This window comes from Rhinolophus sinicus, linkage group LG05, assembly GCF_036562045.2.
Source record: "Rhinolophus sinicus isolate RSC01 linkage group LG05, ASM3656204v1, whole genome shotgun sequence".
NCBI classification, from domain to species: domain Eukaryota; kingdom Metazoa; phylum Chordata; class Mammalia; order Chiroptera; family Rhinolophidae; genus Rhinolophus; species Rhinolophus sinicus.
In genome coordinates, this window is record NC_133755.1 from 10,797,397 (window position 1) to 10,869,262 (window position 71,866).

The 71,866-nt window shown below is 45.0% G+C and overlaps 1 protein-coding gene across 5 annotated transcripts; it reads left to right on the forward strand.

The window, feature by feature from the left end:
- Window positions 1–24,668: 24,668 nt before the first annotated feature.
- Window positions 24,669–53,138, forward strand: KCNS3 (potassium voltage-gated channel modifier subfamily S member 3). Of its 5 annotated transcripts, none has more exons than XM_074331720.1 (4): window positions 24,669–24,886; window positions 35,471–35,575; window positions 42,396–42,581; window positions 51,137–53,138. In XM_074331720.1, exon 4 carries the CDS (start codon window positions 51,148–51,150, stop codon window positions 52,663–52,665), a length of 1,518 nt encoding a protein of 505 aa, XP_074187821.1. In that variant the 5' UTR covers window positions 24,669–24,886; window positions 35,471–35,575; window positions 42,396–42,581; window positions 51,137–51,147; the 3' UTR covers window positions 52,666–53,138. The 5 variants fall into 5 exon arrangements, with proteins under 5 accessions (XP_074187821.1, XP_074187822.1, XP_074187823.1 ...); XM_074331722.1 differs by lacking the exon at window positions 24,669–24,886 and adding an exon at window positions 25,050–25,647 and having other exon boundaries at window positions 35,471–35,571; XM_019753831.2 differs by lacking the exon at window positions 24,669–24,886 and adding an exon at window positions 25,052–25,647.
- The last annotated feature ends 18,728 nt before the right edge of the window (window positions 53,139–71,866 follow it).

Genomic DNA, 71,866 nt, shown 5'->3' on the forward strand with positions numbered 1-71,866 from the left:
GGCAATAATTATAATAATAAGAGCAAGAACAACAGCTAAAATTCATTTTGTGCTCACTCTGGGTGAGGCACTCACTGTTCTAAGTACTTTGCATGACATGACTACTTTAACCTTTCTATAAAGAAATAACTACTTTAACAACCCTCTGAAGTGAGGACAAAAAAGGGGAAACTGAGGCACAGAGGTGTGAAAACTTGATTCAAACCCCAGCCCTGCTACAGTAGGTGTGTCTTTAAGTTGCTTTAGTGACAACAAAGCCTTTTACATACATTGTCCTGTTTAATTCTTACCTGTACCCCACTACATATGAGGTTGGACAGGAATTATGTCTACTTCACAGATGAGGAGAGTAAGGCTTGTAATGACAAAATAGTATAACAATAAATGACCGAGCTGGCTCCAGAATCCAAAATTGGTTCTTCCTGGCTAAACTCTGCTGTCTCCTGAGTGCCTCCAGTCACACCCTGAACCCTGCCCCCAGGGGCGTCCTCCTGAAGACAGAACAATGACATGTGCTCGATGGTACATTTCTGCAAGGTGGGTTTTGCACGGAACCTGTGTGCTTTTTCAGTCTAATCAGCTCGCATACACAAAACAATCAACACACTTGTGTAATGTAGGGTGTGCAAACCTAAACCCTTGAACAGAATTTTATTCCCCTTCATAATTCAAGAATCAGCAGTCCCAAGAGACCCCGTCACTATTTTTACTGCATGTCTGATTACTTCCTAGCAGAGAAAGTAGATAACATTCAAGTTCCAGGATGCTAAAAAACATAAAAACCTGATCGGAAACAGCTGGGAGTCCGGCAGAGGGCTGAGCCCTGTTGTCACTGGAACAGAGGAGAGGGCTGCAATGATGGTGGGAGCTGCCAGACCAGCAAAGAGCGTCACTGAAGGAGACTGGATTCCGATTTCAGCCTGGCCCCTCCACTCTGCCGGATGAAGGCCCACAGCCTAGCGACTAAAGAGGTATGAAGGCAAATAAAGCACTGAAAGGAACCAGTGCTCTTTGCAGGACCCAGGGGAGGTGTCACAAAGGAGGTGGCTCTTGAGGTTTCTTCCTCTGAGCACTGGAGGGAGCCAAGGGCATCCTAAGCAGGGGAACAGCACGTGCAAAAGTGTGGCGGTCTGAAAAGCTCCAGGGTTCGGGGATCAGAAGTGGGCCGGTCTGGCAGAAGCACAGACTGTGTTTGGAGGAGCAGGGAAAGGAGAAGGGACAGGCAAGCAGGAGGCTGGGGGCCTGAACGTCCTTCAAGCTGGGGGGAAGCAGAGAAGCCCCTCTTACTCCCGGGCTAACTCAGGTAAGTCTCCTATCAAAGCACCTGGCACAGAATGTAACACCTGTGTAAAGAGCAATTGACGCTCTGGTCCACGTGGCTCAATTGCTAAATACTCAGGTTTGTCTCGTTACACTTCTTACCTGGTACTTCTTTACACACCCACAAGGGGAAATTCAGTCTTTAGCGCTGTTTCTTGAAATCCTCTTTCTTCTCATATCTGCTTTCTCTGTACCTCACAGCTCCTCTCAGATCTTTTTTTCAAGCTCTGCAAAAATTCATTCCCACCCAGTTCTATATGCATGACTCTTGTCCTTCACCCCCTCCGCTGTCCCCCCACGGCCCCACCCTCTGTTCTGGTCACAGCCACCCAGCACTGGAGCTCACCTACCTTGAGGGAGGGAAGGGGGAGAAACGAAGCGGACAAAGCCAGCAGCCTCCTCTGTCGCCAGGTACTCTCAGTGTTCTCCTGTCCTACCTGTGGGCACAGCACGCCACGCTGTCCTGGCTCGCAGGTAAGGGCCCTGCGTTCTTTCAGTCATGTATACAGATTATCAAACATGTACCCAGCTAGACATGACAAGGCCTCGGAGCAACAACAGGGTGGAGAGTGACCAAGACACCGCAAATGTTAACACAAGTAACACTGTGTGTGTGTGTGTGTGTGTGTGTGTGTGTGTGTTTTAACCCGTGTTGTTTTGTTTAAACCGCGTAACAACCTTGTGAGGGCAAAATGCAGTCTCTGTCCTCAAGAAGTTTAAATGGACCTGGGGGAGAGAGGCGTGAACCTAAAGAAGCACAACACGGGCATAAAATAAAGGAATAAAAACATTTTAGAAGGGTCTAAAATCAATGGGGAAAAGGGAGGGAGAGAGGTTCTGTTTGATGGGCTCCTGGATTTGTAGGGGAGCTGGCACTGCACTTGAACCTGGAAGGATAAGGGGGATGTTGATAGGGCTGGAGGGCGACTCCAGAGAGAAAGAAAGAAGGACAAAAGAAAAGGTACAAAGGCAGGAGTCAGTAAGAGGCACAGCACGTGGGTACGTGGCTGAGACAGAGCAGAAGAGTGAGTTTGGGTACAGATCGTAAAGGGCTCGAATTCCAGCTAAGGGGTGGGACTCAGCAAACACCTTCATTTTTTCGTTTGACGCATTTGCAAGATGTGAAGATGACCGATTTATTTACTGAACAAGAATTTATGAGCCAATGACATGTTTCTTAGCCTGTGCTTGGTTCCTGGGAGGCAGGGTCTCTGCCTTTTGGAAGTTTATACTCTAGTGGTGAATGAATAGACTGGACGGTTAGAGAGCTCTGTGGCTCACCAAGTGAGTTTGCGAGGAATTCAGGGGATGCAAGCACAGGAGGGAGAGCTGAGGGGTTACAACAAGGGTGTCCAAACTGCAGCCAACTGCGGCCCGCAATCCATTGTTAATTGGCCTGCAGCAAATTCCAAAAATATATGTAGTTTACTTAACACGTTGCGTACGGATCACGAGAATCTTCACGAGGGATTTAAACCCCGCCGTACGCAACGTGTTAAATAAATCAGGTGAGGCAATACATACTTCACCTCGAGTGAGTGGCCCGGCTGTTTGTGTATTTTACCGCATATGGCCCTTGGTGAAAAACATTGAAAAAAGTTTGGACACCCCTGGGTTACAACATGTGAGAGCCAAGGCTGGAGGGGTGGGGAGAGAGCGGAGGAGAGCAGAGTATTCCTAGTGGGACTGGGGAGTAGGGTGAATGAGGGGCCAGGAGATGGTGAGAAGGGAAAGATGGGTCCAGCTTTGGAAAACTCTGGAAAAGCCAGTGCAGAAGTCATCATTTCCAAATTCTGACCAGTCCGTGAGCATTCTGCTGTTCTGGAATGTTGATTTCAGTGCACAACTGTCACTGTAGACTGCTTACCTCACGCAGGCTACATCCTAACACTTCCAGTAAGACTGTGAGGTGCTCTGTTTATAGATGAGAAAACGAGGCTCAGAGAAGTGAAGCAAATGTCCCGGGGTCTGTGGGTAGATAAGGGCTACAGAGCTTCCCCTAGCCCCTCAGCTGCAATATCCTCATTCACTTAAAGAACCTGAAAATAGAAACTGCAGAGTGATAATCACGTGGGAGGAATGATTGCCTAGGAGGCTTCTGAGGACAGGTACTACCTGTGACTAACACTTAACACTTTGTAAGCGGGCGTTTTCCCGCCAAATCGCGTGGTAACCCGGGGCTTTTTTTGACATTTTCTCGCCAAAATTAGACTTTCCGTAAAATATTCATGTCTTTCGATCTATTTGATATTTTTCTATGCAACTTTCAGTGTTTTAGTTTAAAAAGAGGTCTCTATTTATTTACTTTGCAAAATTTTTGCCGGTTCCAACTAGAGGCGATATGACGAGTTTACTCGTTTCCCCGCAAAAAAAAGGATACACTGCAGGAATGGGGGTGGCAGAGTTATTCCTCCATTTACAGCTGAAATAAGGAAGAGCGAATACCCCCCCACACACACACACACACATTTTGATCTGTTTTCTTGTTTGGGGGATGAGCTCTTCAAAAATCCTAGGGGTTTCAATAGGTGTATAAAACAAAATAAAATGCTCCAGTCACTTCTGCAGGGTCTCTGGTTCTTGCAAAAGAGGCCCAATCAATCCATCCTACTCTGGTGTTGCCCTGTCCACCCCTCACCATAGCAGGTCAGGGTCCAGGTGCTCCCAAGCCAGCTTTTAACCCCCTTAAGGAACCTGGAGGCATCAAGTGGGTCCCTGGGGGGCCAAGGGGCCAGGAGGCTCCATCATAAAGGGCTCTAGTTAAGAGGAACAAAAGGTGTGGAGAGAAATGCTAGGGCCTCAGTTTTGTGTGTGTGTGTGTGTGTGTGTGTGTGTGTGTATTTGTTGTATGTGTATATTTTAAATACCAGGAGGGGATAACAGTTTCCATTCCTGAGCCGGAGGCACTTCTTCCAATGCTGAGGACCCCTTAGCAATAGAGAGGGCAGTGCATCACTGCAGAAGCAGGAGCCCGAGGCAGGTGAGATTACCCCCACTTTTGGAACCTCCTGCCCATCCTAGCTGTGAACAGAAGCTTTTTTTTCTTCTTTATCTCCCTCCCTCCCTCCCTCCCTCCCTCCCTCCCTCCCTTCCTCCCTTCCTCCCTTCCTTCCCTTTTTGTTTTTTACTATAAGCTGTGGGTAAGTTTCCCTCATCAGGCACCCAGTCGCTGCTGCTTTCAGACCCACCCCCCTCAGGTCTCAATTCCGTGGTGAGGGGACAACCAGCTGTACCCTAGCAGCTCGGGCTCAGCAACCACCAGGCTCACATGGGCTCACATTTGCACTGCCAGGGGGGCTGTTGCTGGAAAACAAGTAATCCTTCAGGACCCTTTATTTCTGGGCAAGTGGGCAAGTCCTGCAGACCTGCCCCTGGACTGCAGGGGGGAAGAGCATAGCTGATGGGCTACTCAGCAGATGCCCGCGGGTGCACCTGGGAGAGGGCGGCAGGTCTGCACTCCTGGGCACAGGCACCGTGGTACTTAACTCTTCTTCTGTCTCCTGTTATTATACAGATACACCCCCTCTTCCAGTTTGAGGGGCTCCAGGCCAGGACTCAGCTTATTTTCTTTCATATCAGGTAGTGAGTTTTTGGTGGAAGGACAAGATTAGCTCAGTTCCTGTACCTTTAGCAAGATCTGAAACCTTCTTAATTATATTTTAAAATAATACCGAGGATGTGGTGTAAGGCATGTGGAAGGCAAGGAAGGAAAGAAAGAAGTCTCACTTAAAGCCTCCTTCCAATGAACAGTGTCATCACAGCGTTTAATGCTTGACAAACACATGTATACATTAGAAGCTGTAAGTGCAGATGTCCTCAGAAACCCGTAATGCTGATAAGAATATGATTTGGGGAAAGTGCCATTGACTTCTGGGTGAAAAAGAAGCTTAGCTTGTATCTGAGCTGCCAAGATGCTGGTGCTACAAGAGATACGTTCTCCCAGGTGGTCTAAGCCAGCACTTCTTCCTATAGATAAATAGGGGGTGAAATGTGCATATTCCAAAGAAATTCTTCTCAAACCATCCTCGTCTTTGGCTAAAGTTCTAGACCCTGTTTTAAACAAACAGGACTCCCTTTGGGAAAATTGCTTCAGTTTTATACAATGGCCTTAGTTAGTTTCTGGATTTTCCGGAAAACAAGTATTTCTTTTATAAAACATATTTCTATTTGCTTCTTGTTCAGATCTCTCAATTCTAGATTCTAATATAAAGTCATATCCTTTGAAACTAACTTTTATACCAGAAGAAGATTGGAGACAGTAGGTATCTATGATGTCTTTTATATAATAATTACATAATTAAAACTTTTACCTGCAGCATCTATTGAAATTTCTCAGGGAAGAGAGATGTATGTGTTAGATCACCCAGTAGGCCTGATAAGTCAGCTTCCTGTCTTTGTGTGGAAGCAAATCTAGTTATAGTGAAATATTGCTGAAGTGGCTTTTCCAAGTCTGTTGGCCAGGAATGCACTTTCTTGCACACAGCAGGTCTGATGTGGGCTCCACATCACATATAGCTACACTGCAGTGGAAATACAGCTGTAGGAATTAGAAGGCATTTATTGGTGAGGTTGGCCAGCATCATAAACACTATCCTGGCAGGCTAACAATTCCAGTGAAATGCATTTGGTCTTACCACATTAAACTAGACGCTGCCAGTCCAATGCTGCTCTGTAGTATGGACTCATTAACTTGGATAATATTAGCTAAATAGATCAAGGTTAAGACGCCAAATAAAATCCCAAGAGATTAAAGAATTCAACTTTTAGCTCTAATGATTCTTAAATTTTGGGAAATGATAGTCATAGTTTTGTATAAAGGTTATATAGTTTAATATGCAAATAATGATAGAGGTACTCCCCTAATATGGGGAGTTATAGATAGAAGATTTCATGTCCTAGGCATAGGCCTATCATGAAATATTTGAAGTAAAGAAAGTTATGTTGAAATAAAATGACAGTTCAATGTCTATCTCATGGCTTGTAATGACAATGGCTTTTTAGGCTGGGTCACTCATTCAAGAAAGGGCTACAGCTCTTCTGAATTAAGTTGCTGATTCATTCCAGTTTCCTTCTTTTCCAATTATCCATAACTAGAAAATCTGACTTTTTAAATTAAGTTGCATTCACTTGGTCTTCAGTCTGTCCATTGGAATTTTTGAGCTAGTCTATTTAAGCAAGCATGAAAACAGTCGTGGCTGAAAAACGTACTCACACCTTCTGATACTGTACTTTCTTCCTTCAGGAAGGTAAACACATGTGCTTCAAATCTCTTCAGGTGGGAAGGAAACTTTATGGCGGTTACATCCATGGGGTGGAAGATAGTTTCATGGGAATCTTCAGCATTTACACGGTATAATATATATATATATATATGGAGAGAGAGAGAGAGAGAGAGAGAGAGAGAGAGAGAGAGAGAGAGAGAGAGGTGGGAAAAAAGATATTATAATAAGATCAGTGCTAGAGGGCATAACTTAACATTTGTAACGAAAGTCTAGATTTCAATCCAAAGAGAACAACAGCCTTAAATATTTCTCACTGTCTGAAGTTCTCACAAAACAGACAAACCTCACCACCGAGACACTGGATCATTTGCACACGACAGGAACAGAATATCAATCTCTTAGTCCTTCTGGGGAAGTGAACTTGAAGGGTCCATTAATGCTGAATTTAAAAATTTGCTTATCATAAATATTGATAAGATAAGGTAAATAAAAATGCTGTTAAAATAGTAAAGAAAAGTGGAAGCTATTGAGAGTAGGGTGAATAGCTTACTCCCCGGTAGATAAAATATTCACTTCTGAGCCTCCTAACAGCCAAGGCAGGAAAAGAAATAGTATATGGAATCAATGTCTGAAGACAAAATGTACAGAAGAAAATGTTCATGACATTAATGCTAAAAATGCACTGGTATTACTAGGGCCAGTCCATTTTATTGCTCCATCTTCAAAAATCATTTCCTAGAAGATGAAAAGATACGATGGCTTTACTTTTCAATATCAGCCAAAGACATGATGTAATTTGCTCTCAGGGAGAACTATCACCCTCGGAAATGAGTTCAGTTGGCCAAATTTCTAATTTCTAGGAAGACACGTCTTTATTTGGTTGAATGTGTAAAGCTGTTCAAAAAAGAAAAAAAAAAGAAAAACTCTGGAAGCTGTCCCAACTGACGTCATTGGATGACACCATTTCCAGGGGTAGGAGGACGCTCTAGGGTAGCAGGTCTGGTATCTCAAAGATAATAGAGCTTTGATTCCTGGTCTTGACACTCATCAGCTGTGTGACTGTGGGAAAGTTACTTAACTCTTCTGAAGTCATTGATCTGTGAAGTAGGAATTTCTTGGGGCACCAGGTTCTTAGGCAAAAAGCACCTGGCAAATTATGGACACACACTCAGAAAGCATATTAGAAACTCCCTTCTCTCCTTCTACTTCCAACTCCTATCTGGAAGAATAAAACTTCTCTAAATGTGTGTGGGAGGGGCGGGGAGGAAGGGGCTATGGAGAACTACTGAGCATAAATTGTAATTCTCAGTATTTCAGCAATTACTTCACCATTTTGGGCAATAATTTTTTATATTAAAAAATGCCCAAGAGTAGCAAAATTAAATTGTCTAGGGCAGTTAAGTGAAAAAAGAAGTATACAGATCTGTATACTTTCTGTGTTCATGGAAATCCTACTGGAAGTAAATACAACAATAGTAATGTGATGATTTCTGCTTGTAGGATTAGGAGGTATTTAAAATTTCGGTTGCCATCTTGTGCTGATGCAATGGCAAGAGCCGGCCACGGGGTGGAGCCTGTGCCCCTCTAATGGATTTAGGAAGCGCCGCGGAGCGGCTGGTGAACAACTTGAATGCTGAGTGTATGGTGACCTTGGGACATTCCTAGTCCCTGAAAAGGCCCCTACTGAAATAAAACCTGCTCTAAGCCCTCCTTTATAACATTAGTGGCCCCATTTCAGGTATGTATGTGTGTTGGGGTGGTGGTGGTGGTGGTGGGGGGGAAGCGAAGTGCCAAAATGAGGCTGAGATTGAGAAAGACATTCTGGAGTCTGAAGACCAGGAGACCAGGTCTCCCCACGCTTCACTGAGTTGAGTGGGACTTTTCCTCTGGCCGCTGTGGATCACTAGCAACCAGAGTGAAAGGGCAAGTCTCATAGCAGAGACAAGTGCCCACCACAAGCTCAGAAGCCGGAGGCTCCAGAACATTCAGGTAGGAGATTATGAGGTGAGAGTGGGCACCTGCCTGAGCAGATGTCTTGGGGACCCGGGCAAGTGCGCAGAGCACTGGGGAGGGAATGGGGGGAGGGGGGACGGGGGAAGACGCTGTTTCTATCTCCACCCTTTGGCTCAGCGAGAATGATGAGTTTTCCCTGCACCTGCTGGATGGATACCGCTTAGGGAGGGCCCTGAGGCGTGTAGGTTCGCCCCCTCAGAGAGCCCTCCGTCAGGGAGGGGCCGGATTGCAAACGGAAGTGGGAGATGCGGAGGGAAGAGGTGGCAGTCTGGACCGGGACCGCCCATCTGAGTGGAATGGCAGGAGGACCCTGTCAGGTCCTCAGGTGTGCACACCCCTTATCCCTACCAACAAATGAACCCACATCAGCCACTTGTCACACAAAAGCACTGATGGCCAGTTGGTGGCAACAAGTCATGTCAGAGGACCACAGCAGTAGCCAATTCAGTAAAAAACAAAGAAAAAAAAGAAAACCCCGAATAACACACCCACACCACAAAATGCTTGGGTTTTTCTTCCCCTCTTTCTCTCATCTCTGCCCCAAATATTGGAGGTCTTGATCCCATAGAAGGAAAGGAGTACATTGGGAAATGTCTTTCCCCCTGTCTTTCACCTCTCTCCACTCCAAGGTGTCTCCGACTCCAGCTCGCTTCAGCCGTAAGGCCAACCAGGAATTGAGGGGAAGTGAAAATTGTGTATTGGCTATCAGACTACTGGCTGTGTGAAATTTTATTTCAGACTGTACTGGATTTTTAACCAAAACTACCCGACAAGTTGTGGCATCTGCCCAGGGTGTCACTGAGGGCTAAAAAGAGCCATTTGAACGGACATAGTTGAAATTGGTGATTGGCAAACGAATCCTTTTCAGGTTTATTTTCGAGTTAAGGCTGATCATAATTTTCTTTGGCAATAAGCAGTGCTGGTCAATGCTCTTACCCCCAGGCCCATCGCTGAGGAGAGGGGGAGGGGAAGGCTCTGGGGTAAAATGCAGTGACTTGGAGGCACCGTCCACCTTCTCTTAATGTCCCCACTCTTCCTCGTCCCTCCTCGGGTCTAAGCATTTTTAGCCCAAACCCCTGAGCAGCATCACTCTGTGCTTTGTGAAATCCAAAGATGCAGTTCTGCTGTTAGTTCCAGAAGAAAAGGGATTGCGAATCAGGGGCAGAAGGCTTCCACCTGCCTAGAGCAGGAGTCAGAAAGCGTCTGTAAAAGCTGGATGGGAAATCCTGTAGGCTGTGGTGGGCCACACAGTCTGTATTGCCAATGTTCAACTTCGCCTTTAGTAGTTTGAAAGCAGACATAGATAATACACAGATGAAAGGGTGGGTTCCAACTGGAGCTTGACTTACGGACAGTAACACTTGAATTTCATGTAATTTTCATGTGCTGTGGAATGTCGTTCTTGTTTGATTTTTTTTCAACCATTCTTAGCTTGAGGTTGTGGCTTACACGCCTCCTGCCCTAGATCATCCCCTTTAGGATTATGTTGGTAAATAAATATAGCCCTAGGTGTTCCCTGCAGCAGTTTTTCTGCAAAACCACCCAGGTGGGAGAGCAAAATGCAGAGGATGTGATAGTTCCTCACAGACTCTTATGCCAAACCTTCTGGGCTCCAGCACAAGGAGTCTACCCCGACTCCCCCCGGGCGTTTTGGCTCAGCTTCAGCCCTCCTCTCCTCTCCTCTCTCTTGGTTGTGAAATTCCTGGGGGACAGTGGCTGTCAGCATCCATGATGACTAACTCAGAGTCCTGCAGAGCTCTGTGTGTGTGTGTGTGTGTGTGTGTGAGAGAGAGAGAGAGAGAGAGAGAGAGAGAGAGAGATTCATGGAGGAGGCATCGCAAGTGGGAGAGAGGCGAGAGTCTTAGAATCACCTCATACACGGGACAACACGAGTTCCAAGAGCAAAGCAACTAACCCAGTAGAGCACAGCCCAGAGGCCGGCCGAGGACTAGGAAACAGTTACATGAACGTGCATGATTCTGAGAGCATAGTGTGGCTTGATGCCCTACTAGGTGTGCGGGGAAGACAGAATGGTTTTCTGAGGACCCTCTGCTCGGCATAAACACAGAATAGTGCTATTGCTTACAATCACTGTCCCCAAATGGAATATAGTCACCTCCACCTTCCCACATCCTGGGTAGCTTTCATAGGCGCTAGTTATTTTCTTTTATTTAAACTAGCCCTGTCCAGTTTATGCCTTACTCATGTGATTCAGAACTGTTCCCCTTGTGCATTTTAGGCCACCGCCATGCTCAAAGGGCTTGGCGCGGGGAGTGGGGCGCGGTCTTCATTCTTTCCCCTCCTCTTTCTCTTCCCTCTGCTTCTCTTGCCTTGTCTAGTCTTTAATCCAGCGGAGTATTGGGGGCAGAGAGGTGGAGGGGGCAGTGGTCTGCTGGTAAGTGTTTAACGACCAGCTCTCTGGAAAAGCGGCCCTGATTGATAGTGCTGGGGGTCGATGTCCCTCCATGACTGATTTCAAGCTACCACTGTGGTGTCATTGGATGTGGAGTTGGGAAGAGGTGTGCAGTAGCACAGTGTCCCAAGCTGACGTCCGCCGGAGAGAGCATCCCCCTGGATGAAGGATAGAGGGCTCGTCTCTACGTGAGTGGGCACAGATATGGTCCTCTCTTTGCTGACTGCCACCTCTGCTGTGGCTGACACCAGTGGGCTCTGCTGTCCTCTGGGGGCAGAATTTCTCAGTGAGCCCCCAGGACCCCCACTGCTTAGTCCCTGCATAAGGGGGGGGCCAAATCTCCCCCTCCTCTTCAGTTCTGGCTGCCAGTGCCCTGCCCACGTGGGCAGCCCTCTCCCGTGGGGTACCTGCAGGATGGCCCAAGCTGAGCTCCATTCCATCGTGGGAAGCCACGTATCCCTGACACAACAAGTCACGGGAATAGGTAGACGAATGCCTGTCTCCCCACTGCCAACTCTTTCAATGAACTGTTTTTTCACTCTCACAGCATTTCTAACACCAAATACAGCGATATAAAGTACCTAATACTTGATAATGATAATAAACGGCTGTGCTACTGGTTTATGAATTTACTATACTATACCTTTTATTGTTTTAGAGTCTGTTCTTTGCACTTATAAAAAGTTTGCTTTAAAATAATATGCTGTGTTACGTGGGCAGCAGCCTCCTATATCTTGTGTTTCCCGTGTCTTTGCATCATTTTCTCTTGTGCTTGATTTAATCTTGTGTTGTTTTGTACAGTAGCATGGCGTACAGCCTATACCATATAGCCTAATTGTATAATATATATGTAATATATTTCCTAGTTAATTTTTTTTAGTATAACTATGTCCCATGCAATATTTGGATAACCTTCTAAAAGAAACACTTTGTCAGAGAGCAATGATTTAAGGAAGCATATTTCAAAAATCAATGACATTATATGAGTCTTAAAATTTATATGCATCCCCATTTATATTAGAACACAAAACAAATCTGAAAAATTAAAATATGTGTGAGTTTTTGGACATGTGGATTAATGGAGAAACACACTAAAAATGCCTCCAGGTTTGGCATACCCTGATTTGTTTGGTTATGGGTCAGTGGTTTTCAGGGTTAGAATTAAGATGTGTGTATTACTAGGTGAGTTAATGGTTTTGGAAGAAAAGGAAGGAACAACCTTAACTTTTCTAAGGATAATGATGATTTTTTTTTTCCATTTTGGTCTTTTCCAGAGTGCTAGCCCTGTTCTAGCAGCTAGTTGGGAGAATACTTGCAAATATGAACTGTTTGGTTTGCGCTTGCACATTTCATTTTATACAGAAGGAGTTGGAGGCCTATTCAAAATTGTCCTGTGAGTGCCAGCCTGCCCCAAGGAGACAGGCCTGGCACTTCCTGACAGTGCAAATTTTCCAGCATCTCTGAGAAGGAAGTGGCAGGCAGTTTGCCTGCTGGGAGCGAGCCCTGATCGGGAAAGGTTTCTTCCAACACCAAATGAACTGGGCTTACCTACCAAGAGAACTAAATAAACTGGGGATGTATGTTCAGAGGATCATTTGGACAGTTCGAAAGAGTAACTTGAAATACAGGTTTCTCATCAGCAAACAGGCTGCCTGGGTACCTGCAGGGTGGAGAGGGGTGGATGGCGACATCAGCCTCTATGTTTCCTCAGGTGCTGGGTGAACTGACTCCTCTGGGATGTAGTCTGAACTTGAATGGAACGGTTATCATATTATTTCCTGATACCTGATTCAAAGGCTTGGGGAGCGAGGTATCCATTAGCTTGACTGTCTTATGCTATTGGAAGGAACCAAAATGGGAAGGCAGGAGCAGCTGGAAGACGCTGAGGACCTCTATCTGTGCTCTTGTCCTGGCCCCAGAAATGTTAGGGATAGAACTAAATCTATGGGTTACTTTACAAACCAGTTTGTGTTAAGCATAACCAGTCTTTGGAGTTTATATTGGATCTGGCCCATTGGCCTAACTTGCCATTTGTGTAAATTTTCCATGGACTGTGAGCTTTTCATGGGCAGGGATCCTGTATGGTTAATATGTAGTGAGATACTAATTTAAAACACTAATCAAAGTACTTCCCCTTCCACATTTTTTTGTAGGCAATCTTCCTCCTGTTTAGTCAGAGGCAAGGATTAGACTGTTAATATCGGGATGAAAAGAGAAAGAATTTCACTTTTGACTTGCAAAAATAGTCTCTTGAAGCCCATCACAATGACTTGAGAGGAAGGAATCAATTACTGTAGCTCAAGAGGCAAGGTTCTGGCATAAACAACATATGGGAAAAGGAACCCACGAAGAACCAGTTTTCCTACAGTTGATAGAACAGGCGATGAGATAGTGGGAAGACCTTTGGAGTTTAGATCTGAGAGAGGTGGTGGAGGCCCTTAGAAGGGGGGAAGATGGAAGTCCCAGGGGTCCCAGTGCAACGGATACCCGTATCCATTTTTCCAAATTATATATAGGTATCTGCTCCCAGGTGGCATTCGCACCAAACAGTGGTGGCCGCTGAGTGAGCTGTGTGGGAGTGTGGGCCTAAGTATACTTCACAGGGTGTCTCACACTCCGTGCAGGGCAAGGAAAGGGACTCAAAGGTCCTGAAGACTGCAGAGGTGCTGCAGAGGTGCTGCAGAGGTGCTGTAAGTAGGGTGATGGCCCAAAGCTCTATGGTCAAGTCCATAAGGAATAGAATGAATTAAATAAGCAACCGAGGGCCCCACAAAAACATAGATATTGGTAAGAGGGATCAAATCTATGATGATGGAAGGATAACTGATTCTGGGTGGTGAACACACAATGGGATTTATAGATGATGTAATACAGAATTGTACACCTGAAATCTATGTAATTTTACTAACAATTGTCACCCCAATAAATTAAAAAACAACAAAAAAACATAGATATTGTTGATGACTGACGGTGTAGGATGAATATCAAACTGTGGCAGCTCACCCCAGCCGAGGCCCACTGTGGAGACTTTACTCCACTTACCCCCACTGAGGGGGCCATACATAGCCCTCCACAGACCATAGGCATCTCAGAGGACAGGGGAAGGAAGGGGGCAGGCGAAGAGCCTAAATTTACAGAACTGAACTCCAGGAATCACCAGATTTACCTGGAATTACCAGGATCATTTTTTTCCCTTCTATACAGAAGTGGGTTCTCAAGAGCTAAGTCAGGGATAAAGAAATAAAGAAAAGAAAATCTTTACACCTGTGAATCTGAGGCCTTGAAATTCACATTCAATAACCCCAGTTCTTTGCACTGAGCCTGCTATCGTGGTAATGCTCAGACAACCTTTGTTGATTGTTGACTGGGGGAATGAGTGAGTGCAAGCTAGCTGCTCTGATTGTCAGGGAGCCACGCTGCCAGCCCTCTAGCCTAAGGGGGCTGCCTGTCATCGTTTGGCAGGACTTCCAGACTCTGCCTGGGGATGGTTTACATATAACGAGAATGTGGTTCATCCAGCCACTCACAACCTACTACGTCATGGTGAGAACAGAAGGGTGTGCTTTGAAGCTTCTGTGGGATTTATGGTGAGGCACCTCATTATCCAGCTAGGAATTTATTTTGTTTATGAGAAATTCCTCTTTATACACAGAAAAGGACGATGGGTACTAAGAGCCGGAAAGAAAGTGGAAGATAATTCACACTTATTATTACTCCCTTTGCGCTTGAAGCACTAAAGCTTCAAGACAAAATTTTAAGTTAGTATTATTATCACACCCATTTGATAATGATTAAATTGTAGCTGTGGTTAGTACAGTTGGGACTCAATAAAGCTTTGAATGTGGGTCCAATGAATTAAGGAATGGAAATTGTGTCCCATGCTCAAGGCTACACAGGTGATAAGTGGTGAAGCCTGAAAACAACTCTGATACCTCTGTTTCCATTATGCTGTGATGTGCATTCTAGGGTTGTAATTAGTTCGTCGGTGATCATTTACTGAAACCCTCTTTTTTCCATAGTCTTGGATCTTTTGGTCATCGTTATTTTGACTCTCCAAAGCACCTGGATATATGCATCCTTCCCCAAAGCAGGAGAAAAAGGAAGACGTGTAAAGACTCAGACAGACTTTGAGATGGACAAGATGGAAGTTGAGAGACCACAGCTTCTGGGGCCTCTATTTTCTCAGTAAGTAGGAGGCCAGAATATCTGCTAATGACACCTGGGGATTGGGCTGGGGTGGAGACACTCCAGGGGCTGGGAATGGAGAAGAACTGAACAGGGTTCTCTGGGGAATGTTGACAAAATCAGAGTTAAATAAAAGATTTGCTGAGCACCTGAGGGGGTCCCTGAATAATTCGAGAGGAGACTTACTCAGCTCTTAAGTTTCTGAGGGTTCAAGTTATTATTCCTAAGCTATGGAAGAGAAAAGTGAGAATTTCCCAACGATCTACAGGTAGTAAGTGACATCTTAGATCTATAGCAACTGTAACTCTCCACCCATTTTTATGGAGTTGGTTCTCAATATTTATTTCTCAGTGGATTATCTGATTGAGTGCTCGCTTCTTGGGAGCGAGGACTACGTTTCTTCATCTTTGTCCAGTGTCCTTTGCACGAGGTGCAGCCCTGAGCAGGCACTCAAAGGACTAGGATCAGAGCCAGAGGTGGAGCTTCAGGAGACATCGACATACAGAAGCAGGGTTTGAGTCGATTGGTAAGCTGAGCTGGAGGAGCAGCCGCGGAGGGAGACGGCCAGAGGCTCAGGTGGGAGCTTAATTGACACTCTCTTGGAAGCATCCTCCATGAAGCTGAGGCCTCATGATGTCTAAATTACCCCTGACTCATCAGGAGTCTCCTTCTGTCCCTGCCCCGTGCATGGGAGGGGATCCTCCTCTTCCTGTTTCTCCCCGAGTGCACTTCTATGGTCAAGGAGTGACTTACCGAGCTTTCTTGCTCTTATTCTTTATGACTCAGCATCCCACTTCTAGAGCAGTGTACAAGGTTATTCAAGATTATTGAAAATAGCAATAACGCATAATAGCTTAGTGCTCTGGTGAAGGAGAAATCTGGGGCCGTTATAACCACAGGAAAGCCCCAGAGCGTGGCAGTGGGTATGGATACGAGGGTATACCTGTGTGTGATGCCTATGCGTAGGGTTGTGCAGGGAGTCACACGGGGTCTCTTCTGGGGTCTCTAGTCCCGTTCCCCACATAAGAACATAGGATATGGTGAGGCCAAAAAGGAACACCCACGGAGCCATAGATAGGGGAGTCATATCACTATATTCTCCTGGCGGCTGGGTTGGAGACACAGGAAGCAGGAGCCACACTGTTCGCAACCCTCACTGCGCCGCTTGCAGGCTCAGCCACCATCTTCTTGCTAGGCCCCCATTTTCTGCTAGCGTAGCCATGGCAGTTATATTAGTGGCCAATGGCTCACTGGTTACAGCTGACGGCCAACTAGCCACAGCTGATGGCCATCCAATCACAGTTGATGGCCATTTACTACCTGAGCCAGCAGCTTTCCACGTGAGGCCTAGAGCCTGGAAACTGCATTCCTGGCTCTGTCCCCACACGTAGCTTCCTGAGTGTATGTGCACAAACCATGCAAGTGTGTGACATGAGTCCATGCATGTGTATGAGGGTGCCTGTGAGCCCAAGTCCTAGAACTCTACATGCTAGTTCAGAAAAAAAAAGGTAGAATTTTCCAGACCTTTCAGTCATAAAATGAACCTGAGCTCAAACATTGATTTGGGTCTCTTTGGGGCAGTTGTGAAAATACCTGCGATGCACTGCTGCACCACGTTATACCTGGACATTTCAGAAGCTAAAAAAAAATTCTTGAAGAGTCTTAGAAAAACCTCCTGAGATCCTTAGGAGCTCAATAAAATTGTGACTCTGCATAATATTTATTAGTATTAATATTCGTTGTATCAGTTCAGATCAGGATCAGTTGCAATAACACACACATAGACAGACAAATAAGTTGTGTGTTTTTCTCTCAGCTGAAAGAAGTGCCCTGATTGACAGTGTGCAGCGTTGCTGAAAAGCCCAGGTCTCATTGACTCACACTCCAGCGTCCCTACTGTGTAGTTCTGCTTCTCATGGCCCCAAATGGCTGTTAGAGCTCCAGTCATCTCATTCTCATTCTAGGCAGGCTTTGGAGGAAGGTAGGAAAAAGGACATACCTCCTCTTTTTAAAAAAAATTTTTTAATAAGTCTAAAATTTTCAATTATCGTTGACATACACTATTATATTAGTTTCAGGTGTACAACATAGCAATTAGATATTTGTATAACTTTTGAAGACATCCCTCCGATAAATCTAGTTCTCATCTGACACCGTGCATAGTCATTACAATATTATTGACTATATTCCTGTGCTGTACTTTATGTCCCCATGACTATTTTGTAACTATCAATTCAATTTGTACTTCTTAATCCCTTCGCCTTTTTCACCCATCCTCCCAACCCCCTCCCATCTAGCAACCCTTGAAATGTTCTCTATGTCTATGAGTTTGCATCTGTTTTATTTGTTTGGGCCTCCTCTTTTAATTTTTTATTATTTTATTTTGTAAAGATTTTTATTAAAGTATAGCTAACATACAATATTATATTAGTTTCAGGCATACACCATAGTGATGCAACATTTATGTACTTAAAGAAGTGATCTCCATAGTCTAGGGGGCATCACTGCATCGATTATGTAAATGCCTCGCCACTGCACTGTACTTCCGAAACTAATATAAAATTTAAAAAAACAAGCAAACATGTCTCCTCTTTTCAAATAAACTCTCTGAGAACACGGGCTCACACAGGGCTCTGAAAGTTGGTGCGGCCACCCTAGTTTCAAGAGAAGCTAGGAAATTTAGTGTTTAGTTGGGCACATAGCTGCCCTGTCAACACTGGAGTTTTGTTTCTAACATAGAAGGGAAGAATGGAAATTGAGTGACAAGTGGCAGTCCCTGTCACATTCTACAATGCTCTTATCTCCCACGTCTCTAATCTCGCTCTTCTCTCTTCACTCCCTGCCTGGTGGATGAGGCAAGTGGTATCATCTCATTGAATTGTGACCTTTTCAGGGAGGAACACTGAGATCAGTCTTTTTGATCCTGTCTCCTCAATCCCCTTCTTTAGCTTGATATCTGGGATGTTAGTAAGTTCAAAATTCCCATTTTATAGGTGGGAAAACTGAGCCAAAGGGAGACGAGGTGACTTACGATGCCTTTTCAATTATGAATGGCAACATTTCTTGTGATACTAAGAAAAAGAGAAATCATTTTTCTATGTGCTTTTTCCCTTTGGCGAGGAAACCATGAGGTCAGTCAGCATGAGGTAGTTCTTTCCAATAGCAGGTAAGAAGGTTCTCGGCTCATTCCCACCCCAGGTGCCAGCAGTGCCTCACCTGGTGAGACCAATATCCTGCCTGCGGCTAAGTTCTCCTCTGATTTTCACTTTGCTGGCATGAAATTCTACCAGCCCAAGCACGATGCCAGATGCTTTACATATAGCATTCCCTTTAATTTTACAACTCTTTGAGATAAGTATTGTTCTGATCACCTCCTATTTACCCCACTGGTGAAGGACGAATCCCTTGCCCTAGATAGTATGAGAGGCCTGAACACACGACACCTGACACTGGGAAGATGAGACTGGCAGGGTTGCACTCAGGAATGGAATGACCCAGCAGGGGCTGCGGGACGCAGGCTTTGTCGTGACAAGAGGCTGAATGATGCTTGGTTTCTGCAGGAGGATGTGAGTGTCTTATTTGACCATTTTGTGGGATGAGAGGTTGAGAACCAGGTGGGGTACAGCTGCTCCAGCTGGTAGGTGAACTAGCCAGGTAGACAGACTCTTACGTGGGAGGGTGGCATATGTGGCCAGAGCAGGGGAACTCCTACTTAAGCCTTTGGGGCCCTGTGAGGCTCAAAGTTGTCAAGGTAGCACATGGAATCTCATCATAATTTGGGGGCATAATCCAGTCTAATTATCCCCATTTTATACGGGAGGAACTGAGATACAGGGAGGGCCAATGTGACACAGCTAGTTTGATGCTGAGTTTCCTCTATATGGCTCTGTCACCTCTTTATCTTATTTGAACCCCACTCCCACCCTGTGTGGGAGCATCTAGCCAATGAGGAGACTAGAGGTCAGAGTGAGATGAAATGCTCCAAGTCACACAGCCAGAAGAACGGAGCGAAGTTCAGACTCAGCGTTGTGACCAAGGCGGGTTACTTGCCGGCACAGCTGACTGCAGAGTGAGCTCTGCTATCAGGAGAGTGGTCACCGCCTGCTGGCTCCTGCCTGTCTGTGCGGGTGGGGTGGGCCACGACCTTGGTGATACCGATGACCTTGGGGATACCGGCAGGGTTTCCATAGCTCTGAGTATTCCTTCAAGACAGAGGAAGGGACTGGACTGAACTCTTTAGGTAGATGTGTTTGTTTTTGTTGTTGTTACTCTGGAGAAATAAGGACTAGGACAATCAAATTAAGTAGATACATATCCTTCAAAATACGACATTCAAAATATTTAACAACTGCTGGAAAGGCTGGGCCAAGCATTAACCTTTTAGTTGCTGGATGGTGGGAAGTCCTGGAGAGTCCTGAAGAAGGAGCTGGGGCAATAGGAAAGATACTCAGGAGCTTGGGGGCAGAGCTACTTACCAACAAATACAGAAGAATTTCAGTGTTTCTCTATCAGCCCTGTTCATACCCGACCAACAATCCTGCTGCTGGGTGTACATGCCCTCTTCGAGTCTTCCCAGGTCCATGAGGGAGCACATACTAGGGTGTCCATCCCAGTGTTGTGTGTGGTGGTGGGGAATTTGGGGCGTTCTGGGTGCCCATCCTTGGGGAGTGGATGACATCGACAGTGATGAAGAGGAAGAGACCAGGTGAGAACAAAGCAACAGGAATGTGGCTAAAAACAGCCCCACTGTGTGGAGTGAAAGGCACAAGAAGATTGACATAAAGGACAAATGACCATTTGCGTAAATTAAAAATACACACCTTCCAAACAAACCACACACATTTCACAAGGACACATGGAAACAAAAGGCTATCAATAGGCATATTAGAATGGCTGCCAATGGAGGGTGAGGCAGTAAGGCAAGTGTGAAATGGGAAATAAAGGCAGAAATACACAATAAAAACAGGAGACAGGCCTTGTATGTGCTAATCATGATAATTTGCCATAACTGAAGACTATGAGTAATTTAGCCCTCTGCAACCAAGGGGAAAAAAAGAAAAGGAAAGAAAGACAGTAAGTCAGTACAGCTGACCAATACTTAGAGGTAATTGCAGCTGCATTCAGAGAAGAGTGGGGTGCATTCCAGGAAGTGAGCTGCCAGTTACAGCCAGCAGAGAGCAGGGAGGGCACCGACTTTCCACCTTGCTTCTCTACAGCTCTTTGGCTCCTCACCACCGTATCTTGCTACGCTAGAATTTCCTTATTTTTGTGGTAAGAGGTTGTGATGTTTTTTTTTTAAAGAAATTTTAATAGAAGATGTCTTCTGTCCTAGAGACTGAACAGGCCACTTCCACCAACATCGTCTTGGAAAGAACTCTGTTGTATGCTGTCCCCTAATGGCATGGGAGGCTTGGACATGTACCTAGTAGGATGGCCAGCCATGTACCTGGTAGGATGGCCAACTGTTCTGGCTTTTGCTGGACTGAGGAGGTTCCTGGGACACTGGACTTTCAGTTTTTTAACTGGGACTTCCCAGGAAAATCAGAAGAGTTGGTTACCCTATGACTATTGCTGAGGAAGCAGAAGAAAAAAGATCATGGGGTGCCTAGTGGTCTCTGCCATAGGGATACTCTTCACTCTTCTGGATGGAAATGAAGACTAGACCCTAAGTTCCAGCACAGACATGAAGGATTATTCAAATACATTCAAAAGTCCCCTAGAAGAAAAATCATGAGGTTGACACATCTGGCCTTTGGTGCTTGAGTTTGCTTTTCTGCACCTTCCATGCAGTCTGAAGGCCTTAGCTCAGCCACATATTCACCCAGTGCCATCCCCTCATCCATCCATCCATTCATCCACCCACCCTCTTATCCTTCAAGTCGTCACTGAGCATCTATTGTGGGCCAGTCTTTGAAGATACTGAGGTGAATAACAGCGCATAGTACCTGCCCTCAAGGAGCTCACAGTTTAATGCAGGAGACTCAATCCAAGTAGGGACAATAGTACAGGAGTCTAACTGTAACTGGAGGTTTGTATAAAATGTAATGGGACCCAGGAGAAGGAGCAACTAAATATGCTTTGGGTCAGGGGATGCTTCAGAGAAATGGATGATAATGACATTCGAGGTTAAGCTGACATTCGCCAGTTAGAGAAGTGGGCATTATAGAAATGGTACAGGCAGGGCCAAGGCTCAGAGAGCACACGATGAGCACAGTGGAAACTTGGATAGAATGTGTTGGGCTGGCATCTAAGAATGGAGTGTGTGTGTGTGTGTGTGTGTGCCCGGGTTGGGGGAGGATGTGTGGGAATGAGTAAGGCAGAGGGAAAGGTGTGAGGAGCTGGAAATGTAGCTGAAAAAGTAGGTTTAACCAGATATGAGCGCCCTGGAAGTCCATTCCTTCGAGTATTTTATGACCTAATTTCCCAGACAGAGCCTTGACTCTGCTACAGTGTGTTATGAGGATGGACAAGTGGAATGTGGTGCGCACTTGCCCAAAGTGTTCTCTGGAACTCGACTTGGGAAATGCTCAAGGGTCCTTGGAGGAGCCTCCAGATACCCGAGGAGAGCATTCCTTTGTGTCTGGAGACAGGCAATATTCTGTACAGGGTTTTCTTTCTTTAATCATTCATAACTGTGTCCTTCTCTGTGTGGAACTGTAAAGCTTTTAGAGCTGGCAAGGACTTTGCAGATATCTAGTCCAAACCCAAACAAAGATCCAGAGATGAGATATCGCTGAGCTGACCAGAGGCAAAGGCAGATGAGAATTCAAGTCTTTGACTTGAAGACCATAAATATTGAAGGGACCTTCAATATAAAAATAATATAACAGGTCATTTACAGTAAGCATGTAAGTAATTTTGTGAAAGAAGAGTGATCATTGTATCAATAATCTGGAATAAAACCATTCTAGTTATTACAATTAACTAGGTTTAGTCTTGAGCTACATCCAAGCAGAGAGATTGAGGTGATGGTTTGTTTTCTTTTCACCTGACAGGAGGTCACACAGAGGCTGTCAGGTCCCATCAGGAGAACATAGAGCCTTCAGTAATTCACTTCACAAACATGCAGAGCCTATAAAAGGTCCTGGCAACTCAGTCTTCAAGGAGCTCACTGTCTGGTTGGAGATAAACAGTTAAAATCCAATATGGCAGGTGCTGTGAAAGAGGGGAGCAAAGGGTGCCGAGGGAGCATGGGGAGGAGATGCATGACCCAGGGTAGGGCTGAGGCTTTCCAGAGGGCAGTGACTGTCAGTAGAATGGTGTTCTCAGGGAAAGGGAGTTTGTTGAGGAAAGAAGGGCTGAGTGGTTAGGAAGGGTATTCCAAGCAGAGGGAGCGCCACTGTGAATGCACGGTGACGTGAGAAAGCCTGCCCATGTTTCATGTGCTCAGATTGGCTCGAGTGACATTCAGGCTGCTGGCTAACGAGTGGCGAGTAAGAGGCACCAACTGAGTAAATATTAACCATTAATCCTAATACACGCTCACTCTCCACTTTCCTCCCAGAGATGACATGTAGATCTGACCCCATTTAAAAGGCAAAGTCATCCTCTTACCTCCAGCAGTGACACGCAGCTGGTTTGCTGCCAGTGGATTGTAGTGAGAATGAAAGGTTAAGGGCAGGTTTGGGTGGGGAAAGGGAAGGGAGTACACAGACATGTGGGTAACTAAGAAAGGGAGGGAGACCTGAAAAAGGGGTAAGTGTCCAGAGCAAGAATAGGAAGGCCTGGGAGTCAGACTACACACAAACCACATCTGCTTGAGATGTCTCCACTGAGTCTGGGGGTCCTCCTGAAACCATGGAGGGGTGAGTGCCATTGTCAGCTGATAAGTAGTCCCTTAGAGGTTAATGCCTGGCTTGTCTAGATGCTTCCCTATGGGCCTGGTTAATGAAGAGGGGATGGGATGTCATAGCATATGGTGTAGAGGCATTTTGATGGGATAGGAGGTGGGTGTGTGGGAGGAATGGTGCAGTTATGTCAGAGCATGCCCTGTGGGGATGGAGACTGAGGTCAGAGGAAGGGACTCTAGACGGAATGAGAGCATGGTTGTGTGTGTGTGTGTGTGTGTGTGTGTGTGTGTGTGTAGTCACTTTGCCTACATCAACCTTCATAAACTTTTAAGGAGTCACCTTTTAGGGAACAGACATGCTTTTTATGGTGCATACAATGCTTTCCTGATTCTTATTTCATTTGTTTCACATGAGCACCCTGTGAAAGAGGAACTTTTCTTATAAACCAAGAAACCAGGGCTGAAAGGCTAAGTGTCCTTCACAGGGCTCCCTGCAGAGTCCAACAGGATGCGAACCCCAGTCTGTTGGACTCTCACATCTGTGCCCCTTCTATTAGGTTGGTGCAAAACTAACTGTGGTTTAAAAGGTTAAAAATAATTGCAAACACCGCGATTACTTTTGCACCAACCTAATGCCCCTGCACCTCCCCTCACTATGCCCACAGTGGAGGCCTGTCATTTCTGTCCCCAGCTTTCACAGATGCCAACTGGGTCCCTTTCTGACTCCCACTGTGTCTTCCGTCAGGTTCACACATGCCGGCCAGATCCCATGAGAAGGACCTGTCTGCCCGTTCTGCAATGCAGATGTCATGGGCAGTGCTCAGAGATACAGAACGTATTTCATTCTCAAGTAAACAGTACGGGACTTCTGGATGTCCTTAGCGATTTTAAAACGATTCAATAGCTAGCTTCTGGGAGAGATCTGAGAGTACGCTTCTCAGGTGCTGATAAAATGTAAACATACTTTTAGAATAATCTTAGACCTTATCCTGAGAATGATGAATTGGGTATGAAAATTACCTTCTCCAGCCGCTTGTAAACAGCAGTGTAGACAAGTGCTTTGGATCCTCTTCCACAAGAAAGGGGGCTGGTTTGGAGGCACCAAAGAACCATGGCATTAGGGACAGAGGGCACCCAAACACCTGTTCCCTGATACCTGCATCGTGACCTTGCCTTCCATGAGCCAAATGAAAATGCTGGAGTCTGAGGATGACTTCTTATGCTTTCACGTCACCTCTGCCATGCCGGCTTGCTACTGCCCTCTCTCCAAACCTCTGTGAAAGGTGCAGGTTCCACCTCCTTCTAAAAACCTATCAGATACTGTATATATTGTTCCCTTTTCTCTGACTCCTACCCCTGGTTTTGATCAAACAAAACCAATGAGAAAACCCAGACATCACTGGATACTTCCGTGAGGTCAGAGAAAGTGTCTTTACCTTTCCCATACACCCCTTTGCTCCCACCCCCTCCTGTGTGCCTGGCTCAGCACTTGGAACTTAATGACCTGTGGTCTTGCTGGGTGCTTGTCTGAGTCTAGTGGTCAGCAAATGCCGGCTTCTGGGCAATGGGCAGATTGTGTGATGTGGGGCGGGAACCCAGGGAACGCTGGGCGCCTACAGCTTGGAGCAGCTGGCTCTGAGGAATTATTGCAATTCTGCACAACTTAAAAATCTGCAGTTTGGGGGCGGGAGGGGGAGCGCGGGGGTGGGTCCCCTAGCGTCCCATTTCTCCTCCTCAGGCGGTTCACTGAGCCTTTTCCCTCACTGCACAGGGGCCTGCGATGCCTTCTGGACCACAAGCCGCCCTCGCTGGGCTCCCTGGTTTGTTGCTCAGTCTCGGCCTCAGGCATCTGCTTCTGACGGTCCCCTCTTCCATTTTTTGGGAAGGGGACCCAACTCGGTCCACTTCTGCTTGGTGCATATGATCACCACCTCTTCTGACCTGGTAAGTCGAGGAATAGAGCGTGGGAAACAATCTTGTTCTGCGTTGTGCCTGAGTCTTCAGGCAGAGGTGCTAGTGGTAAACAGGCAGGACGTGGGGCTGTTTCCTCCTTCGCACTTTGTTTTGAAACAAGTTGGGGCCTCGAGACTTCCTAAGAAAATCCTGGCAAATATGCAGTGTCGCTTGGGCCGTGACTTTCCAGAGGCGGTTGCCCGAGCCCCTGTGGCCTCAGAGGAGCTGGTCGGCTTCCCGCCGGATTGCCGTGCTCCCAGCCCCTGAGGGCGCGCAGTTGGCAGGCGCGGGGCGCGCTCCAGCTCCCACCCGGACAGGGCGCGCCGTTCCAGGGGTGACTCTGCACTTGGGTCTGGGCTGGGGCGCGCGCCCCGCAGGGCGGCCTCTGTGTCCAGACATCTGTCCGCCTGTCGGGCGGCCAGTTCCCCGCTGCCAACAGCCGCTGGCGGCTCAGCGCCGCGCCCTCTGCCCAGGGAGCGCTGGCTGAGGGCCGAAGCTAGGTGGCGGGAGGAGCTGGGACCCAAGGGGCGGTAGCCCGGCGGCCAGCCCCGCCCCGCCCCGCCCGCTGCTCCCCGGCGCCGCGCTCTCGCAGGGCCGGACGGACAGATGGACAGACTGACCGTGGAGGGCCACCCGGCTCTCCTCGCCGCTGCCGCGGCGGGCGCGGGGCCGCGCGGTGAGGCCTGATCCCTGCAGTGCGAGCGGGAGGCGTCGCAGAGCGCAGCGAGCCAGAGGCACCGGGACTCCTGCAGGTACCTGCTTGGGAACCCACCTCCCCGTGCGCTCCGGAGTCTTCTCTGTGCGACCCTGCAACTTTCCTCACCTTTTGCTGCCCCACCCACCCCCAGTGGCCCAGGTCATGGGTGCAAGATCCCGGAAATCTACCTCCGCAGGGTACTTCGCATACCGCTAGGCGCTCTCCATCCTCCGGTCCCCAGAGCCCACCGTCATTGGTGCCCTAAGGATCCGCCTGTTGCGCAAGTTGTGGGCAGCCCAGATGGTGCCTGGCTCTCTCCGAAAGCCTCAGGGAGTGCACCTAAGATCAGCTCCTGGGCATCGGGCGGGGTGGGGTGGGTGGAGGATGGACTGGAGGCGGGAGAATCGAAGAGCTAGGGAAAGGCGACACTTCACCGAGGGGCATCCCTGGGGCGTTTCCTTAGCCGGGAAGCTGTTCCTTCTCTTCCTCGAGAGGAGGCGCTTTCCCAGCGACTATAAGTGCTTCCCGGGCCGCCTGCTCCGCCTTCTTCCCTGTCGTTCCTCCCCTCCCTTTGCCCTGGAGTGGTTCAAGGCGCCCCGCGACAGTTGCAGGGAAGAGCGCGCCCGGGGCCCTTGTCCTGCTGCAGCGCTGTGCCCAGGGACGGCCAGCGTGCTCAGAGTGGGAGCGGCTAGGGGCTGGCAGGGCCCGTGTTGAGTCGCCGGCGGACTCCCCGCGTTTGGATCAGTGGCTGTGGTGGGATTGGGTGGCCTGGGGCGGGAACTTCTCATCCCCCGCCCCTCTGGGTGGCTGCCCGATCTCTTGAGGTGAATGAGACCATCCTGCAGGGGCCGCGGCGAGCCGGGCTGGCCGCCTTTCGCATTGCAGGGCTCGTTCTGTGCACCCACTCACCCCCCACCCCCGCTGTCTATTTTCCTCTCTTTTGTGAAAGGAGCACCTTTTGCGCCCTTGGTGTCTCCCGCATCTGGCTGGGGGGACTGAGCCGGTTTTCTAACTGGGCAGCGGGCGGCGGGGGTGGAGGACCGCACAGAACTACCTCCACCCGCCAGGATGATGACCCTGGGCTCTGGATGGATACCGCGGTGTGAACGCGGGGCGCGGGGTCCGGCAGCAGGGCTGGTCCTTGCCCTCGCAGAGGGTAGACGTGAAGACGACTTGGTTTTTATTTCATCTTACCTTCTGAAGAGTAGGGCAGGTGAGGAAAATCAGAGCAGAAGCCTCCCCTGTCCCTTCTCATGTATTTGCTTAAGTGATTTGCATAATCATTCATTCGCCGAGAGCTGTATGTTACCCCTAGCTGACCCCCTTTCTAGACTACTTGCAAATACCTGCCCAGGTAAACAGGTAGCAAGCATTTTCCTAAACACCTGCCCCCTCTCTGAAGGCAGATGCTCTAGTTTCTCTCCTCCCTGCTTACTTCAGGCTGGAAGAGGGTGGCATTGATCTTGTGGTTGATCTTGGTGTATTGTGTAGATTTCATTCTTAATCTGAGTTGTAAACGCCTGGGGGACATTGATTGGCTCTGCGGGTGTTTATAAGCAGCCCCCCAGGGGCCAGGCTCTGTCCTCTGCTCTGGGAATGCACAGCTGTAAACTGAGATTGTTTCTCCCAGTCTAGCCCTACTCTTCCTCTTTTATTTTCACCAGACTCCTTCCATCTTTTGTCCTAATATTAAATTTGTCTTTTCAGAACGAGGAATTGTCAGTGTTGGGGTAGAGGGGAGAAGGTTGATACTGAAGTGCTTAAGAACTCTGAATCCAAGGCGTGTCGTGAATATTCCAAGGAGACTTGTGAGATCTGTTTAATTGGGTCTCATGTCTGAGCCGTGATCATCTGGAAAATCAGTCTGATTAAACCCATTCATGAGTGCAGCAGAGCTAAACTTCTGCTGGGCAAGCGTATGAGAGCAAGCAAATTGGGAAGTCAGAAGCAATATTTGTTCTGTTCAGAGATATTAAAATATGAAAAATCCAACCCTCTGACGCTTGGGTTTGCCAGCAAAGCACCAGCTAAGTATTTTTCATTATTATTATTATTATTATTGAGAAAAAGGGAAAGAGTGGGGACTCCAGGCACCTCCTGTCTTCAGTGAGTTTTGCCCGTCACTGTAATGCTTCACAGACTCTGCCTCCCTCTGCTCTACCAGAGACCTCAATCTGCCCTGGCTAGCGCAGTCTCAGCTTTGGGAAAACAGGCTCCACACGGTGTTCCTTCTCCTCCTCCTTCTTTTATTTAGTAGATAACATTTATTGGCTGCGTACTACACAGGCAGCTCCTCTGCTGGGCACTTTTTCAGGCATTATCTTATCTCATTTAATCCTCAGAACAATCTCATGGGGAAGTGAGGCTATAGTCCTTTATCGCGGTATTTCTGTGGGAGCCTCGGTAGGATGCATTCTGGGCTGTATGGGAGACCAGAAGGACCGGGCTGGGCCTGAGGCCTCACTAGCGGGTGAGCACAGCTCTCCTACTAGCAGGTGGAAGGTGTGTGTGTGTATTGCTCCTGCTTATCAGATGTTGGGAGCTGGATCCTCCAGAGTGACACTTGTGTGAAATACCCCCAAGGAGACTGTAACTAAGGACCTGGGAACCAGCCCTGATTCCTACCTCTTTATGGCTCCTGGATTTGACATAAGTCACTTCTCCTCTCTGAATCTCAGTCTGTTTAGCTACCAGGATCTATGTGTCTAATATTTATTGTTACCCTGTACTAGGCACTGTGCTAAAATCTCTCTATGCATTAACTCATTTCATCCTGATGATGACCGTAGCAGGTGGGCTCTATCATTACCCTCGTGTAGATGAGAAAAAAGAGACAAACTGAGTCACTTGTGCAAAATCACACAACCAGGACCATGTGAAGCCAGGATGCTAACCTCGGCCGTCTGGCTGCAGAGCCATTGTGAGATTCTCTTCTCCTTGTTTATCCCTACAGCCCCAACACTGTGCCCTGCATTTAGTAGGACTCAGACTGGGTTTGTTCAACGGTGGCAGGCAGAGGTGGCTTGCTGTCACCAATAGACTTTTCAACCCCTTGTCACATCCTTAAAAGGAACCTCGAAAACTGGACTAGAAAAATGTTCTTTTTGCTTTTGCCAAAATACTCTTCTTTCCAATGGAATTCTGCCAAGCTGGTTGGGAAACAGGAAGACAGACCATAAAGATCATGGGCTAGGTAAACATTATGGCTATTTTAGAAAATGTGTTTATTATCAATGAGAAACCCAGAACACTTTGCACTCTGAGTCAAGTCTATCAAAAAAACTCCGACCAACACACCAGAATTTGTTGTGTGGGGTCCATGTGCCCAGCACTGCAGGTATCGAGGGCAGGCAGACTCTAAGACATGTTCTCCGACCTTGAACTCACAGTGAACCTGGAGGCTCAAGGTTAACAAGCGCAAAACAGGACAACACAAGATGCTAAATATTTGAGTCCTGATAAAAATCACAGAGACTCAGTCACATTTGTAAAGCCTGTTGTAGTTTGCAGAAACTTTCACAGGGTTATCTCGTTTCAGTTCTCATAGTAACTGAGTGTGGTAAGTGATAGGCAGGAAGGAGGTTAGGAAGCCCAACCTGTAGATGAAGAAAATAAAGCAAAGTGAACCTTGGACTTGGCCATAGCCAGGTGTCTTCTGAAGCCAAGTCCATCATCTTTGTGTCTCGTACGTTGGACAGTGAGATGTGGTGGGTCATTGGAGGTGGCTGAGTTTGAGTCTGATCCTGACGCTGGCTGTTGGTTCCTGGTCTTGGCCAGCCAGGGTGCTTAGTGGGGGCAGGGGACGAGGAGAAAGTGTTGTTTTGATGTTGTTAATTTTTGCATAAGGGTATGTGAAACGTGGAGAAATCCCAATTATGATGAACTCACTTAACAATGTTTAGAATGTGTCATCAAATATAGAAGCTGATCTAGAAGCATTTCCAGCCCTGTATTTCTTTATCCTTTCCCTAGATCACCTTTTACAACTTTGTAACACAGACACACCTACCCCTTATAAAAGTAAATTCTTCTGGCTAAGCTATAAAGAGTTATAAGACTAGGTTGTAGTATTTTTCTTTGTGGGAAAGGGGTCTCACTCTCTTTGGAATCCTGAAAGCCTTGCACCATGGTTTCCTTGGAGTAGATATGCTATAAAATTGTCTTGACTTGCACAAGTGTTGAATGATGCAGCCCCAAGGTCTGCTTTTAGCCAGTCATGTTACAGAGAAGCAGTGAATGTCAACAGCAATGGGCTTCAGTGTGCTTGCCGAAGTCCCCAACGAATGAAGCATCCTGCAGCTCAGCACAGCTGAGCACCTGGAAGATGCTTACCAACGCGGACTTAATGACTAACTTATGTAGTCACCGATACATCCTCTTTACATACACAAATGTGTACAAGCATTCACTTAACAAGATTACCCAGTATTATGTACTGTGCTAGGGGCTGGGTATGCTGTGCTGAAAGAAATACAGATGGAGGTGGGGTGCAGGCGGGTAAGGAGACAGACAGTTAACAAGTCACTCACACATTTAAGTAGCGGCAAGCCTCCTAAAGACCTTCACGGGGAAGGAAAACAAGGGTGGGGAGGTCACTAGTTTAGATGGGGGAGCTGGGGGAGAGCCGTTTCATTCTGAGGGACGGGTGGGAGTTTATGCAGTGAAAAGTGGGAGAAAGAGAATTTCCGGCTGAGGCAAGAGGAGGATTCTACGGCAGGATGAGCATTGCATGCTGGAGGAACTCCAGGAGAACAGGGAGGGGTGGGTGGAGGGGAGGACGGGGCCAGATCGTGCTGCACCCTTCAGGCCAAGTTCAGGATCTTAAGAGTTTATCCTGAGGGCTGTGGAAAGAATTAATAGAGTTTCAGCAGCCAATTTGTATTTCCAGAAGATTGTCAGTGAAGGCTGTGAGGAATTGATTAGAGAGGTTCAGTGATGGCAATTGAGAACCTCCTTCACAGGCGTGCTGGACAGGTGGGGCCTAAAGCCAGCGGGACTGAGAGGAAAATGAATGGCAGGTAAGGAAGTGGAGACCGTACATGTGTAGGTTGGTTGTGAAAGGGAGCAGAGAGACAGAGTACCGGGGAGAGTTTGTGTACATGCTTGTGTGTAGGTGCAAGGTGACCTTGGCCAAGGGTAGGGAGCTGAGTCCAACTCCTCAAGAAATCAAAACATGCACTTCTCTGTGTGTGGAATTAAATGGTACTATCACTTCTAGAAGATTAGAAATTTGAATACTAGCTTTGGCTTTGTCTCCAATTGCTGGGTAAATTTGAGCTTATCAATTGCCCTTCTCTGTTCCCCTCCTCTCCCCCTGACAGCCAGGTGGTTTTATGATTTTAAAAAAGAGATCTTTCTATGAATATTCTTCTTCAGTAGCATCATTTATTTGTGTTAAATTTGGATCCTTTTTATAAATTGAATTAGGAGAAATTTGAGTGGGTAAACGGGCACATTTGTGGTGAGATTCTGAGCATTTGCTCTTTGATGACCACCAATAAGCTGCTTTCAAACTGACTTAAATGAAGAGACACCAGTGATGAGCCTAGTGGTGAGGAGATGCCAAGCTTGTCCGAAATATATGGGGGTGAGGCCCTGTGGAGAGGCCCGGGCATGGCGATAAGCCAACTTTTGTGTCTCAGCAGAATTCTTCTTTACCCAATCTTCCTCATCACGAGACACTTCCTCTGTATCCTCAGATAGTTTGTAAAAAGATGGAAGGGAGGTGCATCTGGTCTCCTCTGGGAACCCACATTTAGCAGAATACGCTGGCCTAGTCATCAATAGTGAACACCACAGCAAGCCTGATGGGGCCTTGAAGAAGTGACAGGGGACCCAGTGATCAATTTCTAGTTGTAGGGAAGGATCGTAAATAGGACCACAGAATTGAAAGTTACTCCTAAGATCAGTTAAGACTTTTGCTGCCTCTTGAAGACTTCTTCCAAGAGTGCTGACTTGTATCCTGGCAAATAATTAGTGTGTTGAGAGAAAAGAATGCCAGAAGACTAAAATTTTGGACTTGAACATGCTTCCATTTGTTTTTTTTTTTTTTTTACTTTCATTCTTCTACGGACTGGTTTGATTTTCTTAAGCCCTGATTGACATACCAAGGCGAACCTGCAGCATTTCCTATGATTTCTTACGGTAAAGAATTTAATTGGCTCTAGAGGTGGGAGAACTTCAAGGTTAACGACTGGTTTGTACATGTAGGTTGAGAGGAGACATTTGGGTTCCGGCAAGGTTTCAGCATTTTTGTCTCTGAGATCAGTAAATCATACCTTCTGGACAGTGTTTTTTTCTCGTGGGTTTTTATGATCCTGGTTTTCTAAGTCTGGTACCCTCATGAGGCCACTGACTTAGAGCGCCAACTTCCCCTCCTCCCGTGGTGATTAGATTGCTTACAGTATTCAAACATTCAAAACAGTAGTTTCCAACATGTACACAAATTCGGAAAGTTCATGTAAAAATAAGAAGTGTGAGTGTTCTTGACAAATGGAGAGATCTGACCTCCTGATGCCCACACGTAAGGGACAGCAGCCCCCTTTTGGCAGGACTGGCACTCTCCAGCTTGTCACCGTGGCCAGGTGTCCTCCTTTTCCATTTCGGATAGCTGCCTGGCTCCTGTAGGTATTCTATTTTGTGACCCCAGATTTAAAGTTTGGGAAGAGGAAGCAGAGTTTCACAGAAAACCAAGAATGAGTCGTCAGATAAGTGGTACCGTGTTTCCCCGAAAATAAGACCTAGCCCGACCATCAGCTCTAACGTGTCTTTTGGAGCAAAAATAAGACTCAGTCTTATTTTACTATAAGACCGGATCTTTATAATATAATATAATATAATATAATATAATATAATATAATATAATATAATATAATAATATAATATAACACCACGTCTTATATTTATTTTCGCTCCAAAAGATGCATTAGAGCTGATGGTCCAGCTAGGTCTTATATTCGGGGAAACAAGATATCAGTGAACCACAGGGGCCCAGAGGTCTGCGGTGACAATGCCTGGGACAGGTAAGTCCCATGCAGATGAGAAGTGTCCTTTGGGTTTTGTCATCTGGAGGTGCCCTTAGCAAAAACACTTAGTTGAGTGTTAGGGCAAGAGTCGTAGAAACAGGAAGGATGAGTGTAAAACAGCATCTCAAGAAGCTGTGTTGCAAAGAGGAATTTGGGGTTGGGAGATTTGATTTCATTTTATTTTTTAACATGTGAGTGACTTGAGTATATCTACATGAGGATTATGTGATATAAAATAATGCTTTCTTTGTTTGTCATTGGCTTACAATGTATAACTACAAGGGGTCCAGTCTTAGCTTTGGTTGTTCTTCTTGAAACAGAGCGCTCCCCAGGATCAGATGGCATGAGGTGCTTTATATGTCCGGGATGACATCCTTGCCAACTTCAGCTCTGACCCGTGTGAAATACATTTTTGCTATTTTAATTCGGAAGCAGCAGTGCCTTAAAGTGGGTAATTCTTTTTAACATTTTAACACCAGCAGATTAAGTTGAACAGTGCCCATGTGGTGATTCATTATCTGCATTTACTCATGTGTGTGTATGCTGTCCATCTCCTTTTATCACTGGCCGAGTGGAATCTGTGGGGTGATTTTATCAGCCAGCGTCCCTTCTACTGCAGCCTGGGTTAGTGTGCTTTTATTGGTTCTATGCCGTATGCCAATTTTTCCATTTTGCATTTGTCTTACGATATAGCTTGATCCAATAGTTGTGTGTGTGTGTATTAGAACTTACCTATCTTGTCTTTGATGAAAACTCTTTTTATTAAAAACAAAAAAAACCTGTATCTCCCTCCTGCAGTAGGTGATAAATAAGCTACGTTTCTTCTGCGGTGACCACAATTTCAAAAGTACATTTACTATGAATTTTCTTTTCTCCCAGCAATACAGTGGGCGAGAGATTTTAAAATTCGACATGGAGGGGAAGCAGCCAGTAGCTATCCCTAACCTTAATCCTAACAATTGTCAACCAACTAATTAATTCATGAATTAATTCACCAGGTAATTTTTATGAACCTACTATGTGTCAGATGAGGTGCTAAGCACTGAGGATATGGTATTTGCATGAGACAGACAAAAATTCCTGCCTTCATGGAGCTCATTTTCGAGTGGGGAAACAAACTCTAAATAAAAGAAAGAAATAAAGTCTATGTCTCAAGTGTATTTTAGGGATTGATAAGTGCTAAGGACAAAGAATAAAGCAAGGAAGGGGGATAGGAATTTCCTGGGAGAGGGGAGTATTTTAGATAGGGTAACCAGGGAAGGCCTCGTTTGGAAGATATCATTTGAGTAAAGCCCTAAAGGAAGTGAGGAAGTGAGCTATGCAATCATCTGGGGCTAAAGCATTCCAGGCACAGACACCAGCCCGTGCAAAGGCCCTGAGACAGAAATGTGCCTCACTGGGCATGATTAAGGAGTAACACTGAGACCAGTATGCCAGAAGGGAATGAAGGCCAGTGAGAGGAGTAGGAGATGAAATCAGATAAGTACAGGGGCGGGGGCAGGGAGCTCTCATTCTGAGTAAGTTGGAAGCCAGTAAAAGGCTGAACATAGGCGTGACACAGTGTGATTCACATTTTAACAAGATCTCTAGCTAAAGCATTCTTACCCCTTGTTGTGTCATGGACCCCTTTGCAGTCTGGATCACTTTTCAGAATTGTGCTTTAAATGCAAAGAATAAAGGCCACAGGCTATGGATCCGATTGTATGGAAGTATGACTATCAAACTATTAAAACCAATGTATGATTCAGCGATAGATGTGCTTCTTTATCCACTCATTGAAGAAGATCTAGCAGGAGGTCTGTAACTACTGTGATTTCAAAGTCATACTGGGCACATGTGATGTTTTGGGAGATCTGCAACAGCTGTGACATGACATGAAATTTTCTGGGATTTCTATTGGGGTGAAGTCACAGGTGCGGATAATAGTACCCTGGGACGCTGCCTACCTTTTTAATGAGAGGAGTCGCTAAATTTCAGTTAGAGGTTAGTGAACCATCAAGATCCCCTTCCCCCCCCCCCCCCCAGTTAGATTCAAGGACCACTGAGTTCTCTCTATCAACCCTGATCTGTTAGGTGGAGAATAGATGAAACGGGGTCTGAAGGATAATTGGGGTGCTAACGAAATGTTGCGGATGTTTCTGGTCGTGTCCCGCCTGCATTTCAATAGGCATGGCTGGCGTTCACGGCTTCTGTCTCCCATCACTGCAGTCGTCGTACCCAGTGGTAGCCTCTGATTGCTTAGACGTTCTAGCAGCAACAGTAACTCCAAGAGGTTTTTACAATATCTTTCTGGTTCTTTGTGGCTGCACAATTCAGGAGGCCTGGGTTGTGGTCCCTTTGGGTCGGTGCAGTCCCATGCAACCCGTTCTCCTTTCCTAGGGACACTCTCGCCTCAGCTATTCCTAGCTTACGGAGGTGTGCAGAGTACAGGCAGAGTTCTTTATATTTTAAGAAGAAGCAATCTGTATAAATACCACTACGTCATAGGGCTACATACAGGCCAGGTCAGAAGCTCTCCAGTCTCCACATCTCTGCGTGAGTTCTTCCCTCTCCTTGGAGAAGGGCCTTCTTGCTCTTACCTGTCTCCCTTACTTGCTCATATCTGAGCCGACCCTCAGGGCTCAGCTCAAATGCCACCTATTCATGAAGTTGTCGCTACTTCTTCTCCCAGAGGGACCCTTTCCCTCCTTTGAACTTCTGGGGCACTTTCTCAGTACCTCCCCTCAAGGTACCTGACGCGTTCTTCCTCGTGGTGCGTGCACTTATTTGTTTCCCTGTTTACCCTTTTACAAGTTCTTCAAAGCTCCTGTAAACTCTGAGGACAAAAGCCATGTTGTCTTTTGTTCTCCATAGTTCCCAGGACAGCGCTGCCTTAAAGCAGATGTGAATGACTAGCAGAAGCTTATGATTCCTACCACTGACACAGGAGCATGTCGGCAGAAGATTCTATCTCTGTATGTAAGTTCACTTCATGTTGATCCCATTCCCCCATCCCCCAAACACTGACCAAGGCTGCTTAGGACCTTTCCTTTTCCCAAGTAGAAATAACCATTTTCATAAGTGTTTTATAATCTGTGTAAAGAATTTCAGGTTCTGTTGAGAGGTAGAGTACAAAAATCACCCTGAATTCCATCACCTAGACAGAATGCATTTAACATTTCGATGCATAGTCTCATAGACATTTTGTTTTCACTTTATAAAATCAGACATATTTTATAAAGATCAGATCATGCCCTATATTGTATTAATTACTTTCTTTTTTTACTTAGCGTGCGGTGACTGTCACTTTTATGAATCTGCAGGCAGTGCAACATAGTGGTTAAGAGAACGGCTTCAGAGCATAATTGTTTGAATTCAAACCATGAAGCTATCGCTTAATAGCTGTTGACCCAGAAAGTTACTTAATGTCTCTATTTACCAGTTTCTCCATCTGTAAAATGAATCCAGTGAAAATACTACTACTTGTCCAAGTGTTGAAGATTAAGTGTGTTCAGACATGCAAACACTTAGCCAGGGCCTGACTCAGTACACAGGAGCTCTTACTCTTATTATTTCAGCATTTCTAATGGCCATAGATTCTTTCATTGCATGACCATGTCCTAATCTATTTCATCGTTCCCATATTGATGGACGGTTAGATAGCCTTTGGCTTTTTGCTCTTATGAATAAGTAATGATGTAATCCACATCCTTGTCCAGACGTCCTTGCACATTTGTCTGATTTATTTTCTCAGGACACATTCCAAATGTATAACTGTGGAATTTTTTGATACACATGGGTACAGTGTTCTCCAGAAGGTTTCCTTTAACCAGTTTACACCCCTATGATCATTGCATGGTGTGTTTTTTTTCCCCCTTTGCCCTCCCAAACTTCTTGCTTTCTGTGTCTCTTTTTCTTACTGTGTTGGTGCAGACATTGATTCATCAGCCTTTGGAAACATGGGGACAGCAGACTGAGCACAGGGTCTTAAGGTCCTAGGTGGGCTGACCTGCTGGACTGTTTCGGATTGAGGCCAGAGCCCTGCTTTGGGCCAGCCCTGTGGCTGGGGATTCCGGACAGGTGGAGGGAGCCAGGGCATTCCTTGCTTGGGCCAGTGGAGTGGGGCAGTCACATGGGCCACTCAGGGTAACCCAGAGCCCTGTTGACCGCTGGGAATAACTGTGTTGGGGCCAGTGGCTGTGTGGTTTTGCTTCCTCTATCAGGTGCAAAGGCTTGCATGGGGCTTTCCTTTCTGTACCTTGTCTTTGGAGCTGAGTCGGTGACTCAGCAGCATCCTGCTCCCCAGGGAAGGTTGTCTAGGAACAGAACCAGAGGAGAGGAAAGTGGTATTTGGTTACCCATGCTTCCAGCCTCAGGGATTCTGGTATTCACTCACTGTGGATGGCCAAGAGAAATAGAATTTATAGTAACCTTCCACATATAATTTAGAGGCTTTGCTTTAGAACGCACTGGCTGGTTTTTCTCTCTTAAAGACCAGGACTTTTAGAAATGTGTTTTTAATCCCTGCATAGAATAGACCCTGAAAAGTTTTCATTTTCTTCTTGGGATGGATCAAACATTAAAAAGAAAATCATTGAAAATTCAAGGATTTCTCGTATGTTAACGTCCTTCTTGAAATTTGATAATTGGGGAAAAGTAAGTAGTGGGGGGATATTCTTGGTGTTCTGTCAGAATCACCTGGAAGGTGTTGTATTATTTTGATTGCTTTGGATGATAGGATTTTGTACGATTTAAATATAAGCACAAATTTCCTGGTACACTAAATCAAATTATGGTAGTCTGATTGTGATATTATAATTTTATTTAAGCAAAACGCTGGACCACAATTCTCATTAGTTAAGCAAGATAGTGGTAGGGTCAAATTTCACCTTTCATTATTATTATTTTTATTTCATTTCTGATTTTATTGAAAATGGATGAATAGTAGTAAGACTATAAAACAGACATGTATGTGCATTTTCCCTGGGACATCAGTGAGTCTCAGGAGACGGAAGCTTTGGTCAGGAGTGGATGTGGTCAGCTGAAGCACCACCACCTGCCAAAAGCTGTAGCATGCCTCATCTTTGAAACTATATTAGTGCGTGTGCACTCTGTGTCAGTCTGGCACTGAAAATGTTAGCAAACATAAGACAGACTTAGAGAAAATCACTAACCTTTACTCTAACTCAAATTGCATGAAGCGTGCTTTGAGTTTCAGCAAAAGGTTAACTTTGCTTTTATCTTCCTTCATTTGCCAAGTGTGCTTGTCTGACACCGGAAATGCCATGCCTGAATTCTGAAAGAACAAGTGTTGAAGGAATATCCCCAGCTGTTGTCAGCGGATGAAGTATTCATACAGACTGTGGTTCTGAGCTTTCTGAACTTACAGCTTTCAAAGAGGTGTCTGTGGTCTCTTTACTCCACTCTAGAGCAGTGGTTCACAACTGGGGACAATTTTGCTCTCCAGCGGATGTTTGGCAATATCTGGAGGCAGTTTTGCTTGTCACAACCTTGAGGGGTGGGGAGGAGACATGCTACTGGCATCTAGTGGGTAGAAGCCAGGGGTGCTGTTAATATCCAGCAGTGCATAGGACGGCCCCCATACAGAAAGAGCTACCTGGCCTCAAGAGGCCAATAGTGCCGAGGCTGTGAAAGCCTGCGCTAGAAGTTTGCAAGGTCAGGATGTCTCCAGGGGAGCTGGCTGGCTGCCAGGAGGGTGCTCAAAGGTGCTATTTACCTGATAGCTCCTCACAGGACAGGGTCAGGCTCTGTCTCTGCCTTGCAACTTTGGAAACTCACTTCCCAGTGTCCCAGGGCTGATCAGACTCTAGGAGGTTGACTTGCATAGAAACCCATAGGAAACTGAGTAATAAACTTCTTCTTGTCTTGTTGAGTTCCACCAGTCAATAGAACTAGTGGACAGAGTGGACGCTTGTTTTGGCTGCATAGCTCATATGCCCCCTGTTGGCAAGATGCCAGGGGACTGAAATCGCCAGGAGGTGCCTCAGGGAGCCTAGGGTCAGAAGAAGGGGGGACTTTTGGGTATCTGCTGCGACCTGAAACTCTGAGGTCTGGATACATAACACTCCACTTAAGATGAATCCCACCAGGGTTGGAGATGCTGCATCTTCAGGACAGGACTCTTCTTTAGAAAGCCCTGGGGTGTGTCTTGGGAACCAACTTGGATCTTTTGCACTTTCATCCTTTGATTCCATTGCTGACCGGCTGCCTTTCATTATCCGTATTGATTCTTTTAATTTACTCTTTAGTCTGGTTGGCTGGGGGGAGAGGAATTAGTTCACTAAAAAATGTGTCAAGCACCATTGTATAACAGGGGTAATTAATATGAAGATTGATATTAAGATACTCTCCCTAACTGGAGACTTTCTCAGTCTAGTGAGTGGCACTGGGGTGACAACATTTCAGAAGCATGTGAGCAGGGCGGTGACAGGTCCACTCATGACTCTACGCAAGTAGAGAGGAGACAGACCGAAGCTGTAATGTCACTTGCAGTGTCTGCTTCGATCTTTCTGATTTTATAGTTTAATTTTTGGAGAGCAACTTTATTCCTGGTATTTTGGTTCCTGGGAGAAAGATACAGGGGGTCATTTTTACTCCTGTGAACTGTCTGCTTGTCCATTTGATAGTCCTCATTCTGTTCAAGATTGGATGTCAAGTCTCGGGATGATGAAAGAGTCCAGTATGCCACCTTGTCTTTACCTTTTCCCTCTCAGTAATGGAGGCCGTCATTTTGTACATTTTTGAATGCTGTTGTCAACCCCACCAGGAAACATAGCCATGCTGGAGAGAGGTGCTAGGGTGATGCAGAGTTTCCCTTTTTATTGTGAAGAGAGGAGTTCTGCAGAGACTTTCAGCACTTGAGTGAACTTGATGTGTTTTGCCAGGATCCTGCTGAATCACTCAGAAAAGTCAGAAACCTACTTAAGTGCCAAGTCACAGACGATACTCTCTTCTTCTCAGCAGTTACGCCCTGATAGGAATGGTAGGGAAGCAGAGAAATAGAGACATTTGGTGGGGATTATGGAGAAGAAAGTGGAGCATGTGTTGGTTGTGCATATTTTTCTTCCCCAAAGCCCGCCGGTTTGGGTCACGTTCTACCCCCTTGCCCCATCCTTCCTTAATTCATTAAGCATGAGACTTTGGGCAGGTAGCTAGCTTCTCTGAGCCTTGGTGTACCGCCTATAAAATGGGAATAACAGCATTTACCACTTACAGTGGCTGAGGACAGAGATACTCCTGGAGAGGTTCCTGGCATGTTGTAGGGACTCAGAAAATGCTAGTTATCATTTTCTATGGATAGTCACATTTAGAATGTGAATGCCCTAAGAAGGATGTGAAGTGACATAAATTCACACCTAGAGGTATTGACTGGTATTATATTTCCCCCCCAAAATCCAGTTTCTTGGACAGGAAACATGGTGGTGGAAAATGAGGCAAGGCACCAGAATTCTGAGTTTTGGGGGGAGGAAGAGAGAAAGGGACAGCCTGGGATGTTATCCATTCATCAGACATTGATGGAGGGCCCACTAGATACCTCCTCCTGTAAAGAAGATACACTTGGCTAAACTCACAGCCTGTCTCTGGGCCAGTCCTGTCTTCTGTGATGAGCTGGTTCCCAGCAGTGTTTGGGTTTTTTTTTCTTTTTCTTTTTTTTTTTAGAAGTGCTGAACAGCCTAAGTACTTTGTTAGTTTTTTGTTTGGTAATTAATATAGTCATATCAAAGCTATTTGCAATTAATTAATTATCTCCCAGCCAGATTAATCTTACCTTCCCTTAAAATGTGCTACATTTGGGAAGACATCTGATAGGAAAAGAAAGACTATACATGCATCCTCTGTCCTTTAAAAAGAGTGGTTGGGGCATGGTGGAGAAGGTGAAAGGATTAGAAAGGACAAATTGGTAGTCACAAAATAGTCGTGGGGATGTGACACACAGTATGGGGAATATAATCAATAATGTTGTATAGATTATGCAGGGTGTCAGCTGGATACTGGATTTATCAGGGAGATCACTTCAGAGATTGTGTAGATGCCTGACCACTGCGCTGTACACCTGAAGCTGAAGTAGAATAATATTGAATGTCAAATATATATGTATATATATATATGTATATATATTTTTTGGCCTCACCACGGGATGTAAAATACAGCATAGGGAATATAGCCAATGGTACTGTAACAGCTACATACAATATCAGAGGAGTAGTAGACTTGGGGGGTTTATCACTGTGATAGGTGCAAATGTCTAATTATTATGTTGTTCTGTACACCTGAAACTAATATAAAAAAATAAATTAAAAAATAGTAAAATAAAAGGCACAGCAGCATCTCTTTGTTTCATTGGAACATAAATATTAATGTATGAGGCTAACCCAATTATGTGCTACTGGGAAGCCTTAGAAGGAGGGGCAAAGAGAGGGACAGGGGGAGGGGCAGGGGGAGGATTTTAACTCTTGAATCGATTTGATTTGTCCCTGTTGAGATTTCTCTACCTCTTCTGCCAAGAATCCTATCTCAGAAGTTCAGTTTGGGTGGTGCTGCATTTTTTTTTTTTTTCTGGATCATTCCCCCAAATCGACTCTATTGGAAGTGGAAAATCACTGAAGAATTGCTCTGCCCATTGTTTGCTGCGACCAGCTCGAAACCGTTCTGCTTTGTTCTCTCTCCATTGCCTCCTGGATGTTAATAGGACACCAGTTACTTGTTAAGATTTGGTTTGGGGGCCTGTGGCCTTCTGGCGGTGGCGGAGAGGGGCAGGCACCACATCTTGTTGGTAATCCCAAGGCCTAGCACATGCCCTGCACATCATTCTCCTGGAATGAATGTTTGCTTAGTGACTGACATAGCCAGAGGCACTTCTTTCACTTTTCTTTCTGAAGCTCAGAATCAATCTTTTCTTCTAGCTCCCTTAACCCCTCCCCCTTTGGACATAGCATGGATTGGAAAACATGAAAATCAGTGGACGGAGGCTTAGTACTAGTACAAAGCTATGGGAATGTGTCACATGAGGCAAGGCTTACCTGGTTGGGAACTGGATTTTTTTGCTTCCTTTATTTTATTCAGGGAGATAATTGAAATTTATCTTTTTATTTGTTCTGATACAAACTTAACTCTCCCTCCACAGACACACCCCCACATGCACCCTTCCCCACCCCCCACCCCCCCACACACATGCATTAACCAGAGGATTCTGGTATAATCATTTCTGATCTGTGAAATATAACAATGAACAAATAAAGCTAAATTGAATTTTTCCAGCCTTTGAAACCTATTGATTTTAAATTAGAGCGGCAGTGTTAATTCTGTTAGGGTACTCACACTCAGAACTCAGTCTCCGAAATGGATGGAAATGTATTCATTAGAGATTTATAAGTATATCCTTGATGAATTCGCTAGGAAAATAATGCTCCTGGAAGAAACTGTGTGGGAGGTAAGTGGCTGCAGTCCTAATTCTAGTGCCACGTTTCATCTTTGGATGTTTTGTTGGTCTCAGGGTCAATAGAGATGTCCCAAGCGTCCATTATAGTCAAGATCTGAGAGTCCTTAAGCCGGAGAGTGGTCGTCAATCCTGAGGCTTCGTGATGATGTCTCTTAATCCATGTGTCTAGTGGGAGTGATGGTTCCATGAGGGGAAAAGACTATCCTCTCCCTCAGAGTTAGTTGGGGTCTAAGATATGGGGCTAATCAGTTAAGTGCCCTTGCGCTGACTTTGAGAGAGAACGTCTTGTCGTGGGTGTCTTTCCTTGCTGGAGTTACTGATTGAGGCTTTCTTCTGCAGGTGAGAGTGATTTCCCAGCGATTGCTTTGTAAACCAGAGAACAGGAGTCTTCGCTTCCTTTTGGCCACTAAATGCCGATGTGCACCACACGTTCCAGTGCGGGAAGAAGGGCAGAGCTTCTTGGATGATGATGGACGTTCCACGGGGCAGGATGAGGGCAGAGTGTATGACAGCAACACCACAAGGGTAAGATTTCCTCCCTGACATTTTCTTTGGCACCATTATTTGTCAAACGAAGGGGAGAACGAATCTTATGGTGTAGTGACATAAATGAAGGTTAAACACTAGGGAGATTATTCTGGTTGTAAAATCCACTGGGCAGTTGGGGCCAATGACTAAGGGGGAAGGGAGAGTCAACCTGGAAGGAGTAATTTGTTGTTTTGGGGGACGTGGCTGGCGAACTTTGGAAGATTCTGTGGTCCACATTGCACAGCTCCTCTTTCGACATTTGTAGTTCAGACTTGAGGGAATAACACTACTATTTTTGTGATAAGATTTCAGTTGTGTCCATTTGAATCGATCTAGCTTAAAACGGGTGCTGTGGAGCTGGCATGGGTATAGTCACAGATTGGGGGGCTTATCGGAAGTACCTGGCTCAGAGACACATATTTGTTTGAGCCACATAATGTTGAAATCATGGCAGATCAGTTCTAATTAAACTTGAGGTATTCCACATAAAAAACAGGATTTGCTGGTTCTTCTGGAACACTGAAAGATACATCTACCCTGGCCCTCCATTCCCACAGAGAACTCTGGTGCTGAGTAGCCTCTGCCCCTTAGACAAGCGTGAATAGTTCACCACTGTCCCCACCAGCCCACTTCATTTGTTTAACTGACTTGTTTGCCACTGGAAGCATTTCACCAGGCCATGCCTGGTCTAGCTCATTCTGCTGGCTCTTTGACAAAAACAGTGATGGCTTTTATTAATTCTTCCAGATAAGAGGGAATATCTTTCACTAGACTATGGGCAGCAATTAACATAAGGGAGGGCTATGGCGATGACAGTACATAATCCCTTCCATGGAAGAGCTTAGAGTCACAGAAAAGCAATGGTCAAACTTGTCGGAGATAAGGAGAACTGCTAAAAACATTATAATATCTTGTGGTGGATGCACCTGAAGGACTATGGGAGAAGGTGAGTTGAGCAGGGAAATGGGTGGGAGGGACAAGTATTCATTTGGCCTAAGTGTATTCACATTCTCCAAAGCTCCCTCTGCTGGACACCAGGCCATCACCGCGACAGCCATTTGTATGTGGTTTCCTCCATGTGCTGTGACTCAGCTGGAGATGTGATGGGGTACCTACCACAGGATTAAGGCTCTCCGCTTGTGCAAAGTCCACACATTTTTCCTGTTTGTTTCTGGTTGAAAATCTTTCATCTGCGATTCTTTGCTTTTTGCAAATAGGACAAACTTTTGGCTACTTGGCTCACTAAATCACTCAGCCTTCTGAGCAGCCCTCAGCTTGGAGATGAGCTGTGTGAATTACAGGGATCCTTGGAGTTTTCACAGGGGAGAAGCCACACAGGGTAAAGGTAAAGGTCCAGAGGGAATGAATGCAATTCTAATATGACCGTACCTGGTGCAGGGAGCAAGAGATGGAAGGGAATACAGGCAAGTAGGGGAAGGTGGAGAAACTCTTAACCTCAATCTCTAATTTTTGGAATAAGGTTTCCCATGTGTCTTGTGCTTTGTGGTTTCAAAAGACTTTTGCATTTACTATTTACCATTAAGGTGTATTTGTCATCTTTCATAGATCAAGAATCTACCCACCCAAGGTCACGTAGCTGGGAAGTGGCAACACAAACACAAGTTTTTGGAGTCATAGCCTTTACTCTTCTCTTTAGTTCAGCATCAATGAGGGGACCTGGCGTGTTCATTTCATTTATGTTAACATTTAAAAGTTGGGTTTAGGTTGTGAGTATTCTGAAATAGGGTGACTTGGGGCCCCGGTGACTAGTCAGAACTGTGCCACTGGTGTGTTGTCAGCTGTGCCCAAGCTGTCAGAACATGTTAGGGGTGGGACAGACGTAGGAGGGTTTTTTTTTTCTGTCTACTTGGCCAGTAGGACTCCCATGTTATATCTGGGCTTCCTCATGGGGCTGGGCTGAGCTTTCTGGAAGGTTCCATGTAGAAGTGTCAGGCTGCCCAGGGAATGCTGATCCCTGGAGACAAAGACTCCAATCCAGAAGGCTCCTTGAAGTTTCATGTGTTCCGCATTCTGGCTCTGGGCATGTCCTTCTAGATGTCTCATCAACAGCTATTTCTTTCTCAGGACTACACTTATTTAGCTGCTGTAAAAACACTTGTATTCACGAAGGCCTAGGCTAAGGACCACCAGCATCTCCATTTCCAAATCCACAGTCAGTGTGGGCGATGCAATGCAATTAATATCTCATCATACACTCTGCTCGGCTCTGGCCCATCACTGGTCTTCTTTTCCGTACATGTCCCCCAGGCCAGTGCACCAGGAGCTTGCCGTAAGAGAAGGTCATCGCCGTGGAAGGTGCCTCGTCAGAGGGAGCTCAGTCCAGGGGGGTGGACTGACTTTAGATTTTCAATTCTGTTTATGTTTGCTTGGTTTTATTTGACATTTTCTCACATGGCATGACCAGAAATAGAATTTAGCATTTAAAACATAAAAAAACATAATTTAGCATTTAAAGCATAAAAAAACATAAATGATTTTTTAAAAATTGAATAGAAGGAAATGCAACTTTTTTAGAAAAATGTTCCAAAAAGATAGCAATATCAATGCAGAAAAATGCCCCCATCCCCCCTTTTTTTTTCCTTTGATGAAAGGACTAAGGTAGGTTTTGGACAAGTGAGAAGGGAAAAAGGAATCTAGATTTTGGTTTACTTTTATGGAATTGATTTTTAAAAAGTGGTTCTGCCCAATTAAACTGGCTTTTATTATACTTGTGTTACTTTTCTGAGCAAAGCAAATACATGTCAAAGTGACTAAAGCACAGGTGTGCCTGCATGTCAGCCTTGAAAAGACAGTTTTGAGAGTATTTTTCAAGTGAGTTTGAGAGCAAGAAGCAAAGAAGTAAGAGGTTAATGGCTTTGAAAAGGCTTATGGGTACCACTTAGAGAGAAGTGGATCAGTGCAGTTTTTCTTTTCATCTACCAGTGGATATCTTGGACTTTTGACATCTTTGTCTTTCTTTTCCATCTTACAAACTCCAAGGTGGCCAACTACAGTATATGGCATTGTCCACACGAGTGGTTTGGGTGGGTGGTAGGCAGGGGGATTGATGCAGTAGCCTAAGCTCTTCGTGAGGAAGAGAACAAAAACAGTAGCTGATTTTTCTACCTTGTGGCCAGATGACTTTTGTATCCACAGATGTATTTGATTTGAGACCCCATGTGCCCCTGGCATGCTAGTAGCAAACATCCCTTACTAAAGAGTATAGCATTCTTCAATGAGGATGACTGATAAATATAATAATTCAAAGATTAGCCAGTCCCTCTTTCCTCCCACTTTTTGAAAAAAATGAAAAATAAACTCATATTTGAGGCATAGTGGAAAGAGTCTGCCCCATACAAACTGGATAATGTTGCACAAACTCTAAGCCTTAGGTTTCCCTATTTGCAACATGGGGTATAATATCTTAGGATTGTTGGTGAATTAAAGGAAATGATTCATTCATTATTCGTTCAATGGTACTTATTTCATAGTAGGGTCCAGATACTGCACAATTTACTGGGAATTAAAGGGTTACCAGTAGTGTATAGAAAGCAGTTACTATAGTGCATGGCTCAAACAGATGCTTAGTAAATTTTTCTGAAAACATTTTTAATGGAGAATTTTCTCAAGTCCAAAAATAGAGAAATCAACACATTAAACTCCCCTGTACCCATCACTCAGCTTCAAGAGTTATCAATCCCTGACCATCTCGCATAATCAGCGTCATCCCACCCCACCTCACCCTCCTTAGGTTATTTTAAAGTGAATTTCAAATATGACATCATTTTATCCATACAGTTTTAGTTTATGTTTCCAAAAAAGTGAGGAATTTTTAAAGAGCATAATTGTAATACCATAGCTCATTGAAAAAAATAATTTTTTAATGTTATCAGTATTGCATTGGTGTTCCAATGTTTCTGATTTTTATATTTTATTTTAAGCATTTAGCTCCTTAGAATCAGGATCCATACAAAGCCCACACATTGACTCTACTTGATATGTCTCTTACTTGATCCACGTCATTTGTCTTATATGGTTTCCCGCAGTCTGGATTTTGCTGATTGCATCCTTATAGTGTCATTGAATGTGTTTTTTTTTTTTTTTTTTTTCCTGAAATTCCTATTGCAGCTGTAGAGGCTAGATTAATTTCAGGTCTGGTTGTTTTTGCTCTTGTTGGGAATGCTGGGAAACTGCAGAACTGTGTACGAGGTCTAAGTTTGTGAACTTGTTGCAATGATGTTGCTAACTTTTTTTGATGTCAGAGGGATTATTCATTATGAATTTGTACCGACTGGACAAACAGTTAACCAAGTTTACTATTTGGAAGTGCTGGAAAGGCTGCATGAAAAAGGTAAATGACTTGAACTTTTCGCCAACAATTCATGGCCCTTGCATCACGACAATGCACCAGCTCATACGGCACTGTCTGTGAGGGAGTTTTTAGCCAGGAAACAAATAACCGTATTGGAACACCCTCCCTACTCACCTGATCTGGCCCCCAATGACTTCTTTCTTTACCAGAAGATAAAGGAAATATTGAAAGGAAGACATTTTGATGACATTCAGGACATCAAAGGTAATAACGGCGACAGCTCTGATGGCCATTCCAGAAAAAGAGTTCTAAAACTGCTTTGAAGGGTGGACTGGGCCCAGGCATCAGTGCAGAGCTCCCCAAGGGGAGTACTTCGAAGGTGACCATAGTGATATTCAGTAATGAGGTATGTAACAAATTTTCTAGGACGAGTTCACGAACTTAATTGTCTGACCTCATACATACACCCTCTCCCCCCACTTAACTAATATACCCTAGAAATTGCTCCATCACATATATATGAGCAGATGGATCATAGTGTATTCAGCTAATTCCCTGTTGATGGATATTTGGGTTATTTCTAGTTATGCAAATGTTTTCAATTTTTGCCTGTCTCTCTTTGTGAGAGATTTCTAGAAGAGGGACCGCGGGGGGCAGGGTAAATGCCTAGGCTAGATTTTGCATCCCCACCTGCAATGTGCGAGAGTGACTGCTTCCCCACAGACTCATTAATAGGGTATATATTCCAATTTTTGGATTTTTTCCAATTATGTAGATTAAATATAATACTTCAGCATAGTCTTAATGTGCATATATCTTACTATGTGCAAAGCAGAGCTTTTTCCCCTTTTTAAGGTTCATTTGTGTATTTTTTTATGTGAACTGCCCGTTCATATCTCTTATCCACTTTTCTTTGTTGTTGTTGCCCCCTTTTTTCTCTATTTAAAGGTGTTTGTATGTTAGATATATTAATTTTTTGTCTGTGATATAAGTGGCAAGTTATTTTTTCCTGTATTCTCTTTTTAACTCTACTTATGACATGTTTTTCCATACAAAAATTATTTTACTTTTATGTAATAAATGTTTTCTTTTGCTATTTTTTCCCCCTATATTTTGAGTCAGAATTTTGGATAGTTTTACCCATTTATAGAGGAATTGACTCATATTTTAATTTAGTATGTGTCTGGTTCACTCTATACATACATATCTATCTATCTATCTCTCTCTATATATCTTCATATATAAATGTATATTTACTATTTGTAAATATCTAAATAATATATAAATGTGTACCTATATCTGTATAAATAAATAATATATAAATACATAAATAATAAATATACATAAACAGGTATAGATTACCTTTGAGCTAGTAACTGTTTTCTGACTGGGGTAAATGAGTGATAGTTAAATAAATGCTGGCCTGAATAAAGGAACCTTGGACGTCATGGTGTTCAGGATCCACTTTTCTTTATGTCACTTGGAATGTGTGAGCCAGCGTGCTGTAGAGAGCAAGGGGGATGGCCCGAGGAGCTCTGGCTTGGGCCTCTGTGCTAACTCTTAATAGCTGCATGATACCCACTCATCTTTTCTGATCCTGCTTCCTCATCTGCAAACTTCCAGGATAGTAGAGAGGGCCAAGTCATGTAAGGAAGGTTTGCATTGGCGAGGGACTATCCACAAGTGAGGGAGCCTTACTATAGTTTGTCAAGGCGGGAGCTCCTTCTTCCCTGCCCCTGTCACCTGCTGTGGGACTCACACAGCCCAGGAAACCGACACTATACTCTGGCCACTGTGATTTGGAGAAGCTCAGCTTGCCCTCGGAGCTGAAACATTTGATCTGATCCAGAGATGCATTCCTTTTCTCTCTTTCGAAAGCCCCACAACAAGAAACCCTTGGTTTTATGATGTGTGTTGCTTTTATGATTAGACTTCATGGAATGGAGGGACCTCATCATGGACTCTTTCACTGGCATGGAGTGAATAGAAATCAAGGAAGACAGAGTAGGAAAACTGATATTATGGGTGATAACAGTGTTCTTCACAGAAGTGACTACGAGTGGGAAATGAATTACATACCAAAGATTATGAGACCGCCTTATGCAGATAGTATCATGAAAGCAGACACTGGCTTTCTATCACTGTGGCTTTTCAGGATAGCCAAGGAGATGAAAAATAAGCCACCAGAAGATAACATCCATTAAAGTCTTAATGTCAGCTTAGCTAAAACTCGCTCCTTGGAACCTTTTACTCCTGTACTTGCCACAAGCATAAGCCTGCTTTCAGAGAGCTGAAATTTCATAAACATTTGGACCAAGTCATGAGCTCTGCTTTAGGTCCTTCAAAGAAGATATCTAACTAAAAATAGAAAGCAGAGGCGGAAAAAAAATGAAGTCTTTTGGAGAGGTCATCAAATCTATTAAATGGTGCCTCAGGCGATTCTACGGTCTCTGGTTTCATGGGAGGACATTCTGTGTTGGTGTCTCGGGAACAAATGCTCACGTAGTGTTTATGACCGTAGGCTTCCTCCTGGGGTGGACGGCAGAAGGCTGTGTCCTCTGGTGTGTCCTTTCAGAGGAAGAATCTCATGTCTTTCCTACAGACTTGGCTTTCTATAAACATAAGGGGCAAGAAATTCCTTTCTGACATTGGTGCCTCCTCCAATGCTGTCACCATCTGCCCACTTTTGCAGAGTATAACACATACCCTCCAGTAGCCTTTCCACTTCCTGTCCCTTCTTTTCAGTCCATCAGCAAGGACTGTCAATTCTGCTTTATTAACTTCCCTTGAATTGTACGCACCACTGCTGTATGAGTTTGGGTCCTCTCCCTTTCTCTCCCCTGTTTTATGGCTTCCCTGTCTCCTTGGCCCCCGCCTGTCCCCGCAGCAGCCTTCCACCCTGATGTCTGTGGGGTCTTTCTAAGTCACAGTCACAAATACACCCCTGTCCATTCACTGAGTGACATTGTCTTGTGGTCTTGCCTACAGGAAAAGGGCAGACTCTTTAGACTGTTATCAGCAGACCCTTGAATAACATCATTTCATTCAATGTCATGTTGTTATAATGTTGATGAGATGCCATAGGAACTTGAGTCTGGTTTATATCAATGCAGCCTGTGGTAAAATTGGTTTTGCTATATGTAGTTTCATTTAATGTGACAGAAACTATTGACGATGTTAGGTGAGGACTTAAGTATTCACGATGTGGCTTTTGTACACACTTTGGTGCCCGCTCTTGGGAATTTGCTTTTCCTTTGTTTTAACTGCACCATATGTTCTGTGGAAGCAGCATTGTATTTGATATTGGTCAAAATCTATTACCTTCTCTCTGAGAAATGGGCCTGGTACATACAGGTTAGTGTCAGGACTAAAAACAACTAGATGTGTTGGGCCGGTATAGACTTATGTGTCATAGACTGGGAGTGTGTGGGAGCGGGTCTGTGAGGGGAGGGAGGAGGTGGGAGAGGAGCAGGTTTGTGTCAGGAAATTGATAGTGCAATTAACTTAAGAAGCCTTTCCCAGTCAGTTTCTTCTCTTGTGGATGTATTTGAAACACCATCCCATGAAGTGTAATGATATCTTGAAGATACAGGGTACTTAAGGGCAGGGAGATAATTATATCCTCTCGATTGTCCACATCCCAAATAAGGAACAGGGCTTTCTCTTAAAGGAGGGGAACATTGGAGCCTAAGGGAAACCTACATCTTTTGTGAGAGCTGAGCTGAGCCCCAGTGATGTGTGGGTTGGGTGTGGGGTGCAGAGCAGAGGAGACAGCTGTTTCTGAGGGGGCATGACCGAGCCCCAGAGCAGGAGAGAGGAGCGACAAACTGGGCAGCAACTAGCCTATTACATCTGAACTGAGCATTCCCAGACGCGGGAGACTCCTGACTGAGACGGGAGATGCTTGTATTGTGTAAGTGATCCAAAGTGCATTGCTTTTTCGGAGGCTGAGATGTAAATTTTGGATGCTTAATAAATAGAGAAATAGGAATTAGTGTTCATAAAAATTATATGGTCCTCTTCTCTCTGCTGCAAAATGGATTTATCAACCCCAGACTTTGAAAAAAAAATCTGTTTTGTTTTGATTTTCTTTTAGTCAAAATGTGTAGTGCTGTATTCCTTTTTAGTCCATTTCCTGCGTTTGCTTTTAACATGGCCCATCATCCTGGGAAGGGCAGATTAAAAATAAGCTTGGCCAGGCACATGGGTCAGTGCTAATGCCATCTTGTTTTCCTTCCAGGCGCAGCGTGAATGTCTTCGTCTCCCTTCCCAGCCAGCTCTCTGCCTCCTGTATCCACCATGGTGTTTGGTGAGTTTTTCCGTCGCCCCAGACAAGACGAGGAACTTGTCAACTTGAATGTGGGGGGCTTTAAGCAGTCTGTCGACCAAAGTACCCTCCTGCGGTTTCCTCACACCAGGCTCGGGAAGCTGCTCACCTGCCACTCGGAAGAGGCCATTCTGGAGCTGTGTGATGACTACAGCGTGGCCGACAGAGAGTACTATTTCGATCGGAACCCCTCCTTGTTCAGATATGTCCTGAATTTTTATTACACGGGGAAGCTGCATGTCATGGAAGAGCTGTGCGTGTTCTCCTTCTGCCAGGAGATCGAGTACTGGGGCATCAACGAGCTCTTCCTCGATTCCTGCTGCAGCAATCGCTACCAGGAGCGCAAGGAGGAGAACCACGAGAAGGAGTGGGACCAGAAGAGCAACGATGTGAGTACCGACTCCTCCTTTGAAGAGTCGTCCGTGTTTGAGAAGGAGCTGGAGAAGTTCGACAAGCTGCGCTTTGGTCAGCTCCGGAAGAAGATCTGGATTCGCATGGAAAACCCGGCCTACTGCCTGTCCGCCAAGCTTATCGCCATCTCTTCCCTGAGCGTGGTGCTGGCCTCCATTGTGGCTATGTGTGTCCACAGCATGCCAGAATCCAAGAACGAGCATGGAGACGCGGGTGGCCCTGTCCTGGAAGGTGTGGAGATCGCCTGCGTTGCTTGGTTCACGGGCGAGTTTGCCATCCGGCTGGTGGCTGCTCCCTGTCAAAAGAAATTCTGGAAACACCCTCTGAACATCATTGACTTTGTCTCCATCATTCCCTTCTATGCCACGTTGGCTGTCGACACCAAGGAGGAAGAGAGCGAGGACATTGAGAACGTGGGCAAGGTGGTCCAGGTCCTCAGGCTGATGAGGATTTTCCGAATTCTCAAGCTTGCCCGGCACTCAGTAGGACTTCGGTCTCTAGGTGCCACCCTGAGACACAGCTACCACGAAGTTGGGCTCCTGCTTCTCTTCCTGTCTGTGGGCATTTCCATCTTTTCTGTGCTCATCTATTCTGTGGAGAAAGATGACCACACGTCCAGCCTCACCAGCATCCCTACCTGCTGGTGGTGGGCCACCATCAGCATGACGACCGTGGGCTATGGAGACACCTACCCAGTCACCTTGGCCGGGAAGCTTATCGCCAGCACGTGCATCATCTGTGGCATCTTGGTGGTGGCCCTTCCCATCACCATTATCTTCAACAAGTTTTCCAAGTACTACCAGAAGCAAAAGGACATCGACGTGGACCAGTTCAGCGAGGACCCACCGGAGAAGTGTCACGAGCTACCTTACTTTAACATTAGGGACATTTATGCACAGCGGATGCACGCCTTCATTACCAGTCTGTCTTCTGTGGGGATTATGGGTGATCCTGATGGCACAGACGCCTCGAGCATCGAAGACGAGGATGTTTATCACATGGCCTCCTTGGAGAACGGCACAGCAAAATGAGCAAGGACGTGTGTGCCCATATCTTGTGTCCCTTCCCCGATGTTAGGTTAACACAGCTTTATAAACCTTAATGGGTTTGTTAAAATCATTTAATTCTCAGGGTGTACCTTTCAGCCATAGTTGGACATTCATTGCTCTGAAATGATAGAATTGTCTTTATTTTTCTCCGTGAGGTGAATGAAATGCCTTGTTCCAAAACTTATTTTTTACAAGAGAGAGTTGTGATACGATTTTGGAGAAAAAGGTAAATGGTATCGGGTGGGATTTGTTGCTACGGCTTATATCATCCTGTGTTTGTCATTTACTCACATTGAGCTAACTGTAAATTACTGACCAGTAGAAGCAAAGGCCCAGCTGACTGAGGACTACATGCATGTAAGATCCGCAAAATGAGACAATGCATGTAAATCCATGTTCATGTTCTAGACATGGAAATTAGGAGCCTAATAAACTGCCCAGTTCAGTACGGAGAATGTCTTGGCTGTATGTTTTTATGTCAAGTATAGGTACATATCGGCATGTTCAAAATTGGCTTGGAAGGGAAATGTTCTGTTTGGAACTTCTAGAGTCCTTTCTGTATGTGTTTGAATTTTGGATATACATCAACAATGGCCTAGTTCTTTTGTTCAGTAGGCTCAGTGGTGGTTGCAGGTAGAAGGATCACGTTCATGATTAAACACACTGTCCAGAGTAAATTGACTAAACACATATGTGTTTAGCACATACATTGGCATATGGATGAATGGGCCCCTACAGATACGTTTCCAGTATATATGTATGTGTGTGTGCTGTATTTTATAATTTCTGCTGCGAAGATAAAACCTCATCACCTGAAAATTATGTGGGGCAGAGTGAACCAACACACTCACAGGCAGAGACACGTTCAGATAATGGCAGAAAGGAGCAATGTTGTACAAACACAGCTGTGATTCATTCTGGCCAGAGGAGTGAAACTTAAATCACTGAAAAAAGCTATGGCAGCAGCTATAAAATGAACCTACATTTAAAAATAGCCTTCGAGGCAGTAATGTCTATAGCTTATGCAGAAACCCCTCAGAACGAAAGAAGACATACATACTCATTTCCAGAGCAATGACAGAGCAATTTTAGCCCATGTGGAGAGAATTTAGCTAAAGTCTTAATTTTGGAGACGTATGGTGACTCTAACTCATGCTGTCAGGCTGGTTTCTTTGCCTGAGATCTTTTGAATGGAAGAGCTATGTGGATTTATTGTCCAACTTTTTATGTTTGCAGATGCATTTCATTGAAAGTAAAACATTGTCTATAGGTTATCGGATGAAGGTAACTCTTACTCATCACTTAGTGTTGCCGTGACAAGCAGGGCAGGGTTTATAGTCACTTCTAAATGTAGAGGTTTATTGTGTGCATGTGTGTCGTCCTTTGCCTCTTAAAAAAAATCTTCCTTTTCCCCCAAATGCCTTTGATGTTGGCAGAAACATAGGTTTTTATTTTATTTTATTTTATTTTTAAGATTTTATTGGGGAAGGGGAACAGCACTTTATCAGGGAACAGTGTGTACTTCCAGGACGTTTTTTTCCAAGTCAAGTTGTTGTCCCTTCAATCTTAGTTGTGGAGGGTGCCGTTCAGCTTCAAGTTGTTGTCCTTTCAGTCTTAGTTGTGGAGGGTGCAGCTCAGCTCCAGGTCCAGTTGCTGTTGCTAGTTGCAGGGGGCACAGCCCACCATCCCTTGCGGGAGTCGAGGAATCGAACCGGCAACCTTGTCGTTGAGAGCCTGCGCTCCAACCAACTGAGCCATCTGGGAGGCAGCTCAGCTCAAGGTTCCGTGTTCAATCTTAGTTGCAGGGGGCGCTGCCCACCATCCCTTGTGGGACTCGAGGAGTTGAACCGGGAACCTTGTGGTTGAGAGCCCACTGGCCCATGTGGGAATCAAACCGGCAGCCTTCGGAGTTAGGAGCATGGAGCTCTAACCGCCTGAGCCACCGGGCCGGCCCCCAGAAACATAGTTTTGAAGCCTAGCAATAGAATTTGGGATCTGTTTTAATTAAAGATATCCCTATTAGTATTGAAGTAACTGAAGACTGCTTATGTAGTAACAGTAATACTAATAGTTATAGTAATAAACAGTAATGGTAGCAGTAAAGTAGTAATAACAGCAATAGCAATAATAATAATAAGCTACTACGTATGTAAGTGCTTTACCTACATAATCTCATTTATTCCTACAGCATCCTTAGGAGCAAGGGTTTAGTACTGCCTCCATTTTAAGACGAGGAAACACGTTCACAGGTAGAGTGGCTTCCCGAAGTTCATACAGTGAGGAATGGAGTTGGGCTGAGAACCTGGAGCCAGATTCCAGAGCCCATGCTTTGACCACTGCATCGCGCTGCCTCTGCTCTGCTGTGTTCGGGAGTGGATTTAAGGATGCATTGCGTCAAGACAGAGTTTATCTGAAGAGACAAAGAGCAACAAACTGTCAGACTTTGATTTTTCCAGTATGAGACTCAGAAGGGGAAAATGCTGGCTTGCGTACCTTTCCTCTCCTGACCCACAAAGCACACAAACTTGTTGACAGAGCAGAGTTTTCTAGAATGCCCTTGAAGCTGGAGCAGGCTCTGAGGTCCTTCCTTGATCCCGAGTGGCAGACCCAGTGTGAAAGCTGTGGTTCTACAAGAGTTCAGGAATGTCTCTCAGCTGGTGGGTTCTGAAGGAGAGTTTCCAAACCTAGGTCCTTCTGTGAGCCCTTCTGGTAGGAGCCCTATAGGAGTCATGTTTCTGCCTGGGTCGCATATTCATTCCTGGAGGTGGCTTGCCAGCACACTCCGCAGCATGTAGAGTGAGTGGTTGCCGTGGTTTCCCTCTGGGCTTGGCCAGCTGGAAATCCCTCCCCCAGAACCTTTGCACCTCAGCCCCTGCTGTGTATTGTACTTCAGTCAGAATCTGTGCGGTGTCATTAGGCCTATATCCGCACAGAGCCCAGTGCCTTCTTGTGTTTATGTCTCTCTTAGCTTTCCCACAATCCATGTGGGTTGCCTATTTTCATTCCCTCTTGATGAGATGGTGCGTTCCTTCCTATGAGTATTAGTTTCCTGTTGTGACAAGTTATCACAAATTTGGTGGCTTAAAACAACAGAAATGTATTCTCTCACAGTTCTGGAGGCCAGAAGTTTGAACTGAGTCTCAGGGGCTAAAAATAAGATGTCAGCACAGCTAGTTCCTTCTAGAGGCTCTGCGGGGGAGAATCTGTTGGGTCCTCTTCCAGCTTCTGATGGTTGCCTGCATTCCATTGTTTGTGGATACGTCATTCTAATCTACTTTTACCTCTTCTGTGCGATACGCTTCTCTGCTTTACTCTTATAAGGACACTTGTGATTACGTTTTGGATAATCCAGGGTATTCTCCCCATGCCAAGACCCCCCAATTTAATCACATCTGCAGAGTCCCTTTTGTCATATAACGTAACACAGGTTTCAGGGATTAGGACCTGGGTATGATTGTGGGTTGATAGTCAGCCTACTGCACCCAAGTTCCACAGCTACTCAGGAGCCTTAATTTTAGTGGTGTGCTATAGTACAAATGCATCTTATTGGTTGGGGAAAAGGAACAGTGGATAAGAACATGGGTTTTGTTGTGGTAAACTTGAGTTGTAATGCTAACTTTGTCTGTGATCATAAATTCTTTAACCTCTTGAAGCCTCAGTCTTCTTATCTGTATATGGGTTGATAACGACCTTCTCACAGGGATAGTGTAAAGATTAAATTGGCTCATCTACATCAAGTGTCTGGGGCAGTGCCTGGGGGATAATATACACTCCACAGATGGCTTTCCACATGCTGTTATAATGCAGCCCTCCTTTTGGCTTATGTCAGGTGGGACCCAGCAGGACCAGCTATTTTTCTGTCTGATTGCAGTACATTGATAAAGTTAAACACGATTTGAGTGTCAAGACATTTACAGGGGTCAGCCACAGGTAATTTATGAAATATCATTGTGTGAAAAGACACCAATGCTACTTTAAAATTAAGAAGTATGAATCTAAACTAGAATCATGTTTAATGTTGCAATGGATTTAAAGACAGGAAAAAGCGCTGGAGCTGGAGTCAGAACACCTTGTTTGCATTCCAGATCTGTTTGTTTCTCTCTGAATGCACTTGGGGAAGCCATCTCCCCTCTCTCAGCCTCAGTGTCTTGATGTATGAAAAGGGAACAATAAGATCACGGTTGTGAGGATGTAAAAATGCTTCTACAAACACTTTATATTAATGAAGCTGTCATGAGGCCCTCCTTCCTTGATAAGAAAGACGGAAGAAGAAACTATATGTGTGACTCTGATTAATTTTATTGCATCATATATATATATATATATATGCATATATACATATGTATACATATATGTGTATGTGTATGTATATGTATATACTTAAGGGATGCTAACACTTCAGTCATCATTGCTCAAGCAGTAGTTTCACCATAATCAGAAGTGTCTGGACGCTGATGGGAACCACTTTGAGCACCTCTTATAATTGCAGAAGTCAAACGTGACTTGTACTCATCTTTTGTTATCGGTCTATATTGAGTATTACAATTTTAATACAGTTTTCCTTTCTTAAAATGTGTATACATTTTTGGGCACCCTCTGTATGTATAAATTAATGAAGAGAACATTTGGTTCCTGCAGCATTGTGTAGCTTTATTTGAGCTCAGCTCTCCACCCCGATGAATCCTGCCAGCCCCCAATGTAAGTATACATTTTATGGAAAAGTTGTGTGGTACTGTAAGGCCAGATGTATGAAGCAGACACAGAGCTCCTTTTCCAGTAGCAATTATCTGATGAAATCATGCCTCGTCTGCAGCAGGCAAACCGGATTTACTCCCTTTGGAGTAGGGGGCACGTGCTATGATATTTATAAACTGTAAAAGTTGTTTGTCAGCATGCACAGCACATGCATTCATCCCTGAGTGCCGGCAAGAAATAGCCTCATTGTTTCTGAAGAGCTAATGATGGATTCATGTTATGTCAGCAAATCCATGGCTGCAAGGGATTCTCTCCCTAGATAATGATGACTTCAACCCAAGAGCTTCTAATTGTGGACTGAATGAAGTGTAAGACCCGGGGTCAGACATTTGGTCCGTCCTTCTCTGAGCCAACTCCAACAGATTCCAGAAGCAAGGGCAGAATCCTGGTGTACAGTCCATGGTGTCATCGAGAAGATGAATTGTGGAAAGTCAGCCCACTCCCAGTCTGCATCTCTTCCAGTGCTTAGCAAGAGAAAGCTTTCAGAGCCACCTTAGACACATCTCACCCCGCCTGCTGGCAGCTGGTCTGCATAGGTCTTTCCAGGCTCTTAAGGAGGTTGATTGGCTTTGTGGGGGGTGGGGGCAAAAAGGTTTCATGTTTGTTATGCCCCTTGCCGCTGGGCCAGCCTGACTGCCTAGCCAGCCCTTGGAAGTGAGCTGCAAACCCGCAGTACAGACCCTCCTCACTGGTCCCTTCCAGCTTCCGATGGATCTGGGTGGAACCTGGTTCCTGACTGTCAGCTTTGACTTTTGTTCACCATCTGCCCTTGGGTCTTGGCAAATGATATCTCTGTTTCTCCCTCCAGTTTGTGCTCATACCTTCAATCTGTGTCTCCTCATTTCAGACCATTTTCAATGTGAGCCTAACCCAGCCAGCCTCTCAGGGAAACGCCAACCAGCTGGGGTTCCGCCCAACCTGCTGAGAGCCCTGCAGGAGGGGACCTGGACATTTCAGACTGTTGGAGTCCACGGCCTTGGTGGGCTGATGCGGGCCTGATCAGGTGTCACTCCAGGTTTCACAGCAAGAGCTATCAATGCCCTGGGAGCCCATGTCAAACCTAAGCTATTGCGTGATGTGTAGTAGGATTTTAGATGGGCCACCGTCCTTGCTATTCTTGACGCCTTCGGTACAATTGCCCCATTTTCTAACCAGTCAGTCCCAGTGGCTCCTGGTGGTTGTCTATAAGGGACTTTGTAGAGTTGTGTGATTATTGGTGGCTGCTTCCTGGGTGATAGCAAAGGACCCTAGAGGTTTATTCTGGGTGATCGTGCTCAAGGACTCAGATTTTGCCTGATGTCCAATTTCATGTGTTCACTAAAATTTAGTAAAGGTTCTCTCTCTCTCTCTCTCTCTCTCTCTCTCTCTCTCTCTCTCTCTCTCTCTCCATATATATACACACATTCTGATATGCTGGCGAAAAGGACACAGCTCCTGCTTACAAGAAACTCATGGTGGAATGGACATCTAGGGCTGCGGTGCCCGAAGCAGAGCAGGGAAAGAGTGCAGGCCTTGGAGCACAGACCTGGTCTGGGTCTGGCTTCACCACTGACTTCTCTGTGATCATGGTCAGGTTACTTAACCTCTCTAGAGCCTCTGTTTTCTCAGGTATTTGAGGGGGGGCTAATATGGCCCATTTCACAAGGTTGAGATACTGCATATTATGGACACATAGTTAGGTGCTCGATAAATGTTACTACTTTCCTCTTTCTTTTGTTAACTAATATTGTACTGTTGGCTAAGCTTTCATAACATAAGATGCACTGAAGACTTGATAGCTATTCAGTGAATCTGAATAGTGTGGATAGTAAACCAAATCATTCAGACTTACAATCGCCTTGCTCTCCATCTCATCCTTCGCCTGATAACCTCATGCAGGTTCATCAGCGTGATATTAAATGCCAATGCTGCTCCGAGGTCCTCTCCGAGGCTGGGACAGACCTTTCCCTCTTCCTCTGAAGATTCTATGTGATGAGGCAGGAGACCTCTGAACCTTGGGGGCTTCGTTGAGCAGTTACGGACTTGCTGACATTTGTGAATCCAATATTGCCTCGTCAAACAATGAGGAATTTGAAAAAACAACATGGCCCCCAAATAAATGCCTGATGAACACGGTATTTGAGTCCTGACAATCATCACCACGGTCCATAAAAGTGTTGGCAAGGGTTTCCATCCATCCCTGAGCACCAGAGCTCTACAACAGGGCTGCACGGGTTTGCCTGGGACAAGCATCCTTTGTTCCTGGTGGTTAAATGTTCCAGTCCATCTCAGGAAATCATCTGCAACCAGCCGATCTAATAAAGCCAACATTTTTAAATTAGTTTGGATGCCAGTTAAACAGTTTGCTGTACTTGGAATAGCAGCCGTCCCGTGTGTGCTGGGGATGGGTTTTAGTGCTTTATATAAATTCATTCAGTTAATTCTTATGGGAAACCCATGAGGTGAGGTACTGCTATTATCCTCATTTTACCATTGAGAAAACTAAAAGAACAGTGGTTATAAAACTTGCCCAAAGTCATGCAGCTAGTAATTAGAGAGCTAGGATTGGAACCCAGCCACCTGGTTTGACCTCTGAATTCATGCTTTCAATTTCTAAGATATACTGGTTTAATATGAGTTTAAGTCACATGACTAATGATTATTTAGAAATTTAATTGAAAAGATTTGGACTACCTCGAGAGGGTAAGTTTTTAACACTTACTACTAGTATGACTTCCAAATTTGAATGCTGAGAATCGGTTGTTCCTTATTTCTTGACATTGCTGTTATTGTGGAGTCCCTGCTAAGTGATACGGACTTTCTTGGGTATCAGGGAGAAGACTGGAGGCTTGTTAGACCTGATCCTGTTGAGAACTGTGAAGTGTTATTCGACTTGTGTGGCAACAAGTTAGCCTGCCATAGATTCATGGCCACTGGCAGAGGACACACGACTCCTGGGTCAGAGACAAAGGGCAGCTCATTAGTCAGAGCAAAGGCAGTAACCAGAGTATCAGCATTTGTGCTTGTTCAGAGTCTGTGTCCAGAGGGAGAAGAAAAGGGGGCCTGAGGAAGACATCTGAGCTGGGGGAACTCAAATCTGTTATACTGGGAAGTAAGGCTGCCTGTCCTTTTGCTCTGGAGGACACTCTAGAGCAGGGTTGTCAAAACTGCGGCCCACGGGCCAACTGCGGTCCGCAATCCATTGTTAATTGGCCTGCAGCAAATTCCAAAAATATATTTAGTTTACTTAAATAAACCAGGTGAGGCAATATGTACTTCTCCTCGAGTGAATGGCTCGGCTGTTTGTGCATTTTGCCACATTATGGCCATTGGTGAAAAACGTTGAAAAAAGTTTGGACACCCCTGCTCTAGAGACACTCTCTCTGCATTCCGAGGCTGTTTGCTCTACAAACATCCTTGAAGAAGTAGATCAGAATGTAGGCAATTCATGGGTCTCTTGGGTTTCTTCTCATCTTGTGAGCATGAATTGTCTCCCATGAGGTCCTTATACTTCCAAGAATCTAGAATTTAATGTGTGGATAGGAATAATGGACTTGAAACAAGTATCCGGCTAACAGATGGGAATTCACAATTTGGACCGAAAATGTAAAGGGCTTCTTGGGGGGAAAGCCATGGTGAGCGAGGGTGGGTATAGCAATCTTGGATGAGGAAAGATTTCACTAAGTCAGAAGAAATTGGAGAGTGAATGAAAGAAGAACATTTTATGTCGTAGGTGAGGTCAGGTGCTCAGTCATACTGAACATTGGACTTGGGGTCAGACCTGGGTTCCAATCATGTCTCAGTTGTTTATTAGTTATGTGCCTTCGGCAACCTCTCTGAACCTCTGGTTATTGTTTACTGACTTTTTCCCACCTTTACTTATTACTGAATTTCCCCAAAAAGAAGACCTAACTGGAAAATAAGCCCTAGCATGATTTTTCAGGGTGACATCCCCTGAACATAAGCCCTGATGGATTTTTTTGGAGCAAACCTTAATATAAGGCCCGGTCTTATTTTTGGGGAAACACGGTGGTTGCAGATGTAGAGATCAGAATTTTGGCCAATATCATAGTGAAAAATGGCAAGACATTTGCTTATTTACATCCTTAATGGAGAGTTGAGAAAATGCGTTGGATTTTCTTTGTACTGATGCAAATTGGTGATATGGACACAGCTTACTGAGATTCTTTGAATAATTGTTGATTCCTTTGATCTTCACCACCAAAACACAGGCATGTGATATCCCTTCTCCAGGAAGGTTTTTTAGTTACCCTAGCATGTGCTGACTTTTGTCTCCCTAGTCGTCACTATTGTTCTCAATCCATCAATTGTACCCACTGGCCAAGGGTGAAGTTTTGACTTCGTGGCACTGCTCGCAGGGCCTCTGTGCCCTGACCCAAGTCTGTCACTTCTGCTGCTTCTCCCCTCCCTGCACCCTATTCCCTACTAACCAGAGGCCTCCTCTTTGGCCTTGGCGGACCTCTGCTGAGGCAGCTGTCCCGTGAGTGCTGAGGCTTTGATACCAGCACCCAGCACCCAGCTGGGGGGTGTGGGTCACATGCAGCCTGGGTAACTGAGGCTACTTGTAACTGTCAACTGGACTAGGGTTTTTAAATTAATTAATTGTTTTTGTCATTAAACTTGAGAACTGAAATGTGAAATGGAATGGAATCTCAGTGGAAAATGCATCTCGCATTTTCTCTGTGGCACCCCCTTCTTCCTATGTGGGTATGGGAGAAGCTCAGTAAATATTTGGTGAATGACGGTGCAATCTATTCACCATCTTGCCAGAATATCAGAGCAGCAAGTAGATGATAAAAAGATGCAGAGCATTTTGTTTAGCATCTGCCTGCTGCCTTCTGCATCATATTTTCTCTTCTCTGTGCAGTGCTCCCATCCAAAAAGCCATAGGCGTTTTCCCTGCTTTTTTGAAAGAGGTATCTGTGGATGAAACTTTAGTATTCACTTATCTGAATTCTACCATGAATTCCAATTAATATCTCTTTCGAGATATAAGACATTTCCTTCACCAGCTTCCTGGTCCCCGTTTCTAGTCATCTTTTAAACTATTTTTATTTAATTTCAGGGCTGACTGGTCACTGGCAATGTTGTTTCCACTAAAGTAAGTAATTTCAAGCTTGCGACATTTAATAATTATCGAACTCTTCCATTCAGAAATATCTCCCTAGGAAATGACTCTTAGATTAGGAGACGGCAACTTTAGAAAGCTGACATTTATTATATAAAGCTATGTGTTTGTGGGAGTGAGTCCATCTTATGGAGGAGTTTAGACAGCGATGTAAATGCTTTCTTACTGGGTTTTTCAAATCGGATTTCAGTCCCCTTCTTCTACATGACAGTAATACATTTTCAGTTCCAGTTATTGTCCATGGGAACCCCGAGGTCACTTTGCTTTCTATTATTTCATTATTCTCCCTGGCCTCATACAAGTATCAACTGCTTTATTTAGACAATTGTTGGCCACTCGTCAGTCACCCAGGGTATTCTTGCTCTGATTCCTTCCTTCTGCTGTTCTTGCACTAGCAAGAACCTCTGTTGGTATTGGATTTTTGATTGATCAATAAACTTTTACTGAGCTATACAGTACTGTAGTTTTTGCTTATCTCTATATATTTTCCTTTCCCCAGTTCCTTTGGTGGCAAAGACCATCTTTCTTCTGGGAAACCCATTCATGTGCTCTTTGATGGAGCTAATGCTTCCACTTCTCAGTTATGTGAGTGGGAAATGCCCCAGGCCTCCCCAGTACTTTTTTTTTGTGATAGTCAGTGTTATTTTACATTAATTTCAGGTGTACAGCATAGTGGTTAGACATTTATATAATTTAAGAAGTGATCCCTTTGGCTAGTCTAGTACCCATCTGACACCATACATAGTTATTACAATATTATTGACTATTTTCCTTATGCTATACCCTACATCCCCATAACTGGTTTGTAACAACCAATTTGTACTTCTTAATCCCTTCCTCTGTTTTCACCCACAACTCCAACACCCTCCCACCTGGCAACCAGCAGAATCTTTTCTGTATCTATGAGTTTGTTTCTGTTTTGTTTGTTTATCTTGTTTTTTTAGATTCCACATATGAGTGAAATCACATTGCATCTGTCCTTCTCTGTCTCACATACTCCACTCAGCACAATACCCTCCAGGTCCATCCATGCTGCCACAGATGGCAAGAACCTATTCCCTTCCCTGGCTGAGCAATATTCCATTGTATGTATGTACCACCTCCTCTTTATCCATTCTTCCATCAGCAGACACCCAGGCTGCCTTCACATCTTGACCATTGTAAACAATACTTCAGTGAACATGTGGATGCATTTATACCTTCAAAGTGGTGTTTCAGTTTCTTTGGATAAATATCCAGAAGTGGGATTACTGGGTCCTTCTTTGCCTCTTGTTATAGCCTTTGTTTTAAAGTCTATTTTGTTTGGTATAAATATTGCTACCCCAGGTTTTGTAGTTGTCATTTCCATTTTCATGAAATATCTTTTTCCATCCCTTTACTTCCGGTCTGTATCTTTCAATGTAAAGTGAGTCTCTTGTAGGCAGCATATGTAAGGGTCTTGTTTTCTTATTCATTCAGTCACCCTATCTTTTGAATGGAGCATTTAATCCATGTTCATTTAAAGTAATTGTTGATATGCAGCTATTGCCATTTTATTATTCATAATTTTGATCTTTTTTTTTTCCATCTTAAAAATGTCCCTTTAATATTCCTTGTAGTACTGGTTGTTTGGTGGTGATGAACTCCTTTTGCTTTTTCTTGTCTGGGAAGCTCTTTATCTGTCCTTTGATTTTAAATGATAGCCTTGCTGGGTAGAGTACCCTTGATTGTAGGTCCTTGCTTTGCGTCATGCTGAATATTTTGTGCCAATCGCTTCTGGCCTGCAAAAATTCTGTTGAGAAATCAGCTGACAATCTTATGGGAGCTCCCTTATAAATTAGTAGATGCCTTTCTCTTGCTGCTTTTAGTAAGATTCTCTCTTTATCTGTACCTTTGCCATTTTAATTATAATGTGTGTAGGTGTGGGCCTCTTTGGTTTCATCTTGTTCGGGATCCTCTGCACTTCCTGGACTTGCAGAGAATGTCTATTTCCTTCACCAGATTAGGAAAGTTTTCAGTGATTATTTCTTTAAATGGACTCTCAATCCCTTGCTTTCTCTCTTCTTCTTCTGGTACCCATATAATGCAAATGTTAGTATGCTTGATGTTGTTCCAGAGTTCTCCTAAACTAGTCTCATTTTTTTGGATTCTTTTTTCTTTTTGCTGTTCCAATTGGGTGTTTTCTGCTACCTTTTCTTTCAAATAGATGATTCAGGCTTCTGCCTCATTTAGTCTGCTTCTGATTCCTTCTAGTGCACCCTTCATTTCAGTTATTGTATTCTTTATTTCTGACTGGTTCTTTTTTTATGGTTTCTATGTCCTTTTCCATGCTTGCAATCTCTTTGTTGAAGTTCTCACTGAGTTCCTTGAGCATCTTTATAACCATTGTTTTGAACTCTGTCTCTGGCAGGTTGTGTGCCTCCATTTCACTCAGTTCTTTTTCTGGAGTTTACTCCTGTTCTTTCATTTGAAACATATTTCTTTGTTTCCCCATTTTGGTTGCCTCTGTGTATTTGTTTCTGTGTATTAGGTAGATCAGCTATGTCTCCCAGTCTTGGCCTGCTCGCCTTATGTAGTAGGTGTCCTGTGGGGCTCTGACAGAGTCTCCCTGGTCACCTGTTCCAGGTGCTCCAGGAGTGTCCCTTGCATGGGTTGTGCATGCCCTCCTGTTGTAGTTGAGTATTGGTTTCTATTGGCATGTCAGTTTGGGGGACTGACCCTTAGGCTGATTGGCTGTGGTGTTTGGTCACATCCCCAGCTTATGGGGTGCTGTGTGGGGGCTTATCCCACTGAGTGGGATTCACCCCAGTGGGCTCTGGTGCCTATTGGATCGCCTTTTGTATGTGCCACTTGTGGGGTTAATTGGGTGGTGCTCTGCTGTGGTTTGAAGCCAACCTCCAAGTATGTTGGTTCTGGGGCTTCTTGGGAGGGGCTCCAGTGCAGGCACAGGTCACCCGCTGCCTGTGACCAGCCAGGGGCTATGTGGTAGGAGATACAAAGTGATCCGTGGTTGTTTGTTGCCTGTGCTAAACCTGGAGGCACATGGAAGAGGCCACGCTTTGAACTGAGGACATTGGCCACCAGTACCAGGCTTGAGGTAGCTCAGCAAAAAGTCAGAATACCCCAACGCCTGCTGTCACCTGCTGTTCCCTTAAGGTTCAGCTATTGATAAAACCTCATGTGGTTACACAAGTTGTGTGAGGCAGGGCCTCAGGTAGTCACTGGAGTGGGAAGAGTTGTGATCACCAGGTTAATGTAGATTCTTGTTTGATGTCAGTGCTGAGCTGGGAGCTACTCAGTGAAAGTCTCAGAGCACACGGAGGCCAGTCAGCAGCCCCCGGGGGCCTGTGGACTCTGATAGTTTTCCAAGAAAGAGTGCAATGCAGGCGGAGCTGACTGCTTGCGAGAAAGTGCCTCCAGCATCGGGGAAGTAGGGTGGGGCGGGGTCCCAGTGAGTCAGCGGAGTAGAATGGTGCAGCTCACCAGACCAATCAGATTCAGATATTGTCCTGTTGGGGAGGGCTCAACACAAGAAAGATGGTGCCTGCCTGCTGGCTGCACGGCAGAGGACCTCACACAGGGAAAGTGATGACTGTTCTTCAACCATTGCCCCGAAGCCACATACCTCAGCCTACCATCTGTGTACCTCTGATGCCCCCACTTCTGAGTCACCAACCCTCCGCTGGAGCCCAAGGTGAGTGCCTGCAAATGAGTGCAGCCGTGCGTGGTCTCTTTAAGAGAATGTCTGGGTTTCCCACAGCCTCTGTCCCACCTGGATGGTCGGAATCTCGACTGTTTTTCACAGCCAGAGGTAGTGGGGGCTCCTCTTTCCAGCCCCAGTACCTCAGGCTGGGGAGCCTGGTGTTGTCCCTTACTGCTCTGTGGGGTGGGGGGGAAGGAACTTCTGCAGCAGAGATATTGCTCCTGATTCTCAGCCGCCACACGGAGGTTTGGGGCCAGCCCGTTTCGTGTCTCTACCTCGCCTACCAGTCTCATGTGGCATCTTCTTCATATCCTTAGTTATAAAACTTCTGTTCAGCTAGAGTTCAGATGGTTGTACAGGTTTATTGTCCTATCATTTCGTTGTAATTTTAATGTGTTCATTGGAAGGGAGCAGGCACAGTGTTTATTTACTCTGCCATCTTGGATTTCTCCTCCCTGAGACTTTTGCAGATATTAATGGGAGAGAGGCAGAGCTTCTTCCCTTCAGAGGCTCATTAGTCATGAGGATGAGGGGAGCTGAAACTTTTGGTTGCCATCATTGCCAACACGTGGGGAGAGCTTGACTGAGAATGAAGCCAAAACAGAGATAAGCACAGCTGAGAGATGGAGAAAAAGAGAGATTCTTCATGACATCATCAGAACGCTTCATCTTGACATACCTAAGTCAGCTCCGTCCCTTACACTCTCAGCTACATGGGGCAATACAGTCTGGCTTTTGTGTATGCTTGAGTTGGGTTATAGTCATTTGCAACTGAGAGTATCTGAAGTGATAAGACTGCCAGGCATTTCATGCACAGAAGTTTCTATTTATCTGGTTCCATCATCTACTTTATTTTCTTCTCCAGTATTCGCCAGTCATCAGCGCCGACTATGTGAAGCTGTAGGCAGGTGATTTTCAGAGATATGGGTAGATCTCCTGCTAGGGTTGCCAGATAAAAGACAGGATTCCAGTTATATTTCAATTTCAGATAACTAATAATTTTAAAAAGTATAAGTATTCCTCATGTAATATATGTATTTCAGACCAAAAAACAAAATACATTTTATTACAAGTAGGTTCCATGCAATATGTGGGGCATAGTTAGTTATACTTAAGAATTTTTCTTTGAATCTGAAATTCAAATTTGAGTGTCCTGTATTTTACCTGGCAACTCTAGTCTCACCAAATAACCACATTTTAAGAATGCACTTAAAATAATATTATGAGGTTTCTAAATGTAGGAGAACATCATTCTACATGAGTATGTTTCATACCTACGGGGCGAAATTCAAATTTATCTGGGCTTCCTGTATTTTTATTTGCTGAATCTGGCAACATTATTTCCTACCCACTTCAATCAATCATCTTTCTGGTTTAATGATATAATGCCTGAATTCTAGTACCCAAGGGCCATCTTGTTTTCCTGCTCCATGGTCAAAGAAGCAATATCTGGGTTCAGGCCTCTCCAATGGGCACCCACCTCTTTAAGGTGTCTGAAGGCAAGGGGACATTACAGTTAATGAAGGACTGTTCCATGGCCTGTGTGGGAGGGGCAGGGAACTCTTTTATCAAGGACCTCTTGCTTTTTGGTTACTGTGGAGAAGCTTTGTAGCTATTGACTCATTTAATCTGTGTGACATTCATGTGAAATAGATAGATTTCATCTATCCCCACTTTAAAAATAAGAAAACTGGGACCCAGAAAGATGAAATAATTTGCCCCAAAACATGTAACTTGGAGGTAATATCATGTTCAACTGACTTCAAGGCCATGTTCTTCTTATAGGTTCAATTTCTTGGGGAGAGGACAGCTCCTGGTATCTGTTAGCAGAGTGGGGGATCCCCAAGACCCCGGGACAGAGAACAAGCAGAAGGACGACTGCCTAGGTCCACAGACTTTGTACCAGAGAATCTGAGACCTTTCCTCTCTGCCCAAACCTGGCTGGGGGGGTGGGGTGGATAGTTGACCAAGTTTGTCTCCTATGCCTGTTGTTTGTTTATTTATTATAGTGATGAAAGCAAAGCAGATGGCCCTCAAACATATGAAAAATGTTCAAACTTACTCTTAACTAGAGAAATCAAAATGAAAACATCACATGATACCATTTCTAATCAATCTTTGCAACGATTAAAAAGTTAAACACATCGTGTTGGGAGATATGTTGAGAAACAAGCCTGTTATACATTGCTGGTGGGACTACTAACAGGTACAACTCATTTGGAGAGGAACTGGGCCACACCTAACAGAGCTATATATGCCCTTACGTTTCGATCTATCCATCTCTCTTTTAGGAATCTACCCTGCAGGCATAACTCAACAGTATAAAAACAGGCATACACCGTTGTAGGCTCTGCCACATTGTTTGCAATTGCAAAATACTGGTCTGGAGTGTAGTGAACAGTATTGCACCGATGTGATTGTCCTGGGTTGATCATTTTAACTCTGGTTTGTAAGATGTGAACAGAAGGGCAAGCTGAGTGAAGAGTACTATTCTGTATAGTTTCTACAACTTTTCTGGAAGTCTAAAATTACGCCAAAATAAAAAGGTAAAACAACAAGAAGGAAGGAGATTTGTCATCACCTTATGTGGGGCCTGAGGCCAGGAGGGACCAGCAGTGAAGGGCCACAGCTGGCCATGTGCCTCCGCCTCAGGTGTAGTGCATCCTGCAGAAGGGAGGAGGGCTGACTTTGCAGGTGGACAGTCAGTGGTTACCTGCGCGAGAAGAGAGCAGAGGGGCATAGACAGTTTTCATTGCCGAGACCTTGAGAAGTTTGCTCCTGCGGGAGGAAAGCTGAGGACAGCTCCTCTGCCGGACTGTTGCTGTCTAATGTTCGCATTAAGTCAGTGAAGGGTGTCTTTGGAAACAATTCCATTATTTTCAAGTCTCATCTCATATGTGTGAGAGATTTACTTTCCTTTCCCAGTCACTGGGTATTTGTATTGCATATTCAAATACCCTGAACTATTCAGACCATACGCAACCCTCTCTTTAGGTGGCATTTTCAGTCTTACAAATAGAAAAGCTATGAAATGCTTAAGACGGGAATTCGCTTCTCTCTCCCAAACAACTTGCTCAAAAGGGCAATGCTTTTATTTTTAAAAGATTGTAAGGTTGACAAGTGAATCAGAGTGTCCTGAAGATGACTTGGGCGTCTCCTAACGTTTTTTAAGCATTTCTAATTTACACTTCGTAGTGAAATAGAGATTAGCTGCTTTTTATTTGCTGTTCTGAATCCTTTCCCAGAGCTTGACTTTGGGCTTCAGTGATATCTCCCCACAATATAAAATCCTTGCTCCTCTAGAGATGGGGTACATTAGTGGGTGTATGGGGAATGGTTTAACCATGCAGCTTGCCTCATTTGTTGTGTTCGTGAGGCTGCCTGTTTTCTGGGTTCAACTCAGAGGCAGGGAGGGCCCAGCCCAGTCAGGGGTGTCCCTCCTTTTGGTGTGGGGATACATCTCCACAGGGCCTCCTACCTTGAACACCTGCATGAGTTAGATACCAAGCTGATATGTCATTTAATCACATCAGTAACACTGTTAAGGCTCAGAGAAGTTGAGTGCTTTCCTGAAGGTCACAATGCTAATAAATAGTAGAGCTGGGGTTTCAATCTACTTAACCCCAAGTCCAGAGTTCTTTTTACTGAGCTCACTGTCCAGCAGAGGGGACAAGTTGGCCAACTCTACCACCTAGGTGAGGCCTGGCTCTGCCCATGCTTATGGGGAAAATAATGGGGTGCCCTTCTCCCAGTGCAGGCACTTCATCTCCGTTCTAAAAATCGGAGCATCTTCCCATTGTTCCCACTCAATCTCTATAATGTTCTCTTGTGCATGGACGTCATTTTGAAAGACGCCTCATTTGCCAGTTCCTACAATAGGGCTTTGTGCAGGAGGCCTCAGGGCAAACCTGGCCTCACCCCCTTCAGACGTTTTAGGACTCGTGACCCTGGCACACCAGGGTGGGACATGTCTAGGACTTCCCTCCTATTCTTTTTTTTCCCCAAGGGAAGGTTCCATTTGTGTTTTGAAAAGAGCACAGGCTTGGAGTCACCAGCGTGTGAATTCTGTCTCAGCACTGTGTCTCCTTGGGTAAATGAGAAATCTTCATACCTTGGTCTTTTTTTACTATAAAGCAGGGATTGCGTTACTTTTCCCAGAATTATTGTCCAAACTTAATGACCTAGAGGAAAAGAACCTAGTACCTAGTAGGCACTGAGTAAATGATGGTTATTACTGTGACAAGCACTACTAATTCTCAGTATGACATCTTTCCCATGTCCCCTCCACAGCGCGGGCTCTTACTGACAAAGAAGAATAAAGTTGCAAAGCATGCTGCCTCTCAGAATTACTTTTATTTCTAGAGGACAGAAATTCTGCCAAGGAGAAAATGGAAATTATCCCGGGCTTTTGTGCAGGTTTTATTTGTATGCAAAAGCGAGCAAGTCTTCTTTGTTCCGAAGATGAATTTCATTCTAATGGTGCCAATGAATCTTTTAAAATTTCATAATTGCCATTCCTAGCATGCTCCAAATGGAAAGATAACAGAAGAATTAGGTGGCCAGTTCAGTTTGGATCTGGAGACGGATGAGCATTTGAAAATGCTCCAGCTGCTCCCTGAGTCATCCCGGTCCGCATCCCAGCAACCTAGCCCCGCCCCGCACCACCAGTGGTACTGGGAGGGCGGGGTGGTGCAAGTCAGGGTCAAGGGGGTGCTTAGCTAAGTGCCCTGCCCACCTCTCTCGCCCTGCCTTCTCTTTCTCTTATATGCAAATGTGTGGAGCACTTTTTGCAAAGCAGGTTTTACATTTATCATCTCCTACAATTGTCTCAAAAATCCTTGAAAGTAGATGAGGCCAAGATTATAATCCCATTTTATAGATGAGGAAACTGAGGTTCAGAGGAGTGTGGCTGGTAAACGGCAGAGCCTGAACTGGAATTCACATCACCTGACTCTAAAACTAAAAATCTTCCCACTGTATTTGTCAGCCTTTTATGGCACAGTATAATTACCTAAGTTTGAATTAATAAGATACATAGTAAAGGCCATGATGCAATCCTGTAGTAATCACCAAAATGTTAAGTTTCGTATTCTGGGAATTTGGCAAGCTCATAATGACTTTATTTTAAGGTACCAGTCTCCCCCATCGCAGACAGCAAAAGGCCGCCTTTTCTTTTTCCTCCTCTTCTTTTTCTCCTTCTTCTGGGTGGAGCCACACAGAAAGAACATTATCTAAGGTCTATTAGACAATAGCATGGAGCGTAAGTTGGGACATAAAAAGACAAGATGATCCAAAGGCTACAGAGGGAGGCTTGTGTCTTTTGGGGGAAGTCTTTTATTCTTGAAAAACAAACAAAGATAAGTTTTGAATATACAAAGCAGCCTGGAGTAGTGTTTCTCAAATCAAGCAGTATACACACCCCTTTTAAAGGAAAAACATGTTCAAGGACCCCTGACTAATTTAAATTGTTTTTGTATTAAAGTTATTTGGATATATAAAAATATCAAAGTTGTTATAAATTCCTTGTACTTATAGTCTTATACAACAATAAATGAGATTTAAAGTTAAATTTCTGATGATCTAAAAGGTTAACGTAAGACTATTCTGGGCCATGTGCC

Excerpts from the sequence above, each read along its gene's own strand:
- KCNS3 (XM_074331720.1), top strand. The coding sequence starts at position 51,148 with ATGTCTTCGTCTCCCTTCCCAGCCAGCTCTCTGCCTCCTGTATCCACC.